The sequence below is a fragment of the Eulemur rufifrons genome, chromosome 4 (assembly GCF_041146395.1).
Source record: "Eulemur rufifrons isolate Redbay chromosome 4, OSU_ERuf_1, whole genome shotgun sequence".
Classification (NCBI taxonomy): domain Eukaryota; kingdom Metazoa; phylum Chordata; class Mammalia; order Primates; family Lemuridae; genus Eulemur; species Eulemur rufifrons.
In genome coordinates, this window is record NC_090986.1 from 69,523,141 (window position 1) to 69,595,229 (window position 72,089).

Below are 72,089 nucleotides of genomic sequence, written 5' to 3' on the forward strand. Positions count from 1 at the left end.
TAGTTGGATCCTAAGCCTTTTGATTATTTTAGGCTGACAATAGTGAGCTTGAAAATGTTTACACTTAAAAGCCATCTAAATTTCTTTTTTAATGAATTATTTATCAATGAGTATTTTTTTATTGAACTGCAAAGACTCTTATACATTAACATTGTATATATCTAAATATATACTAAAAATAACCTTTTTTTTCCCAGCTTGAGAGAAATTTCTGGGGCAGCAAAGATTGGCAGAAGCTACCATTCGAAATTAATTGTAAAAATTGGAATTAATTTGATCACAAATAATTCAACAAATTTTTATCTCTTCCTGTGCACCAAGGACCATACTAGGCACAAAGTGAAAATATATAGACCATGTGCTACGGTCACATGCAGTAGCACCCTGGGGAATGCAGCTGCATCAATAGCTATCCAGGAAAAAATGTGCTAAGAGACATTCACCTGCTGTGTGGCTTCCCTGGGGAGGCGACAGGAGCCCCTGTTGTTATTGAATTCCCTTCCAATTCCCTTATTTTGCCCTAAACATGGACACACACAGATATATACACACTACAAACACACTACACAGACAGACACATACACCACGCAAACACAGGGCACAGTGTGTGCGCACACACAGACCCTCCTTCATAAATCCTTTTTACAGATGTCTTTCTTCTGACTGTCTACAGAAAAGGCTGCTTGGCAGAAGAAGGTGGAAACAGAGGACCAGACAGGTCTCTATTATTTCTTTCACGCTGTCCCTTTCAAATTCATTTTTTGGAGACATTGTTCATGCAAATGCAGCACTTTACCTTCCAAGTTCTGTCTGGCCCCCTGCCATGTTAATCACACAGAAACCAGGGCCCAAATCAGCTGTTAGCTAATCACCCCACATCCCACTGGCTTCCATGGAACTCCCAACGAAGTGAACCAAGGCCACAGCTTAGCTAGCTTGTAGATTAAAAATAATAAAAATAGAGCTTGTGTCAGGCAAAATGATAATAATACGGAGAGCTCTCTGCCAAAATAAGAAAAAGAAAATAAATGCTTTCTAGACTTACAATAAAATATTAATTTAGTGTTCAGAAAATAAGGAACAGTTATCTCAGGAAAAGATATGTACAAACACCTTCTTTTCTGACATTTTCTGGCCTTTTCAGTTCCTTCATTGATACAGATAATGAAATATATTAAAAGAGGTTAAGTAACACAAGTAATCAAAAGCAACACTAGGATTGAATTCAAATATTAATATCTCTAGCCTAGAGCTCATCTCAGCATAAGATGCTGCCGTTTGAGTATAGGAAATACAGGCTTGATCTGCAATCCAATCGTGCACAAGGTATATGTGCCATATGGGGAATATCAGGTGAAGGCTGGAAGAAGGTGAGGGAAAGACGAGACACTCAGTGTGGCCTGGGAAGGTCACCCACAACAGGCCAGGGCAGAGATAGTGATGCCTTCATTCAGACGTCTGCCATCATCATCATCATGGTTACTGCTACAGTTTGAATGTTTGTGTCTCTTCTCAAATTCATGTGTTGAAATTTAATCACCAATGTGATAGTATTAAGAGGTGGGGGCTTTAGCAGGTGATTAAGTCATGAGAGTAGAGCCCTGCTGAATGGGATTAAGGCCTTTATAAAAGAGGCTTCACAGGATGTTCACCCTCCCAGCCCTTCTGCCTTCCTCCATGTGAGGACACAGAAACAAGGTGCCGTCTTGGAAGCAGAGAGCAGCCCTCACCAGACATCAGTGCTGGGCTTCCCAGGCTCCTGAACTGTAAGAAACACATGTCTATTCTTTATAAATTACCCAGGCTGTGGTACTTCATTACAGCCAAACAAAGACAGTTATCACTGTCCTCAACAATATCTCTCACACTGCACTACCATGGTCTCCTGACAGCTTTCACCATTGTCAGCCTCGCCCTCAGATCATCTGTGCCAGATGAAAAGGAGATTTTCATACAACTCTTACCTGGCCAGATCTCACCTTGCTTAAAACCTGCTGCCTCTGCAATGAAGTTTAAGCTATTTCACATAGCTCTTCTGTGATCTTTCTCCACCAACTCCCCAGCCTCATTTTCCATCACCCCCTTGCCTCACACTTGATGCTCCAGGTTGAGTTCCTCCTTTTAGGGGGCCTCCCTAACCCCTCTAGCTGAGTTAGTAGCCATCTTTGGACCTCTGTGTATATTTCTCCATTACTATACTTAACAGATTTTATAAATATTTTCTAAAGAATCAAAGTCTTATTTTTATGTTTGATCTATAACAGGCACTCAGGACATGTTTGTTGGGTGAGGTCATTAAATTTAGCAGTTAAAAGAATCAGATTCTGGAGCCAGACTCTCTGGGTTTGAGTCACAGCTCTGATACTTGTGCAAGTTATTCAACCTCTCTGGACTTCAGGTTTTCCATCTACAAATGAGAATGATAATCCTCTATAGGGCTATTAGGAGGGTTAAATGATTCAATATATACATAAAACACCTAAAACAGTTGCTGGCACATACATGCTATATAAATATTTGCTATTATGATTGTGAATAAAGGAACATTAAACACATACCTACCTTCAAGGAGCATAAAAAGAATAGCTAGAAAGAAAAATCACATATGTAACAAGAAAAGATAACTAATAATTACATTAAACATACCTTAGCATGAAATACCCAGACTAATAGGTAAGAAATGTTTCTAAATTTTTGAAGAGGAGCAGACCATTTCAGGCCCAGAGGTGGACGGCATCAAAAACTTCACGGAGATAGTAGGGCTTGAGAGATTAGGGTCAACGTTCTTAGCAGGGGCTCTATGGGCATTTGACACAAAGCCATTCTCTGTTGAGTGAAGCTGTCCATACAACATGGCATTGCAGACCATTGAGCAGCCCCAGCCCCCAGGTACTTCTTGCCAACCCCATTGCAACAACTATAAATGCCATATGCATTTCCAAACATCTCCTAAGAGAATGGTATTACATTTGGTTAAGAATCCTTGCAGATGGAGAAGAGTAGAAATGGGCAGTGTACGCAGGAAGCACAGCACAACCAAAAGCATATCCATACATAAGATCACCTATAGAGTGTTTATAGATGAGGATGTAGGCAGATTGAGGACCAGAATATAGGGAACCCGGACGTTATGATCTGAAAGTCTGTGCTCCTCCAAAATGCGTATGTTGAAATCTTAACTGCCTATGTGATGGTGTTAGGAGGTGGGGCCTTTTGGAGGCCATTAGGTCATGAGGGTAGAACCCTCATGAAGGGGATTAGTGCCCTTATAAGAAGAGACACAACAACTTGCCCTCAATCTCTCTGCTCTCCTCCATGTGAGGATGCACAGCAAGATGTTGCCCACCTGTAAGTCAGGAAGTGGGGCCTCACCAGAACCCAATCTGCTGGCACCTTGATCTTGGACTCCCACCCTCTGGAGCCGTGAGAAATAAATGTTTGTTGTCTAAGCCACCCACTCAGTATTTTGTTATAGCAGACCAAGCTGACTAAGACACCTGATGTAAGTTAAGAAGTAAGTGTGGCATGCTCTGAGCGTTCGCTCTCTATGCCTCAGTTCCTGGAACTGAGTGGAAATAACATAAGCTTTGGACTCAAACAAACATGAGTTTGAATCCTACTTCAACCATTTACTTCTGTATAAGTCATCTCATCTCTCTCAACATCCAAAAATCAGCATGTTAATAGATTATCAAGAAGAATAAAGAGGTACGTTCAATAAAACACTTAGCAAAGTGTCTAAAACATATGACTTGCACCAAAAATGTGAGTTTGCTTTGTGAAGTCCCCCTCTGTTCTGCCACCATTCCAGGTTAATAACTTGCACCTGGATAACTTTCCACGTCATTTTATTTTTAACTCTAACTAAACACATCTAATTATCAAGTTTAGAGATTGGGAAAGAATATATTTTGCACAGAGTGTCTGGAAGAAATTATAGTTTCAAGGCTCAATGGCGGATTCCCAGGGAGTCTGTACTTAAGAGGCCGCCTGAGAGTGGATTATTTAGAATCCTTGTAACAAAGCATCACAGAGAGGCAATTATCTTGTGCCTTGAATCTGGTATGAGGAAGAAAGCACTTACTTTGGTAGGCAGGTTGGATGTTCTTTTTTATATATGGCCTATCATACTTATTTAAATTTTACTTTAAAAAAAGCCTTTAGAGGCAGATTTTAAAATCTTCTATTTTGAGGTCTCCTCAACAAGCAGAAATGTACCTATAATTGGCTTGGCTGCTTCAATTTCCCATTTAATATGAAGTCTCTATGTTAATAGCTTCTTCCTGCTTACAGTTTGTATCTTTAGAGGGTATTTTGGGTGCACACACTTTTCTGCATCAAAGGTGTTGCTGAATGTTGAGTAGAGGTCTTTGCATCTTTGATGAGTAGTGTAGGCAACGGAAAGCAGCCTGGCTACTGGAAACAAAGAAGCAAACAACTTTTCATTTGTTTGAATGATATGGTTGTACACAGTAAAACATAGAGGCTAAGAAATCTCAGGAGCACAACTTTTCAGCCCTGTTGGAAACCTGAGCTGATGCTTGGGGACTAATCATTATGATGTCTGAATTACTAGCCCGGACTTCTTTTCAGCTGCCTACCTTTAGGGTATTGCTCTACAATTTAGTGTTCCCAGGGAAGGACCTACAGAAAAATGAAACTCAGAGTGCCATTTGCTGCTTGACAGCACTTGGCAATGGATTGCTGTGAGAGGCTAAGTGAAATTTGGGGATTAATAATGCATTTCATGTTCCTTTCTATTTATTACAGTTCATTCAATCGACAGTTTTAAATTTATGAAGCTTTGCTCATACATTTCTGATTGGATATGTGAACTGTAATTACACAAGCAAGGACTTTTAGGAAACATTCTGTAATTCATATATTTAATGAATAGCCTTATCGGGAAAGCTATAATTGATAAATAGCTTGAGGTAGGCTGTTACAGGATGAATTATCCTTCCACCCCCTCCAAAAAAAGGTACCTTGGAGTTCTAACACTCAGGACCTCAGAATGTAATCTTATTTGGAGACAGGGTCTTTATAGAGGCAATGGAGTTAAAATGAGGCCATTAGTGTAGGTCCTAATTTGACTGAAGTTCTTATAAAAAGAGGAAACTTGGACTGAGACAGACGTAGAGAAAAGATGATGCAAGGAGACACAGAGAAGATGACCAGCTACAAACCACGGACAGAGGTCTGGAATAGATACTCCCTTCATAGCCATCAGAAAGAACCAACCATACTGACCCATTGCTTTTGGATGTCTAGTCTCCAGAACTGTGGGACAATAAATTTTTGTTGTCTAAGCCACCTAGTTTCTGGTAATCTGTTATGGGAGCCCTAGAAAACTAATACATATGCTACGGTTTCTTTAGCCATTACATTATTTCGTGGATACTAACTCTGTCACTCTAAGCATGTATTACAAAAGAAATTTCAGTTGAAAAATTTATTCAGACACTGTTAATTCTACTTACAGCTTATTTTCAGTGAAGTGTCCATAAAGGATAATTATTTTGCCAGCATCTGTATCTGTCATTACTAACACTAGTCAACCTATTTAAGCATCTTCCTAATGTGGTTCTTTATTATAGTTCCCACTGGGAGGCAATGAGCAGACCAGGGCCTGGACTTCCAATTTACTTCTGCTTCTTGGATTAAGACAGCAGTTGTGTCAAATTAAATGTCTGATTTCTAAACACCCCCAACACACACCTACACCAATGTACATGCCTCTCCTGACACTTCATACCTCAAAATACATACCCTGAGTTGACCTTTCTATTACCCAGGGGGTTCCTGATTCCTGACTTCTTCTTCCATCTTAATTCCTGAATTCTAAATTCTTATTTCTGTCCCTCTCCTTTGTGTGGCTATGGCTTTGCTTCCTGGCCTTGCCTTTTTGCTTTAGTTTCTCAACCTGTCTCCAGATTCAAGGATCTTGGCCTCAGTGATCCTCAGGAGGGTGCTCTGCTATTTACTAGAAACCACCTGAATTATCCAGAAAAGGCTAGAGTTTTGTAAATAGAAAGCAGTAATGGAGGTTTCTCAGGACTTATGCAAAAGGTGAGAATATCTGATGAGACCCACAAAAGATGGTTGAAAGTTAGATAGTGCAGCCAGCCTGCTCTATTCCCAAAGCCTCAGGAGCATGGACTTTTAACTGCTAAGGGCAATGAGCAGCTCTAATTCTCTTTGTATCGTCAGTGAATAGATGCCTGAATAGAGGAACAAAAGAATTACAACTAGGTAGGTAAGAACCACCTTAAAAATTTTCAGTACACAATTTGTTTGCCATCTTTTATTAGCTCTGCGACAAAGAACAAAGAACACTCTCCTGCCCCTCCTGACCACTGGCCTGGGGCAGGGATGCAGGTTTTCTTTTCTTATTTTTTTATTCTTTACTTATATTTTCCCATTCACAAGATCAAAAGGAAAGGTGCAGGTTTAATTCCCAAATGGAGTAGGGGAGGTTTTAGAGAGACGGAAAACATTTTTATCCTTTTTCAGGCCATTCCCCCTGTTATAGCCCTCATTCTCTGTCACATTCACTCGGCACTCACTATATTACCTTCAAAAATTAATAACTCATTTTAATCCAAGATATGAAATAATTTAAAATAGTGATGTTAATTACCATTGGAAAATTGACCTATATATTTCACTCACACATAAAATTCTGGCAACTGCTCCCGAACTATAAATACATCTAGAGGAAGATCTACTAATCATAGGTTTATTCGAGTCCTGTTGCATTTGACAACACAGGAAATATCCTTTCTTATTCTAGAATGCTCTTCAATACCTATCATTGGAAGGGTCAATTTATATTCATTATTAAATAGGAGATGATATGTGGGACTGTTTGAAATCAGCAAAGGCATTAGAGTTGATTAAAAAAAAAATCTCACACTCAAAAACGAAAGAGATGCAAAGCTGTCTAGACAGACTGATGATGATGTGAGGCTACAAAGCCAAACGCAGACTTGGCCACTTGCCAAGATTGCAAGATTGCTTCAAAATGGAGCAAAGAGAGTGCATTTTAGGAAACTCTTCAAGGGACTCACAACTTTTCGGAACAAGAGACAATTTTTTTTTTTTTTTTTTTTTTGGTGAGAGCGTAGGTGGGAATGGAAGGCAGGTAATGAAGGTAGGAAGTAGTACAGTTGACCCTTGAACAAAACAAGTTTGAATTGTGTTGATCCACTTATATGCAGATTTTGTTCCACCTCTGCCACCGCTGAGACAGCAAGAACCCCTCCTCTTCCTCCTGCTCCTGAGACTACTCAATGTGAAGACAATGAGGACGAAGACCTTTATGATGGCCCACTTCCACTTAATGAATAGTGAATATATTCTAACTTCCTTACGATTTTCTTAACATTTTTTCTCTTACTTTAAGAATATAGTTGGTATTAACTGACCGACACTTAACTGCATATATAGTAACAACATTCTTCGGGTGTCAGGAAGATGGGAGAGGAGGGGAGAGGATGGGTATATACACATGTAATGGGTCCAGTACACACCATCTGGGGGATGGACACGCATGAAGCTCTGACTTGGGTGGGGCAAGGGCAATATACGTAACCTAAACATTTGTACCCCTGTAATACACTGAAATTAAAAAAAAATTTAAAAAAAGAAAAAAAAAAGAATATAGTATGTAATACATATATGAAATATGTGTTACTTGACTTATTAGTAAGGCTTCTGGTGAACCGTAGGCTATTAGTAAAAGTTTTTGGGAAGTCAAAAGCTATATGCAGATTTGCAACTGCATGGGGGATTGGTGATCTAACCCTTACATTGTTCAAAGGTCAACTGCAGAAGGTAAGAGATAATAAATTGAAATTTTATTTTACATATATTTATTTGTTTGTAGCAAGAGGATGGCATCCTTGGAATCTGGTTTATTAAAGTTTCTGTGAAATACTTTTAATGTTTTCTGAAGATTTCAAAAATATAATCTTACTAGGGAGATAGATTACATTTTAGAAAATTTCTTCCCAAATTTCTTCAAATTTCTATGAAATATAGATATGATCCTTTCAATAGTAAGGAGCTGGCATAATTTAAAAATTAAACCAAAATATTTGGCACATGATTATCTCCATATTGGGATACACCTCCAACTAAGCCTTTAGTAATAATCTCTGTTGAATCCCTCACTTTTTTTGCTCCCTACTCCAATTCAAACAGGATTATGAAAGTTCAAAATTAAATTGAGTAGGTATGTGGGAACAACAGCAAACCACCAGATCTGTCATAGTGCCCATATCCCTCTGATGCCTTCATTTCCCATTGTTTTGAGATACAAATAAGCTCAAGGATATAGCAAAGAAAGTTGTAGTTCTCCACAAACACAATGTGACCCTCTCTACAATCCTTTTGGTAATATACCTCTATAACTCACTCATTTACTCACTCTGTTTCATTCCTACATAATATGCACACCTAAGGATAATTGAAAAAGTCCTAATCTATCCATACATTTATCTAACAAATCAGAGCATTTCCATTTAAGACTTGTCAAAATGTTTGTGGCACTGACAACAAAAACTACATACAGTTTATTTCTAAAACAACTCATCAGTTGTAAATTGCGCATTTAAGAATTAATTTATTAAATCCAAGTGTTACTCAGCCAAACAAATATTGACATGATGTGGCATCACAATATGCTCTCAATAACAGCTTTTACATTGCTAACATGTTTTGCCAGAAATTCAAAGATTTATGCCAAAAACGGGCTCTCTGCATTTGTCTGCCAACCCTGGCCAGTGTTTTGCATCCAGTAAAAAAATTCTAACACCCTTTATATAGCAAAGCAGATAATAGGGCCAGAAATCTTTTCAGATGTTCACAATTCTCTTTGTTGCTATAAATATGTATATTCATGAAAAAGGAGTCTACAAATGCAAGTGTTTATGTAGATTGTTGAATATTAAATTTTTCAAGCAGAGTGAGATTACAGTAATGTTAAATAGCAATTTATGAGGCCCCTTCCAGATGTGCTCATTTTCATTTTGGAAAACTATTTCAATATAATTCTAGGAAAAATGATGGCAAACATAATAATTCACATTGTGGACTTTATAAGCTTACAGACCTAAGAGTCAATCTCTTTGTAACCTTTAATCTCTATTTCCTCAACAGTATAGTGAAGAGATTAACAGTGGCATTTTGTGAAGAGACTAAGGATTAAGTGAGATAATGCATGTAAAGTGCCTAGCACTTGACTAGTTCATGAAGGACCTCACACATCATGAAAAGCACAGATTTTTATTCAGCAGGATTTTGACTAGTGAACTACATGCTCACATTCCCACATCAAAAAACTCACTACAGCAACAGTGTGAAAGAGGAGATGGAGAGACTAAAGGTTTCTGTAATAGTATACATGAGAAGATGAGGGCTTTAATTAGACAATGAGGATAACTATGAGATACATTTTGTTAAGAGCATCAAGAGAATTCTGTGATTGGTTTGATATGGCAAGAGAAAGGAAAACTGAATAAGTATCTGGCTTAGACAATTTGGAGGATGCGGATAGTAAATTGGATAGATTGTGCTTTTCAAGAATATTTCAATTAATGGTTTAAATAGCCTGGCTTAAGTTATAATTTAATTCATCTCCAGCACTAATCCAGAATTTCTGTATTAAAAGGGCTTTGGGCAGCAATCTGGTTGGAAGAATAAGTTATTAGAGGACTAATCTTGCAGCTGCATTTCCAAAAAATTATGATTAAAAACCATTAACTGTCTGATAGGGCTGATGAATATGGGGGGATAGTCCCTACTTCCACTAAGCCACACTATGAAGTAGCACCAGTATCAACATTATCTTTATTTGGTTGGTTTGTAATTAATGTCCTAAAATTTTATATATTTATACCATATTATACCATATATTAAAAAGTAATGCCATTCATTATCATTTACACACACATTCAGTACTCTGAAATGGAATTTAAAGATTACATTTTATTTTTAAATTTTTAATTCAATACAGATCTAGCACATTGCAGAAAATGGATACTAAAATATTCTCCCAGTATAATGTGCAGAATTCCAAAGTCAAAATATGGGTTCAAATTTCCAATCTAAACTTCTTCAAACCTCTTTATTCTTCCATAAAATGGGGAAAATAATTTAGCATTGATACAAAGAATGAGATAACGTAAGTGAAATTATCCATCAAAATATTTGACACATACATGTTCAACAGATTTCTTTTGGATGAATTACCTAAGTAAATAATATTTGTGCATGTGTGGTTTTATAAATGGCCTCAGGAACACTAATATCAGTTAACTTAGAATCACTCCATTAAAGTATATTAATGTTTCCAATTCACAAATATTTCAAAGTCCTTGGGTAAAAAACTTGGTAGTTTTAATATTTTCATTTGGTGGTAGAGTGGATTAAATAGAACTGAGTTTCCCCCCCCCCACACACACTGAATTTTATTTTGAATAAATAACTAGTTCTAAAAAATATCTAAAAACTGAATTGAAAACTTTAAAGGCGGTTTTACTACCAGTGAGTGTGGGAAACTCTTAGCTAGCATCTTTGCACTCAGTCAAGCTACCAGAATACCAAGCAGTGGAAAGTACACTGTCCAAGATTCTAGAATATTTTCTAGTTATTCTGACCCCTTAGATCTTATTCTATTCTTCTACAAAGTGAAAAGGTTGGTCTTCTCATTAATTTCAAGCCATCTGCACAGCAGATATCGCCAGGATTGCTTTTCACAGAGATTCTTATGTACCATTCCAGACTTAATAAGTCAGGATTTGAGGGGTGGTTTCCAGAAATTTGTATTTTCAATTTTCTAGGTGACTCTGATAATCACCCAGGTTGGGGGCCTATCAGCCTAGGGAATTACTACAACCCCTGTTTTTCTCAACTTATTTTATTTTCTTCTGTAAAAAAGGACTGGTATTTGAAAGTACAATTATGTATCACTTAATGACAGGAATACTTTCTGAGAAATCAGTTGTTAGGCAATTTTGTTGTCGTGTGCACATCACAGAGTGTACTCACACAAACCTAGATGGTATAACATATTGCTTCTAGGCTACAAACTTGGACAGCATGTACTGTACTGAATCCCATAGGCAACTGTAAGGCAATGGAAAGTACTTGTGTATCTAAACATAGACAAGGCACAGTAAAGATATGGTATTATGTTATGGGACCACTGTTGTATATGTAGACTATTGTTGACCGAAATGTTGTTATGCAGCAGGTGACTATATATATTAATTTCTATGACTTATGGCCATTAATCATCTTTGCCTTTTTTTTCTTTACTACATTTGTTATACACTGGCTGAATGGATGTACTGATTAAGAGCTCTAATAAGAATTGACAATGTGGTTTATAGTATAACAAAATGTATTTTCATAAGATATTAATTATGGACCCATAATGCATTTAAACTAAATATAATACTTCACATCATTCTGTACAAAGAAATTAGAGATCACATTTAATAACAAAATGTCCAGTTGTTTAATAAAATGTTTTTAGGAGCTTACTACAATTTTCAAAACCGAAGAACAAAAATATTAAATAAATCACTTTTAGGGCACAGGACACCACAAACTTATTTATGCAATAAAGCAGGCAGATTTTTTTCTAGAAACAGAACGCAGGAAAATCTAAATTAATCCAAAAATTCAGGGAATGGGTATTCATAAATTTCTGGTTAACCAAGGCTTAATTTTGTAAGGAACAGGGGCCTTTGAACATCAGATTTTTTTATAAAAATAAAAACTTTCTCAAACAGCAGTATACTTTTTTTTTTTTAACCTCAGTAAAGACATTTTTCCTTTGTAATTCAGAACCCTGCTATTCATTTTTTAAACTTATAAACAGTATCTGGTAATTTCATAAACAATGGTTCTCCTCAGATGCTGATTCTGTCGAATTTTCTTGTAAATTTTTTTTTTCTCAATGAACCTAGGACCTATGATAGGGAAGATACTGAAACATGCTAAGATAAAAATTGGTCTTAGAGAGACTATTCATTCAGCAAGTATTTACATTTACAGCTCTAGAAAGAAGCAGATACAATCACTGCCGCCTCTAGAGAGCTTACCATTTAAAATACAGCATTTCAAGTGCTGATTCTGAATCATTGTGAGCCTTCATCTTTCAAGATTTGCATAGATACTGATATCCTCTGGAAGGGCAAATAAAATCTTTCCTTATGCATTTCATTCTTTGGATTCTCATCAGGGGTATTTTGAAATCTGTATGTTGACAAGGCCGATACTTTGCTTTCTCTAATTGCCTTCTGCTACTTAAGACTATGTCAAGTACTTTGTTTTCTCTTCAGTTCTCTCCAACATACCCTCTGCAGTTCTGTCCATCAAGCTGGCTTTTTCTGTGACACTTTGCTATAGCTTTCTGGTCCCCTTCACTGTTGTCCTTTGTTGCTTTCCTCCTTACCAGAAGTCTGGTCATCTGGGCTTCCCCATCTTGCCTTTCCTGGCTTCTTATTCACTTAGGTGACTAATCTTAGCCCTTCCTTAAAGTTGGGTCTTCAGTAAGTATTAAAGCATCAGCATTTCCTTGAGCTTTGATCTTCAGATATTCTTTGTAACAATACTCTCTTCCTGAATGTTGCTTAGAAATATTATCCTTAAAAAAAGTGATTTCTTAAAGATTCCTATTTTAAAAGTTGTATTCAAAAAGATTGATAAAGGAATGTATAGCTCAGCAAAGGATCCTTCTAGTGTATTGTCAATTCCCACCTTTTAAGTGTTGAATTCTGCAAGTGCACTGTTAAAATTTGCTATGGGACATCAATTTATACACATAAAAGTTAGATTAAAAAATTCAATTTGTTTGATATTAAACTGAAATTTACCTGACACGAGTTTTGAAACTTAAACCTAAATGATAAAAGGACAGCTAACTATTCACTGATGTGTCTACTGCTTTCATCATAAACTATATATTTAATTAAGAATCAAACTATGAGTCTGCAAATCAGATGCTATCAAGCAAAACTACCATCCATGATCCATAATCCTTTTATATTTTTAACTCACACAAACATGTAAGATTCGGTCAATTTTAATTTTCTGAGTGTTCTCAGAAGCATCCCCCAGTTATAAAACACAGCTGGATAATCCATTTACCCCAAATGAACTACCTATTTGTGCTGTGAGGTAGCAATCAAAGACTGTATGATCTTCTGTGGTGGTAGTACCCAATTTGTAAGAATTGCCTCTTCACATGAAGAGTGTGAACAACAAGGACGGACAGAAAAGTCACTTTTCATCATTCCATTGACTGTTGGTATTTCCATAGTATGTTCAATGCCTGATTTCAATTTTACAACAACAAAAAAATACCAATATTTATTATGAAAGGAAATCATATGCTCCAAGTAGCAGATATTAACAACTTCCAACACGATCTCTAGGAATAATTCGCAGTTCTGAACCATGTTTTAGAAAAACATTTCCTACACAAACAAACAAAACATAAAGTTAGGTATCTGAAAAACAAGTTATCTTAATAATCCAACAATTATTATGTAACAATAAACAATTTAGTGAGAAGTAAAGTAGGTACAAAAGCTCAAGCATCATCAAAACCCAACTTCATGCTTTTTAAGTCTTGTTCCTAATCTTCTCATATCTTCACAATCCAACAGATGTTTAAAAATTTTAAATAAGAACACCAGCCATGAAAATGATAACATATACACTCAGCAAGTAATAATGTAATTATTTAATTGTGAATACTTGCTTTACTACACAATGAAATACCCAAAGACAGAAAAAAAATAATAAATCTAAATTGCCACAAGTGACAAGAATTTAGATGCCCTGACCTATTTGGGGTCAACTGCCTGCTCAGAAGAAGCTCAAATGATATGCACAATTCAATTTTTAAAGGTAATATAACAAGCAACATGTTAGAGCAAGCAGTAATTCAAATTAATGTAAATTAGTGAAAATTTCTAGAATGGGAAAAAACAAAACTTTCATCTAAGTTTAAAGGCATCTACACAATAATTTTCAATAACTTAATAAAATTATACACTTAAAACTGGTTTAAGTAACAAAAGTCTGCAATTTTAAATCACTTTTCATTTTCTACATGGATGAATTCCAACCCAAGGCCTATGAATACAGCATTATTTTGTTATAATGCAGAAGTTCTTTGGAATGTAATAATTTAAAAATATTGCTCAAGAATGAGGTCATATTATATTAAAGGATGCTTAATTTCAAAACAGATTAGAAAGTTCAAGAGAGTACATTTAAAAAATATAAAAGTATTTTTTAAAAAGTTTTAGACTACAAAGTATAAGACTACTTTTACCCTACCTGCTTCTTAGGACATCAATGTATCACTCTGTATAAAGTCTGAATCTCTGAGTATGGACTCAGCTCCTTGAAATAGCACTTAGTGAAGGCTTACTATGAATAATGAAAGCTTTAAAGCACTTTATATGCTCTACCCTCACAACTAACTACCTTACGAGGTAGGTCAAAATCATTATTCCCATGAAAGCACAATCTTACCTTCAGACTTTTTGTCATGTGTATTAATTAAATACTTTCAAAGCATAAGCCACTGTTAGGTTTTCTGATATTATAGCCCAAAACACTAATTGATATACATAATGAAACAAATTATTACTCAGACACATAGGTAAAGGTTGCTATAGAATCCTTAAAAAACAGCTCATTCTGTTAAAATCCTAGCAAGTCTAGTTAGAATAACTTAAATATTCAGTATCAATTGACATATATAGCCCCACCCACTCCTTCATGAGTTTTCAAATAGATACTCACCAGCAGTCTGTGCAGGATTTATTCCTATTCCATCTAGAAAATCAGTTGTAAAATTACGTAAGTTATTTCTAAAGCTAAAATGGTTTAGTAGCACCAAGAAGAGATTTGCCAAAATAGTGCTGCTGTGTATACAGGCACAGGCCAAACAATTTAATTCCCATATCACATGGGTGAAAATTTTTCCAGTAACTTATCTGTTGAAATCTGCTATTATTGTGCATTCATCATTGCTGGATTAGACAAGAACATCTTTCATCAGAATGATCTTGGTAAGTTCTATGAAACAGAGGTGTTTAATTCTATTTTGTCACATGGAGTGAAACATGTTTGTCATTTCTTCCAAAAAGCTAAAAGCACTTAGGTAGGCCATTCATCATCTTCACATTGCTCTGAGGCATCATATCTTAAGGCTGGGAGAGCCCACAGAGTCATCTAAGCTCAAGTTCCACCAACACTTGAAAGTTTCAAAGCACATTCCTAAGAGTTATTCAGTGCAAACCTAAAACTTTCCAGAAAGTAGGCCAGCATTCTTCTAAACAGAGAAACACTCAATATTTCTGCATGCTGTCACATAAAACATGTGAAGCCATGGAAAATATTTTAGAGTAAGAAATTCTGTCTTATCTAAGTCATATCATGCACATTAAGCCCGTCTCCTCTTTCTCCTAACTGCACACAGACCACTCACCCATCAGTATCACTTTGTATATGTGAAAGACAGTTAAGCCCTCCCTGCAATCTTCACTCTTCATCTTATTATTTCACTATTTTTTCATAGGGCTAGTTCCATTATACTTTACTGTCAGTATTCTAAGATATTCAGATTTTTAATTATATACCTAACTGAATAAAATCCCCATCACTGCAAACCTCTAAGAAACAGTTTTCTGTCAGGAAAGGGATTGCAAGGTATAGCAAAGGTACATTTTGCTTAACTTTCCATATTCTACAGCAGTTACTAATATAACTTTACTTATTAAAAAAAAAAACTTTTCTAAATAAAAAAGTCATCTTCAGTAAAAATCTGGCACGAAGTGGTAAGGACACAAGATATCATAAACTGCCATACCATATCAAAAGGACAAAAAAACTGAAAACAGCTAATGATGGACAATAACCCTGACTTAGGATTTACCATTAAGTATATCATTAAGTATACCATTAAGACATATATTTCAAACTTTTTGTATGTAAGTCAATTTTAATTTGGTTCCTTTTAAACAATTTCCATATATCTGAGGCAATAAGTAATTTTAAAATGAATTCTTACCATTGGTAATAATTGCACTTGTTGCAGCAGGAACTTTAAACTAGAAAGAAGAAAACATAGACATAGTTATAAAAGATGATCAGGAAGGCTAGGGTACATATAATCAATTCTGTAATTCTAAAATGTGATTTATCTTCTAGAATAAGTGGTACCATAAAATAAAGTACAGTTGACCCTTAAACAACACAGGACTGGAGGTCCACTTATATACACATTTTCTTCCACCTCTGCCACCCCTGAGACAAAAACAACCTCTCCTCTTTCTCCTCCTCAGCCTACTCAACGTGAAGATGATGAGGATGAAGACCTTTATGATGATCCACTTCCATTTAATGAATAGTAAATCTGTTTTCCTTATAGTTTTCTTAGTAACATTTCCTTTTCTTTAGCTTACTGTTTTGTAAGAATACAGTATATAATACATATAACTTACAAAGTGTGTGTTAAGCGATTGTTTATATTGTTGGCATGGTTTCTGTCAACAGTAGGCTATTAGTAAAGTTTCTGGGGAGTCAAGGTATATGCAGATTTTAGACGGCACAGGCGTTGGTGCCCCTAACCCATGTTATTCCAGGGTCAACTATAGTATAATTTGCTTTATCTTTGAAAAACAACCCATCTTCTAAATAATGCATTTGACTGAATTTAGGACACCCCTGATTGTAAAAATGTACCTTATGTATTACAAAAAAAGGAAAAATTCTGTCAATCTATGACCCAATCAATGTTTACTCATTCAGACTTAGCCATGTCACCCTTACCATATATAATTCTCTTGCATAAGCAAAAAATACAAGCAAAATAAATTGATGAGATTATTCCCAAAATTTCTTCATAAAAATGGCAAGCTCCAAATAGATGCTCTCTTGAGTTTAAAGGGAGGTACCCATAGAAGATTTTCAGGTAACAACCAAGGCTTGTATTATTTAAATTCTCCTTAAATGATTTGTTGACTTAAATCTCAAGGGTTTGCAACAGTCCAATTATGTCAGCAGGAAATAACAGCTAAGTTAGTTAGGCACGCACAATGTTACCAAGACAATTAAGTGACTTTCATATGGCCAACAGGAATAGCAAGCCTCCCTAATCTTTCAGAGATGTTGTAAAAAGATGTGCTTTTTGAATCAATGAAATGGGGCACGGAATTTAACGGTAGCTAAGAGGTAGACCCCAGCTCTTAATGCTCTAGAGACTAACAGTTGCCAAGGTGTGTTTACGTCTCCATAGTTTATTAATTTATCCAATAAATTTTTATTAAGCATGTCTGTGCTGTGGACTAAATTTATAGATACTATCGTTGAGTTTTATAATCAAGTAAGTTTGGAAAACACATTAAACTAGCGGTCTTCTCAAATCCTTTAATATACAGCCAATATAGTTTAACTCCAAGAAAAAAACAGTGAATGAAATGTACTTTTTGGCTACTAACCCCAGTTTTTCGTGGCTTTTTTTTTTGGTGGTACTAGTTTTTTATGTGTGTGGTTTTAGTTGTCTGGGAAACACTGCTTTAGGCATTTATAATGGTCACATATACATAGCTGAGAAAAAAAACTAAAAGTTTATTTTAAATTATAAATTGAAGAATCAAGTTTTAAAATAAGAACCATGCAGAAGAACAACCACTTGTTACAGTATTATGTATGTAATAAACAATTTTACTCTCAATGTGGTATATCCTTAATTGTAAATGTCCTTTTAAAGATTTTACAATTTTTAAAGAACTTTAAAATGTACTTTAATAAATTTTAAAATACCTAGAAAATAGTTTACAGAAGAAATAATCTCAACAAAATTTTTTTCTTTTTTCTTTTTTTTTTTTTTAAAGAGAGAAGGTCTTCCTGCTGCCCAGACTGGAATGCAGTGGTGCAATCACAGCTCACTGTAGCCTCGAACTTCTAGGCTCAAGCAATCCTCCCACTTCCGCCTCCTGAGTAGCTAGGACTACAAATGCATGCCACCACACCCAGCTAATTTTTCTATTTTTTGTAGATACAGGGTTGGGGTCTCACTATGTTGCCCAGGGCTGGTTTCGAACTTCTGGCCTCAAGCGATCCTCCCCCTTCGGCCTCTCAAGGTGCTGGATTATAAGTGTGAGTCATTGTGGTTGGCCTTCAATAAAACTTTGATCAAATACTCAAATTAATAATAGAACTCTCAGACTTTCAAAACTAAAATCCTACCAAGTTTTCAGTTACCCTACTGAGTGAGTATTCCTCTTAGACCATGCCCATGTTAAGATAAGCTATACATTTTCTTAGTCACATCCACATAGTGGCAACATATTTTACAAACTTTAAAAAAACAAAAGCAACTGCTAATACTTTTTCCCATAGGTAGAATATGAGAGCAACGGGTGAGCTGAAATTTGGAGAGGCAACACTAGTTACGTAAAATATAGTAACTACTCCTTTTTATCCTACACTACTGACAAGTTTTCTCCTGGATGCCAAGTTTATTTTATGATCTTCAGTTTTCATTTATTTTCTTATTCAGATCTCATAATTCTTATAACTTAGGATGTTATGAGGGTCTTTTCAGGTTTTGACAACTCATTAGTTAACTGAATTCCCAGTTAAGTGTTGGGAAATCCTACTGTTGCTTAGTAAAAGACTTTTACCAGGGATTTAAATCCAGACTCTTGGTTTCTCAAGTTAACCTTGGTTCCCACTGAAAGATTCCAGTGTCACCTTCTAAATGCCCCTCTCTAAATGTGTAACACCCATGATTTATAATAATTATAAGCTACATTAAAACCTTAATATGTGTGGATGTATGAAATTTGTTGGCTTATTTTCTACTGCATGTCTCTTAGGATTTTCTTCTACTTTCATTAGAAGAACAATACAACTTTGCTACAGCATAAACCTAGTAAAGAGCCCACGTGGAAATGGTGGGTCAAAGTGCATGCAAATTTTAAAGATTTTTTTAAACATACTCCCAAAGGGCATTCCATAAAGATTGTTACAGTTTCCATACTTACTTCTTCTGCAGCAAACTTTAAGACTGCTGTGAAAGGTGTACTTTCAGGAACACTAAGTCTGCAAGAAGAATTTTAAAACAAAGTTGATGGTTTTTAAAAAAGACCCTTTTATCCTACTGTAGCTGACCAGGACAAAGCTGTCTTTTGAGTTTCAAACTTGGCTATTTTGACTATATACTATATTCATTAACTCTAAATTAAAAACAAATTAAAAACAGGCAAATAGCCTTAAAGCTGAGATGGTGCTCAGAGTTCCACTTGAAAATTAACCACCTCTACAAGGTGTGGGTATACATATTTCTAAGACCTTGATACAATTAAGTCTGGCATATGGGCTGCCGTTAAGTTGAATCTCTCCTTCGTCCTCCCCCCACTTTACCACCTCCCTTCTAAACACCTTTTCACCCACCCGGTGCAGTAATGTTACCATTTTCGTTGTTAAGTAGGGGCTGCCTGGGAAGCATCATTGGGTCTTTGATGAACCCTCCTGTGTACTATTAGTAATAATAATGTCTAAAATATGAATAGTAAATCTAATTGATGAAAATAAGTATTTATTATGGCAAAATGCCGATGATGAAGTGACTTTTCTACCTTTCACACCGTCATTTGAAAAAAGGTTTAGCATAATCTAAAGTAATATTTTAAAGAGAGAAGTGTAATTTTGGTAATTGACTTGTATAATGGCAAGCATATTAAAGATCACCAATAAAGATTTTTTTTTTAATGACTTAGCCCCAGGGTCCATCTATTTCAATTTTCCAACTTACAAACTAAAAAAGAAATTTACATTATACTCTAAGAAAATAAAGACACAGTAAGAGGTTTAAAAATAAGTAAAATAAAGAAATAAGATTCCTAAGGTAAAAAAATTACAATGATTAAATCAGAAACTGATAATCTTTCAAAGCAGGGAAAACAGACCAGCAAACTACATTTCTCTTAGAAATTTCTCTATCTGTCACTGCCATATTATTGTATTAATGTCTTAATACCAACTACCATTATGAAACATTCTCATGTAAATGCCAAGGTTCCTCCTTGGTCTACAGATCTTTGAATATAAGAATCATTATATCAGCCACAGCATATTATATTGACTTCTTTGTAAGACAAGTATGAATAGATTTCTTGGCTGTCCCCATTCAGGTCCTCCAAAATGCTGTTAAAGAATGAAAATGAGTGTCATTTTTTCTCTTTCTTTCCTAATTTTTTTAGGGGGTGCAGAGAATAAAAACAAAATTCTGAAGGATAGCCATTTGTTTAAAAACTATCTAATAAGTTGGCAATGTGATAGTTTACAAATAGGCAACAATATTTTGCAAGTATTTTTGCAGTACATCTATAGTTCAGATCCTGAGATTCGTTTCCTTTAAACTCTACCTCAATAGGAAAACTTCAAAAACCTTGAGGTTCAATTCACTTTCAAATTGGAGATTTTGAAATGTCTTTTCAATATAAATGTCATACTGATGTTTATTAAAATAAGTTTCTACCTGTATATTAACTTAGTGAGACTATCCATAAACAAGCCAATAAAACATAAAATGAAAACATCTTTTAATACATGTTCTCATAAGCAGAAAATTACAGAGGAAATGAGAGTCATGGTGACTCTTTAGACCTTACCTAGATTTGAAGCCACTGTATTTTGCCAGTCAACATCATTTCATAAAATTAACACTTAAATTATACTAGTGTTTTGAAAAAATGGGAACTATCCTTTTTATTAAAGTGAATTTTTAAAGTGAATTATTGGCATCATTTGTTCTTTTAATAAATATCTCATATAGGCCAGGTACGGTGGCTCATGCCTGTCTATAATCCTAGCACTCTGGGAGGCAGAGGCAGGAGGATCACGTGAACTCAGGAGTTTGAGACCAGCCTGAACAAGAGCAAAACCATGTCTCTACTAAAAATAGAAGAAACTAGCTGCATGTGGTGGCATGCAGGCCTGTAGTCACAGCTACTTGGGAGGCTGAGGCAGGAGGATCACTTGAGCCCAGGAGTCTGAAGGTTGCTGTGAGCTAGGCTAACGCCGTGGCACTCTAGCTTGGACAACAGAGCAAGATTCTGTCTCTTTCAATCAATCAATCAATCAATATCTTATATAAACAAAATGATGACACGACTTGAAAAATGTTATTATAAAGACTAAGAACAAAGATTCCATAGGAAACTAAAAAAGGGTGACAATAACTCCAGAGACAATAACAGAAATCTTCACAGAGGTGAAATTTTGATTAAAAAACGTTGTTTGTTAAGATGTAGTGGGCACGAGATTACATTCCAAGAACATGTGTAAAGGCAGGAAGGATTGCAAGGGTTAGCTTGTCAATTTGAGAATGGGGAGGCTGAAGCTTTAAGTGATGGTGGTAGTAAGGAAGGGAGGAGAAGAAAAGGTGGGAAATAGGATGGGAAAGGTTTGAAAAAGACTGAAAGAGCCAAAGGTGGTTTTTCCTTCATCCTGTATATAAAATAAAGTTTAATTTCAACATTTCTGTAATCTAGTGTCAATACCAATAGTCAATCTATCAACAAACACACAAACAAAAACCAAAAAATAAAAACTTCAGAATAAATTTAGAACTAACTGAAATATCCCTTCTAGAAAGCAACTTTTAGTAATGCTTAACTCAAGGGAAGTTTCTCCATCAAAGTACGTATATTCCTGTTTGACAAGTGAAAAGACATACAAAAAAATTGTTTTTCCACAAATCTTAGAGTTGCTTTTACTACCACCCAAGTATTAGTTACCACTTATTCCCATTTAAGAATGGGAAAATATAGCATAAGGACTCTTTCACACATGTATACATATGTATGTTTTACACACATACCCACATATATTATACATACACACACAGCTGCACATAGACACATACTTAACAATAGTTATACTTACTAAATTTATTCAGTCACTATATTAACTGAACTGGTACAATGTTCCAAGTACTTATTGATATATACTTATGCTAGTTATATTAAAGTCCTTTTTGCTACACTGATACTCTATCCTCTTTCTCTCTCCTCCTCACCCTCTCTTTCTATAGTACATTTACACATTGATAAGAATAATCCAGTACAGAGAGAGAAACAATAATGAGGAGAGAGGAGTAGCTAGACTCCATCCACTCTAATCTTGAAAAAGTAAAATACATGGGATTTAGAGCCCAAGTAGAACAACTGGCTTTTCATAGGAGTAAAGCCATGTTTTCCATTGTAAAGGACAGGACACTGAAATTAAGGGTTTATAGTTGTAGGTTTATAGCTGTGGAGATGGAAAGATGAGAGAAGCTCCGAGAACTTGAGAGTAAGGGGAAAAGAAATTGTGGAAAGTTTGATGAAAAAAATTTTTTAAAATCCTGAGAATAGGCCGGGCGTGGTGGCTCACGCCTGTAATCCTAGCACTCTGGGAGGCCGAGGTGGGCGGATCGTTTGAGCTCAGGAGTTCGAGACCAGCCTGAGCAAGAGCGAGACCCCATCTCTACTAAAAATAGAAAGAAATTATATGGACAGCTAAAAATATATATAGAAAAAATTAGCCGGGCATGGTGGCACATGCCTGTAGTCCCAGCTACTCGGGAGGCTGAGACAGGAGGATAGCTTGAGCTCAGGAGTTTGAGGTTGCTGTGAGCTAGGCTGACGCCACGGCACTCACTCTAGCCTGGGCAACAGAGTGAGACTCTGTCTCAAAAAAAAAAAATAAATAAATAAAATAAAATCCTGAGAATAAGGAGGAAAATGAGCAAACCTGAAGAATGTAGTAGAGAGCTATGTACTACTGAGTGCAGTCATGAATTTTATGTTAAATTCCATCAACTAATTGTGTTATTTTCTCCAGAGATATTCAGCTCTGTACAGAAAATACAAATGGTTGAGTTCAGTGTTGGGATTTCACCAAGCAAAACATGCTGAGGAGAGATGGGGGGACTAGAGTTGAGGGTGTTTGCAGGAAAATGATTTAAAGATGGACCATGGACGCTAAGCTCTATAAGGAGTGGGATAAAGCATAGAGAAGAGTATAGTTATAGATTAAAAAGCAGTGTGGTCAGTGGATTAAAAGAAATATTGTAGAAGAAATATTACAGCAATTGGTAGAACAGAATACACTTATCCGTAAGAGTACTTGAAAATGACATTTTAGAGATGGAACAATTATTGGAGATCTTAAGGTTCTAGGCTGTGACCATGAACACCTCAGATAAAATGTAACAAATAATATTTCAGAGATAAAAAGATCAAGAGAGTAAAAGGTTGGGAGGTTCCATGAGTCATGGATGCAGTAAATCAATGAAACTGTGACAGCTGATGGCAGCTGTTATCAGTTGATTTAGGGATACTAAGTGTATTAATTATGCATAAAATCCTATTGAAGTCTTGTTCTTTGCTACATTTTATATGACTTCCAACTGCAATAACCTCAAGAGTGTTTACTTAAAACCATAGGAAGGTCCAGCTTAGTATGTGGTTAGATCTGTTTTAATCCATAAGGAAAGGCTCCACATGGATAAACTGCCCTGTTTCCCCATTTCCTGCTCCTACTACACACTCTTAATTAAATCCCAACATAGAAAGTGTATGATTTGAGGCTCATTACTTTGTGATGCCCGACTATTGAGTCACTCATACACAACAAAACCAGAAGCCTGACATTAACAAGCGTTCAAGTAATTTCAGAGTCTTTGTCGGGATGTTTTCCCTAACTTCTAACAGCTGGTCAGTGCAGTGAAAGGCCGTTCTAATCTCCAGCAGACAGGGATTGTTTAAGAATCCCAGCAAATTACCAAAGTCCTGTCCACATATCCTTCCGCTCCACCCGCCCACCAAATGAATTTCCGAGAGGAGGTCACTAACCAGAAGAAACACACCCACACTCTGGTGCTTGGGCCAAGCTGACACTTAGGGAGAAAGCATGGGACCTCTCCTCTCAGGCTCCAGTGGGCCAGTCTCCTGAAAGGGCGCAAGCTGGGTCAGAGGGAGGGAGGGGATGAAGACTGCATGCGACGGGAGTTGTTCGAAAGGCCTGGAAGACCCAGCCCAGCCTCGTCCCACCGGGCCCCAAGAGCCCCGTCTCAACCGAGCTACTCACACTTTGTAGGGCAGCCGCGGGTCCGACGTCAGCGTGATCTTAAAGGAAACTTTCGACCTGAGGAAGACAGCAGGAGAGAGTTAGGGTCGGGCAGCGGGACCTGGGATTAGGGTGGTTGCCAGGCAAACACTTACATGGTGAAGCCGGTGTGAACAGAGACACCACGCCAGCTCCTCCGTGAGGCCCCACTCACTGCTCGGTGCCGAGACCGCCCCGCCCCACTCAGATCCACGTTTCTTTCCGCAAACTGGGGACCTTCGCAATTGCTGTTGTCCAAAGCACTGCCTAAAAAATAGGTCCCAAATGTTCACGTTACAGGGAGCCTCCAAGTTACGAGTAGCTACTAATTTTGCATATATCTACCTGAGGCAAAAATATGGGTTATATGTAAAGAATATATTTCTAACTTTAACACTTGCTGCCATATTTTTAGTCAGGCAGCACAAGCGTAGGCATAGGAAGTAGGTCTCTCAGTTTCAGCCGGCAGGTTGGGGCGGAAGTAAGGGTGTCGGGTAGGCGAGTGAAGAGCGAGACGGGCTGGGGGCGGGACTGGGGGCGGGACTAAGGCCGGGACTGGGGACAGGAATGGGGCGGACGCTTTCCAGAGTTGCTAAGGCAACCTGCGCGCTGGAAAGCTTGATTGATGTTCAAGAAGCTGGAATCTTAACCTGCTTTATCATTAGTTTTCTTCTGCCTTTCCAGCCACTCAATCCTGTTATATCTTTTACATTGCTCATATTTTTGCCTTCACACTTTATTTTCCAATACTGATTTCTAACTATTTAATTACAACAGATAAGAGAGCTATCAAGAGCGAATTCTGTATGCCAAAACTCTTGGTAGGGTTGTTGAGAAAAAACAAGATTCCTACACTTAAGGAACTTGGCGAATAGTTGGGAAGACCGATGCATGAGCAAGAGATTTAAATAGTTAGTTATGTGGTCCAATAGGATTAAACCAGTGCGCTAGGTTGCCAATCATCAGCCACATTTATTCAGTTTAACAAACTCTGAACGCTTTCTATGTGCCAGGCACTAAGTGAAATGCTGGGGACCCAAGATGAGTAAGACAGGTAGGTGCCAACCCTTTAGGATCTAAGAGTCAGAAGAAGAAAACTGTCATCTAAGCTTTATTACAAATCTAAACATCTGTGTTTGAAAAGCAAACCTCTCTCTCACAATGACTGTAATGCCTCTTAAAAGAAATATTGCAATGACTAGGCAAAACAGGAAGCAGGTAGGCACTAAAATAATGAGGAAATCTAGTAAATTTTTAGACTCTGTTAGATTTTTAAGGAGAAACATCTAAGAGAGAAATAGGGAAGGAACTTTACTGCAGATAATGAAGACTAATTTCATCTTTGCCATAATTTTACAGCAGACTAGCCTCTCAATGGAGACAGTCTGATTGTGGCTGTAGGAAAGTATGAATTCAGTATTCTCACGACAATTGTTGTCTTCACTGTAAAAACTGTAGGTCTTGCAATATACAGAGGTGAAGGCAAATATTGATTGATAGATTTGGATATCAACAGTTAAAGCTTTAATAGCTAAAAGTACAGAATTAGTGGGGATGAATAAGATTTTTAAGAATAGCAATAAGGATAAAACTACTGATTGTATCTACCTGGTGTTAGCTAGCCAAGTAAAATTGAAAGAGATTACTGTACATACTTACAATATCTATTTCTAAGAATACATGTTATCATGTATAAAAACGTGGCAAAATCCTAAAGATAAAGGCATATTTTAACCAGAGAGTTTTTATTGTATGTATTAAAAGTAGTGAAGACAGGATACAATCCTAGGCAGTATGACTTCAAAACTGTATTTGTATAATACATTATATCAAAATAATAAGGAAAATATTGTATTCTCAAAAGATATTAAAGAGTACCTAATTCCTAAATATTAATTCCTTAAAATTCTTTCCCTCCTCAATCCCCCAACTCTGCTCCTTAAGTGTTTGTCTCTTGAGAGAGCCTTCTGAGTTTTATTTTTCCTGGAACAAGAAAATAAATCATAAATGGATTCATTCATAATCAATATTTTGATTTTTTTAACTTTGCTAAGGCATTTGCAATTGAAAAACTTTATGGCGAAAGAAAGACCTTCTCATTTACTGACAAGTTAAAATGTTGAAGTACATTTAATGACTAATGAGAAACAAACTTTGGAGCAAATTTTAGGAGATATTTGGCAAATGTAACATTTTAAGACAACAAACAGCATAAATGGCTTAATATGTTTTGGAAGAGATCCAATTAGTATCACATAGAGGCAGAAATGATTATAGAAGTGCACAGTGTGACCATATTAGAATTCATTAAATGTCAATGAAACATACCAATATTTTATTTGCAAATACATACAAATTTCCTATTATTAAAAAGAAATCAGAAGTAAATTAAATTTACATAAGGACTAAAAAGATTGGTTTACGTAGTCATAAAAGTTCTTCTTATCAGTTATTTCTGTAGCCAACTTTAAATAAAATAGAAAACATGTTTATTTTGCATGCCAAAAAAAATTTTGTCTTTCTGATTTTTTCACCCTAATTTAACTGTATTTATGGTTATGACTAAAACTACCTGATAATGAAATTATGTAATCTTGAAAGGTTTACAGTGGAATAAATCTTATGATCTTCTCTCCCGATATTTCATATTACAGGCAAAAAATTGTAGCCTGATCAATTAATAATAAATGGATATTTTTATAGTAGTTTAATTTAGTCTTTTTGTTTTCTATTATCTTTTCTCCTCTCACAGTCCACTAAACGGCATTGATATAATTGGGGGAATGATGAAAATAATGGCTCAGAATTCATCAAGATTTATTTTGTGTTCAGTATTATATTAAGCACTTCATTAAAGTAAAATCACAAAATATAAACTTTAAACTTCAGTTGGCTTAAAGTTACAATTCAGTGACAAGAAGCCTTATGCAAAGAGGAGAGTTGATCTGGTAGACAGACATACTTTGGAATATGTAAATGTTGTGTTGGGTTTTCAAGGTTAGGGCTTAAAACTGAATGTTTACATTCTTGTGAGCAAAGAAGAACAATGAAATACAAGTGAGATTGGAGCACAGCTAGGTCAGGCAATGCCCTTACAGAGAATTACAACTGTAAATGTGCTGCACTAGATTATTATGGCTACATATCCTTCCCAAATATTTTCTAAAATTTAATGAGGAAAAAAGCAACTTTTTAAAGGAAGATCATTGTGTGACTACAACTCTTGTAAAGTGAGGCTTAATCACAAAACTTGAAATATTTTAATCACAGAAGTTGTAAAATGTCTTTAATTACAATAAGGCATTTTAAATTGTAAAAAGCAAAATTTTACAGTCTTGTATAATTACATTTTCCTTCTACATATTGTGTGAATTCTTTGTTTAATGGGAACATTACTTGTTAGAGAAATTAGACTCTGACAGATATTTTTCAAACATAAGAATTTGGTTTCTTCCACACATATTCTTATTTTTATCCTTCTAACAGGTATATAAGGTAAATACTATTAATATACCATTTTCAAGACAGGCAAGCAGCACATAGAAATTAAATAACTTATCTTAAGTTTAGGAAGGTGGTTGAAATGAGATTGAACTTGATGTCTGATATTAAAACCTGGATTTTAATCTCCATAAGAGGTTAAAAGCTTATACCCCTAAATAATATATTTAACTAGCAATAAGTAATTGTTTAAAGTAGGAAATATTGTTATCCCTATTTCACAGATAAGAAAGCTAAGGCTCAGAAAGACTAAGTAACTTTTTCAAGATTCCACAACTGATAAAATAACAAAGCTGGGATTAGACCCCTGGTAGGATGGATCCACAGCCTACAGTCTTCGACATGATAGACTATAAATTTGTGAGTCACTTGCTTATCAATGTTATTTTTATGCCATAGATATTCCGTTTCTCCCACTTCAGCTTCAAAGTCAGTCAGAATTTCTTATACTGTGCCATATACGAAAATTTTTATTTTTTCCATATAATCATAGAAACATTTTTATCTTAAGTTGCAAGGGAATTCAAAGGTAATCTATAATATATACCAGAAAATGTTTTGAAAATAAGTCAGGGATTTTTTGGTTGCTAGAATAATTGGGGTATAAAAGATAATACAGGCCAGGTGTGGTGGCTCATGCCTACAATCCTAGTACTCTGGGAAGCTGAGGTGGGAGAATTGCTTGAGCTCAGGAGTTCAAGACCAGCCTGAGCAAGAGCAAGACCGTGTCTCTACTAAAAATAGAAAAATTAGCCAGGCATTGTGCCATGTTGCCTGAAGTCCTAGCTACTTAGGAGGCTGAGGCAGGAGGATGGCTTGAGTCCAGGAGTTTGAGGTTGCAGTGAGCTATGATGATGACTCCACTGTACTCTACCCAGGGCAACAGAGTGAGACTCTCTGAAAAGAAAGAAAGGAAGAGAAAGAGAGAGAGAAAGAAAGGGAGAAAGAGAGAAAGAAAGAAAGAAAGAAAGACAGACAGACAGAAAGACAGACACATAAAACCTAGATGACAATTTCGAAAAAGAATTCTCTAACATTGCTGGATGTAGAATACACTGGTACAACCTCTCTGGATACTGCTGTTTGTAGCAACACTATCTTCTAGTAGCCCCAAACTGGAAATTACCCAAGTTTCCATCAACAGTAGAATGAATAAATAAATTGTAATGTATTCACGCAATAGAGTACTCTATAGCAATGAGAATAAACATGCTATTGCTACATCCTACAGTAGGGATGGATTTCATAAATATAATGTTGGATAAAAAAAAGCTAGACACAGGAGAGTACATATTATATGAGTCAATTTATAAAAGGTTCAAAATCAGCCAAATCAATCTATATTGCTGAACTTCAGAACGGAGTTTACTTTTGTGGGGGTTTGGTGACTAGGATGGGATACAAAGGGAGCTTCATGGTGCTGGTAATATAATGTTTTTTGGCCTGGGTGCTGATTATACCGGTGTGTTCATCTAGTTGTATACTTAGGATTTGTGTACTTTTCTTTATGTGCATTATGTTTCAATGAAAAGTTTATCTTTAAAAAACCTTGAAAACTAAAATAAAAATAACAACAAAATGACTGGGAGTGATACTGGAATTTTAATGGGTGGGGTCCAGGAGACTACCAATGCTAGATGCAAAGAGCAGGGAAGGATAAAAATAGTATATTTTCCAGCTTTGCAAGTACAATGTAAATCAAGAAAACATTTACCTTTTATTTTTTTCTGGTATTTTCCAAGACTTCCTCAGGTTCTTGAAAAACCATGTCATCAATAGCTATGCCATTCATAGTATTTGAATTTCCAATTCAACGTAGCTATATAAGGATGGTTTTTGTGGCTGTCATATCCATGGTGACCTTACATATTGGTGCAGACACTAGCTTCTTCACTGACTGCTTCACTTCACTTCACTACATTTGACTTCATTGTGTAGACATGATATGAAATATATGGAAGTAATATCACATGATTATAATTTAGTTTTGTTTTATTATATTGCAGATAGGATATAACATAATTAAACAATTATATGCATAGGTAGTCTATATTGTTCAAGAATTGATATTTAGAATAAAAAATGAAGCATTAAAATATTTATGATAAAAGGAGGACACTAAGAATAATCAATTTAAGTAATCCAATGTATTTATAGTGGATACTAACTTCTCATGGCACAAACTCAGGTGTGCTGAAAATATAATTCTTTTTTTTCTTTGTCTCTGTCTCCGTCTACCTATCTTTGTCTCTGTGTATGTGTGTGTGTGTGTGTGTGTGTATGTATCTTTGTATCTTTGTTTCTCTATCTCCTTGTCTCTTTCTTTCCTTTTTGTTTTTGTCTCAAACCAATTTCTGCCTAGTGGCACAAAGTTAACCTGAGTTTTCTGTATCAAATCAAGGTTTTCTTAGTCAAATTGGGATTTTTAGATCCACTCATAGTTTCTCCCCACATAATTCTTTTTGGGGCTATATGTAGAATTTGAGCTTTAGTGGCTCTGGTATCTGGTCCTTTGTCATCATCTGTCCACATGCTCAGTGATATTTGTACCTACTCACATCATCTGAGACATATGCAATCGTTTACATTAGAGTTCACTCTTGGTGTTGTACATTCTATGGGTTTGGACAAATATATAATGATCTATACCACCATTGTATTAACAGTATCATACAAAGTAGTTTCACTGCACTAAAAATCCTCTATGTTCTGCCCATTCATCCTTCCCACCCCCTTAACCCCTGGCAACCACTGATCTTGTCTCTATACTTTTGCCTTTTCCAGAATGTCATATATGGTTAGGATCAAACAGTATGTAGTCTTTTCAGATTGGCTTCTTTCACAATAATATGAATTTAAGGTTCCTCCACTTCTTTTCATGGCTTGGTAGCTTATGTCTTTTTAGTGCTGAATAATAGTCAGTTGTCTGGATGTACCACAGTTTATCCATTCACCTAGTAAAGGACATCTTGGCTGCTTCCAAGTTTGGACAATTATGAATAAAATGGTCATAAACAGCTATGTGCAGGTTTTTGTGCGGATGTAATTTTTCAACTCCCTTGGGTAAATACCAAGGGGTGCAATTGCTGAATCATATAAGAAGACTATGTTTAGTTTTGTAAGAAACTGCCAAAGTGTCCCCCAAAGTGGCTGTACCATTTTGCATTCTCACAAACAATGGATGAGAGTTCCTGTTGTTCCACATCCTCATCGGCATTTGGTACTGTCACTGTTCTGGATTTTGGCCATTCTCATACCCGTGTAGTGTTATCTCATTGTTGTTTATCCAGGGTATTGTAATGTCTGGCTCGGGAGGGTTGAGAAGGCAGCACAGGGAAAATGTGGATGGTTCAGAAATTCAAATATATATTTTATACTTTTTACAATTCATAAGCTTATAATTACCTTTGCTCTGTATTGCCTGCTGTAACTTTCCTTTCTCTGAGGTACTGGAGTACAAGTGTCTTTAAAAAGAAGAAAGAGTAATGAAATAAAGAGAATAAAACTATGTAATACTTGGAAATATTTTCCTGATACCTTTCTAGTGAATTATACAACCAGTTTGGGCAAAACGGATCGTCCATGTTTCCTGACTCCTTATTCTGTTCTCATTCTAGTACACAGTGATATATGCTTTGACTGTCTTAAATGTTCTAGCAATTTTATTATTGATGAAATTAGTTATTCTTTAAAACCTCACAAAGATAAGACTATCTTTATTGGTGAGATTGATTCAGGGACATTTACATACTTCCTGTTAGGTATAATATAAAACTATATGCAATCAGATTTTTTCTTTTGTTTTTGTTATACTCCTCACTGGTATAGGAAAAAAAGATGCATTTCTAAATATGGAGCTGTAGATGAACTTTGGCCAAAGATAATCTTCACTTCAGAACAGTCCTGTAATTAATCCACTGAAGAATCGTCACTAGTTCATTGATGACAGGTGCCACTTTCAGGTACCCTGCAATGGGTAGGAGGCAGGTTTGGTGGAGTTGGGGATAAGGTGAGAGTTGGAGTTTTCATTTCTATCTAAAGTTCTTGTACCAGAGTCTTTATTGATTTATTTTTATATTGGCCTATGGGAGAGTTATTTCATAAGTAATACATTTTGTAGCAGAAATGAATAAAAGAGATAAATGGCATATAAATCCACACAGCAAGTGTGTGAAAACTTCTGTCATTTAAAGTCCTATTCTTAATAATGTCAAATAATGATGAAAGACATTTAAGAAATAAAATTACAATGACATAAGAAAATAAAAATGGCAGTTAAAGAGATTTAAAAACAACAAAAAATAGAAGACAAATGTGGCCAGGTCAACATGTTATTTAGAAAAGTAACCAGTTTATTTAAAAAATAAATTGAAATTAATTATGTTTATAAAAATAAATGAAAAAAACAATGACATAATTGATATAAATATAGAGTTTAAAAATAGAAGAGTGGAAAATATACTTCAAACCGAAGCATGTTGCCTTCAAATGGTAATATAAAATGCTTAGTCACTAAAAAGGAAAAGAAAATCATTTCCATATTTACTGAAAAATTTTCACTTAAAATTTTTGCAAATTGAATGAACTTAGAAGTTATTTCAGGGTAAACCTTATGTAATTTAAAAGGAGCATAAAATTATCTTTTCTTTAGCTTCTTATTTTGCTGTTCTATAATACTCTATGTTGTGAATTCTTGTTCTAGATTTGTATCTAACTAAATTTTATCTTTTCTTTTTAGTTTTCTTCAGTAGGATTATACAATGTTCATTTTCCCTATAGTGTTTAATTTTTCATGATTTGCCCTAAGAATTACCATGGCCACCAGAACAGTACTTTCAGCTGTTACAAAATGTTATTCGCTGTCATGATGTGGATTGTTCTCTGAGACACTTAAAAAGCATTAAAACCAGTATGACATCTTAATTATTTTAAAATTGCATCATAACTTGCCCTACTATAAATACAGAGATATTCCTCGATTATCATTAAAATATTAATATTACTTTTAATTTTATACATTTAATCTTAAATATATAACACATTTTTTATAACGCTCCATCATGCCTAACCACAGCAAGAAACAGCCATTGATAATATTTGTTTATATTTATATAGCTTTTACATTCACTACCTTATTTCTTTTACATTCACTATCTTATTTCTTTTTCTATAATAAAACAAAGCATTCAAGATGTGTACTGTTATCTCTTTTAAAAATCAGAACATGAACAAAAGGAGGTTACGTATTGAAGGCCTAAGGTCACAAACATGGTTTGTGAGAGAATAGTAAAAAAAATACAATTATTAAAGATTCTTTACAAAACTAACCTAATTTGATTCTATATGAGCTTATTTTTAATAGTTATTGTTTAAAATACAAATAGTTGAATTTATAAACTCCTTCAATGAGCTTCTCAAGGAGTTCTTTCTCAATTTGATTTTCCAATACCCAGAACAAGTGTTTGGCATATAGCAGGTACTCAAATAGTATTTGTTGAATGAATTAATGTTAGCTTAAAAATATTACAGATTAGTAATGCTTTCCCGTTACAGTAATGTTTTTACATTCCATTAACTGCAATCGTAAGTTCTGTTAATGCAAAGAATTACACACTTCTATTCTTACATCGTTCTTATTTTAAGGATTACCTATTCAAAGGACAAGACTACTCACTCAATTTACTGCTCCTGGTAAAAACAGAGGTTTGAAAAGGCTAATTAAAGATTCTTATCAAATACGATTAAATAAAGAAGCCACTCAAACAAACATACGTAAATATCCTCACGTTTCTTCACCATTCCTTTCTGTGACAGTTGACATCCTGAGTCCAGACCCTGCATTAGAAACCGCATTACTGACTCTTCCAGGATTATATACTTCTCAGAGATGAAGGATTGCTCATTGCTATTAACCTTCCTTGTAGCTTCTGTGATGCTGGCGGCGTGTAAAGCAGAGGTTGTGAGTTGGGAATCTGTTCTTGCTGTTGCAAAGGTACTATGCTTTCTAGGGTGGTGTTTTCCTTCTGATAACACAGAACCCACATGTTTTCTCTCCCAAACCCAGCCTTAGAGAAAGGGCTAGTCTCTCTTATATCTCCTTTCTTATTTGAAAAGTATTGGCATTTTTCCCTTACCTCTCTGACATTATTAGCCTGATCCTAGAATGAGTTTAGACTTTCACAAAAGATAGAAAGATTCATTGTTTTCAGGCAGTTTCTGTTTTCAGTCCTGGAGTACTCATTCCTAAGTCAAGAAAGCACAGGGTCTTACCTAAATTCTTAGGAGGGAGGGAAGTTACAGAGGTAAAAATTGCCACAAAACCCATAAAAACAACCAATAACCTATCCTGGCCCAAACATAGGAACATAATTAAAATTTATAAATACTGGGACACATCTACTCCAGAAAGTCTGACTTCCCAAGTCACAGAATAATTTAGATGGTTTTTGAAGGTAAATTATTGGGAGACTGAATCAAGTTCTAGGATCAAGCACATGCCATAACCTTTCTTTTCCGACATGGCTATAAAATAACAAATTATATACATATATATATATATATATATGTATGTACTATATGCACACACATATACACATACTTAGCAATAAAAACTATCCAAAGTGAAGCACAAAAAAATAAAACATCAATGACATGTGGGAAAATGTCATACACATATGTGCACGTGCGCACATACACACACATGTATGTATAAATGTCACGTATATATGTAAATGTCATATATATAAATGAAGAGAGGATATCCGCAAGGTAGTGGGAAAAGAAATATTTGAAGAAATAGTGATTGAAAATTTTCCTAATGTGATGAAAATTGTAAGTCCAGAAATCCAAGAAGTTCAACCAACCCCAATAGAACAATAAAAGAAAAAAACTTGAACAAGGTACATAAAAACCAAATTGCTGAAAACCACTAATAAAGAAGAAAAATTTTAAAGGCAGTGAGACTCAAAATAAACATATAGTATATACGAAAAAGCAAGAATAAGAAAAACAGCAGACTTCTTGCCAGAATGTTTGCAAGCCAAAAAATAATAGAGTGACACTTTTAATGTACTGGAAAAAAAAAGCATTATCTAGAATTCTATACCCAGAAAAAAATTATTTTTCAAAAATGAAGACTTTTTTAAGGAAAAAAAAGCCCTAATAAATATTATGGCTAGTACTCCTGAATTACAAGAAATATTAAAGGAAGTTACGAAGACCAGATACCAGAAAGAAATTTGACTCTCCACATAGGAATGAAAAGTGCCAGAAATATTGGCTCTGTGAATAAATATAAAAGATCGCTTTTCTCATTTTTTAACTCTTCAAAAGGTAATTTACTGTTTAAAGCTAAAATAATAAAAATGTGGTGTTTATAATATATACAGAAACAAAATGTGTTAACCTGGTCCAGAGTGAGCCACGGACTCAGCTCGGGGGACATTTGGCAAGTCTTCAAGCTTTCAGGCTTTCTTTTAGTCAAGATGAGTGATGAACCAGATTTGTTGGAAATGGAGAAGTCAAAACTGAAGAAAACTAATACTGAAGAAAAAAATACTCTTCCCTCTAAGGAAACTATCCAGCAGGACAAAGATGGTGTTCAAACATTGTAAAATGGAGATCTCTTCCCAAGAGCAAATTTCAGCACTGCCTGAGGGTCTGGGTTTTAGCCTGTGCTTTGTAAACCTATGGGTTTATAGAGATTTTAGGCATCTTGTGATGTCTTCTCACCTATATTCCCTGGCTAAGAGGTCAGGGGTAGCCAGTGTTCCCTTAAGTTCTGTTTTAAACTTCCCATCAATGCATAAATTTTAGATGGCAGATGCTGTCAATAATCTCACCATTGATGACCTTTGTGTGTGTAGTCCTTGTACTTCCTATAAGATAAGCCAATTTTAACTTTCTCCGTTGCTTCATAATCTTCATGAAGTTCCATGCTTTTGCAACTTCTCACAGTTTCTCTTCATTTCTAATGTAGCAATAAAATAACAATAAAGAGAGACAGAAAGTGTGTGACATCAATAGGAGGAAGGACAACAGGTGGGGCATGGAAGTATAATGTCGGGTGGCTCTTTCAATATGACTGATGGTATCATATTTAAATGTAGCATGTGATAAGTGAAAAAGTCATATTATAAACTCTATAATAGTCACTAAAATATAAAGAATAGTAGTTAATAAACAGATAATGGAGATAAAATATAATCATAAAAATTTAATCAGTTCCAAAGGAGGCAGAAAAAGAAGAAAAAAAGAAACAAAGAATAGAAATGACAAATGAAAAACCAATAATAACATGGTAGATTTAAGCCCAAACATGTTGATACTTAACATTGAGTGTAAATGTTCTAAACACATCAATAACAATGCAGAGATAAAATAGACCTCCACTGAGAATAAAATTGGAAAATTTTAGATAACTATATAGATACCTGCTTAAGAGAGTATATGTTTTTTCTTGGAAAGCAATTGTGGAATTTATGTGTAGCTTTAATGTAATGCCATTTATCTCATGAATACAGTGTAAGCTTTACTTTGAGAAGAATTTATACAAATATTAGAGAATGAGAAATCTGAAAATTTGGAAGGAGTGCAGTTGTTTTGTTTTGTTGTGATTTTCAGCATCATAATCTGTTAAGGTTTGGGTGATAATCATTTTTATAACTTTAGATTTTGCCTGTAGCTAAGCAGGAGAAAAAAGAGTTCATCTGTTCCATTATTGGGATACTTTCCAAATATGCTGAATTCCCAAGCCCAGGCTGGTAATTGAAAATAGCTTCTAAAATTGGAATTTTTTGGACTATTGACATTCTCTTGACCAGCTGCTTGGCAGCTAATGGGTGATAGAGTCAAAGACTTTCCAAAGGTCATATTTTTTATATAGCAAAATAAACAGATTTAATCATTTGGCTAAGGACACAAAATGAATTTTAATTGATTTTGTGTTCTAAGAGCTATGGAAGGATGGTCTAGCAGTCTGAGATTAGGAGTGTAAACGAAAACTGTCAAAATTCCCTGGCTACAAAGACATTTAATTACTTTGCCTCCTAACACTTTATTGTTTACATTTAAAAAAATTTTCATCTCTCTTGAACATCACAAAATTTAACTTCTTCTTTTTTTCCTTTGAGATAGGGGGAGGGAAAAATTTAACTTCTTAATAATTCATTTGTCCTGAAAAATTCCAGTATGGATGTAATTATAATTGCAGACTTTTCTCAAAATTTTAATAAAGTTTATTTCCATTTTGGAATTTTAAAATGACTCCCAATTTTCAGAGAAATAAGACTGCACTTCATGATTTATTCATAACCTTTCGTAAGTTATTTCACTTTAATTAGGAACTGTCATATTTACCCTTTAAATATTTTGAAATATATTTAATATTCTCTACCATTTGCCAGCCATTAAGTAGGTAATCACACATCAAAGAAGTGTGGTTTCTGCTATCATGGATATTATAAATCATAACTTCTTTAGTCAATGTAACACACCATTGTCATAGGCAAAATCAGTCTTTGCAGTTTTAAAAATGCTTTTGTTTGAGTCATTTTTTGACATGTAAATTTTACTAGTAGGATACCTTTAACCATGTTTTTAATTTTAAGAAAATATACCATTCTTTTATTCATGCTTGAGTTAATTAGAACAAGATCATAATGAGTTAATCATCACAAAGTTTTTGGGTAAAATCTACCTCCATAAAAGTACAAACTCTTCAACTTTGAGTGAACAATCACTGTTTTTTGCAACATACTTTCTAACAAAATGGTTTCTGTAATAAATATTTTTAGTTACAAGTTTTGAATAGCAGTTCTTGGAATTTTTCTTACAAATTTTTCTTACGGGAAGCACTTTGGCTTTCTTAGTAAGCAGACTTAGACATATGGGATTCAAATATATATTTATATATTATATATAAATATATAATATTTCTTTTACTTTTTTAAGAGAAAACTTTAAGAATTCTGTAAGCAAGTCTCAGCCTTGATTAAAAGGAATCTAAAAACTAAATAAAGAACTTTGATAGCTAATTAACCAAGTCAAATGAAGTTTAAGTACATCCTTTAAAAACATTTCAGCTGTGAAGCTTTCCTTTCTGTGTGACTTCTTTGCATTCAATGTAAAGTGATAACAATGGAAGATGTTAACATTTATATAATATTACTAAAAAGCTTTCACTAAGTGGACTATGGGCACCTGACATGGAAGCTTTTAATCTCTAAATTTGAACAAACTGTTTAGAATAATAAAATATAAAAAACAAACAGTCCCAATTCATAAAACCCATGCCTGATTATTTTTGTTCATATTATAAGTGATATCATCAGGGTGATTCTTTTTTGTTGTTGCTGTTGTTCTTCTTCAAAAATCTGTAAGAAGCTAAAAATACATATTTTTTTAGATGGCTTCCTTGATTTCTCATGCCTCTCTTTGGCAATTTAAAGTGCTTCTGATAAATTCATATTAAAGAAGGAAAAACTAAACATAACAGAGGGTGTTGATTATTCTTCACCTGAGAGAAAGTCATCACAGACTTGGCCATGAGGGGCACTCGTTGTATATTTTGCAGAATTCAATTTACTAATATTTTGTTGAGGATAATTGTGTTTTTGTTCATTAAGTACGTAGGTCAGTAGTTTTATTTCTTTTAATGTTCCTGTCAGGTTTTGGTATTGGGGTTCTTCTAGCACCATAAAACAAATTGAGAAGTGAGTATGAACGTAAACACTGAGACGGTTTTGACAAAGCAACATGTAGGTCATATTGGAAATCCAATTTATCTTGATTTTGTGTTTTAATGGTTACATGCCTTGAAAATACCAATTTTCAAAGGCATGTTAAGTACATTCTTCTTCATGTTGGGCTGATATAATCCAAATACCTCTTTTTTCACTCTAGAGTAAATGAAGACATTTTTTTTTTTTTTTTACAATTAGGATGTTGTATGTTTTATAAGACTAAAGATAAACTTGAAATCTGTCTGAAATGCAGTGATTTACGTAAAAGCATGCCTTGGATTGCTTTTAATATGCAAGCCTTAATTTATAAGCTTTCTGAGAATAATGATATTTATTTGATAAGAGACTAGCTAATGAGAGGATTTACTAACATAGGAGATTCACGGACTCTGCCGCTATGGACCCAGAATCCATCCCAGTGCACCTTCTTTCCTGGCACCTGCGCTGTCAAGTAAGTTGGGTTCCCCTTTTAGGTGACCTAATTCATATCGTCCTGTAGTAAATACATATCTAGGCCCCTCTGATCCAAATGGATATTTGGGAGCATGGAAATAAATTCAGGATATTGGTAATAAGGTATGAATAGGGCACCAATAAAGCACACACAGAGACACACAAATAGAAACAAAAACAAAACTATTTCTGGTGTCTGTCAAAGAAGTTCTTGAGCAATCTTACTACATACATTCTTATATATTCAGAATAGGATCTAATAAAGTTTTCTAAGAAATAAGAGTGGAGAGAAAGGTAAAGATTTGATGAAGAAGCTTATGTCCATAAGCTTTGATCTTTTAATCATGACAGTAAAATGTAGGACTTTTATTAACTATTCAATTTTAAGTGTATTTGATACAGTGTAAACTTTATGTATATGTGTATATATGTGTGCATATACATATACTCACACACACACAAACACACTGAAAAACTATGAAATACCTGTTTGTAGCATTGTGCTGGGTATTGGAATGAAAACCCTGAAATATTAGATAAGATTTCTAGCCATAAAAAATTACCACTAGTTAGAGACTCAAAAAATACACATTATATATAGACTAGAACATTGCTTTTTATATTATGGAATAGTTGTTCTAGTTTGATATTACAATGTATTTCTTTCTCCTTTTCCTTCTTTCCAAATTGCCTTTTTTTCCTCTTTGCATTTATTTGTGAAATTGTTTTCATGAATCAAGAGAGGTGATTGTCACTCTGAAAGGGTTCTAGTCTCTCTGGAGTTGCTGCCTCCAAAAACAGCATTTCAAGATAATATAAATATAAGTACATCAATCTATCTTTCTTTTTTGCACTTTCAATCTCATGTTTTTTTCTTACCCTGTCCCCAGCCTTAACATGTACGCAGATCTCTTTCATTCTTAACATTTCTTTGTTCTTAAGGAAAAGAAAAGTGTTCTTAAAAAAATCCCCAGAACATGCTGTACCTCCTTTCTCCATACAATTTCTCCCACTTACCGCCCCAAATCTTTACAGAGTACCACATATTTAATGCTTTCATATTTCTACCCTCATTCATTCTTTAACAAATCGTGAATATTGTTCTAGCCATTCTGTTGAAACTCTTCTATTGAAGTATAAGAATGATCTCTTTTATTTGTTGTGACTTCTTCAGCTACAAGTGACAGAAATCATATTCACTTTACAGAAGGTGAAAGAGAGAGAGAGAGAGAGAGAAGGAGAAAGGGAGAAAAGGCAAAAGGAAAGAAAAGGAAAGCAAGCTGCAAAGCTAAAGGGTCAATTAGGGTTAAAATGTGCTCCTTCTCACAGACTCTTTCTTCATGCTGCGGCAGGGTGGCTCCTGACACATCACGATTTCCTTGCAACTTTCAAATACCAGCGGATGAAAAACTCTCATTCCTGATAGCTACTGCATAGTGTGAGGGAAAATCTCATTGGTTCCACTCAGGTTGTGTACTTGTTTCCGAATAAATCACTGTGGCCAGGGTCACACATTTAGAGCTGAAGTGTGAGAAGAGGTAAATCCCATTTATAATCACATGGACTGACAGGAATTACTATAGAAGGGGGAACTTTGGGTCACCACAAAGACCCATATATAGTAGGGGAAAATTTTATGTCTCATATTCCTGCTGAGAACCAAGCCAATAGCTTCCTCTGAGCCTCACCTCTGATCTCTAATATTCACACTATTAACCAAATTCACCTTAGAAACATTGTCTTAGACAATGACAAATCCAAAAATCATCTTTTCACAGAAACTAAGAGTTTCCAGAGGTTTCAAATGTCTTTAGTTTTCTTGTTTTTATTTCCTATCCTGACTTTGGGCTTCCCTAACAACTACTCAGAGATAATCTATGCCACAAAGCTCTTTTAGCGGTTATCCATCATTATCATATTGGAGCCCTGTTGGTTTGGTGGTAAGATGTGGGGAATGGGGAGCAGTCTGTAATCTTACAAATAAATATAAGTCTTTTGGTGGGTCTGTGTGTTAGGGCCCACTAATCCCTGGAACCTTATAAGTGTTTCTCCAATGGAGTAGCTTTCTCCGGCTGCAGTGTTCCTAATGCATTTTCCTGAGGCCCTGATCCCTGTTGATTGTATCTCCTTGTTCAGGTAGGTAAGACAGAAAAGCTAGAGGGGGCTAGAGTATAAAGAATTCCCTTCCCCCAGCTAGAATAAGGTTCTGGCAAAGTGGTTTCTTCTAGAGAGTAGATACGTGTTACGGAGTAGGCTCTGACAGTGTATATTACAATGATTAAACTTCCCCTCCTGCCAGGGATAGTCAGGGACTTTTTTCAGATCTTCATGATGAGATTTGGATTCTTAGAGGTAAAGGCTACAAAACTGTAGAGGATCCCTAAGACTGTGACCCCCAGAAGTTTCTCACTCTCAAGCTAGTTTACACCCAGTCACCAGCAGTCCATCAGCATTACCATTTAAAGTGTTCCTATCAGCTTATGGCTCCAGCAGCTTCTGCTCCAGTAGGTCTCAGGTATGATTCTCTAGATGTGTTTGTCTTTCTAGAATTTGGGGGGAGAAATTTATCCTGCAAATTCAGTTCTCTGATGGGTCCAAAACATGATTTTTAGTTTATCCAGCCTTTTTTTGTTGCAAGGATGGGAGTCATGCTTTCAAGCCTCTTACATGTAGGGGGTGAAACTGGAAGTCTGCAATTTAGTTTGAGATTTTCAATAATTAAAGCCAAAAGAAACACTTTCTAATTCCTTTGTACCTTGTGTATGCCTTTAATATATCATTCACAGAGGCCCTGTGTGTTACTTTGTCAACTATTCCCTGGAATAATAGTTGATCCATATTTTAGGGAACCATTCATACTTTTTTTTTCTTTGAGAGACAAAATGCTTTCATGGAAATGAAACTAAAGAAAAAAATTATCAAAAGGATGCTCATAAAAAGAGAAATGAGTAACACAATGCATAGTGAGTTGAGCTATCATTTTGTACGTATTTTTGAAAAATATTTTTAGGAGATATTTCTTAAAGCTATACAGTTTACAAAATAAATCTGCATAATAAATTATTACTCAGCTGATACCATTCCTATAGAATTAATATAACCTAGGTATATTTCTTTCTATAAATGCTAACACTGTATAAAAAGAAAACACCAGAGACTTCGAGTAAGTGAATGTGCACCAGAATCACCTAGAGAGCTTGTTCCTTTCAAGAGCAGATTCTCAGGCCTAATCCCCAGAAATTCTGACTCAGTGAAGTGGGATAAATTAGATAATCTGCCTTTTTATTTGAGAAGGACTCCATGAGAATATGATACAGAGGGCCTACTTAAAACAAAATAGTGCTCTAGAGAAAGGGATTGCTACATGTCCTTTTCTGTCATCTCACTTGGGTTTTAGACAGGCATTGTATGAGAGGTAATTCACAATTAAATTTATAACAGGGACCTGACTTTCCAACATTCTGTGCTGTTGGTTACATATCCATATGATTTTGAGACAAGATATACGGGAGGCAGAGCAATCCTCCTATGGGGAAACTGCAGAGCCGGACTGTATAAGCACCTGGAGAACCTTCCCCCTTCTGCAGGGAGGTGGGTCATAGAAAGCTTCATATAGTCATCAAGACACTTTTTTTCCTATTAAAATTTACCTTATATTTTTATTTAAATACAAATATGAACTCATTTGGAATATCCAATTTCTGCACTATCTTATATGTTTCCTAAGAGAAATGACTTTGTCCTAAAACAACAGAAGGGTAAATGTTACTTTTGCCTTTACCATAAATTGCTTTGCTTGAGGGCTGAATGAAATAAAAAAGGAATGAAAATGTAGGCACAGGAGAGAATTTATTATCATAAATTCAAGTCTCTTAAAGAATTGATGTTATAAAACTTAAACAAAACGAGGCAAGGCTCCTTTTTGTGGGGGGATGGATTTCACGATGGAGTTCTAGGAGACGATGTGTTTTGGTGGGAAAGAAACATGGGTTTTAGAGCTATACAAACACATATGCATAAATCTTGGCTCTGATAATTAGGGTATTAGCAGCTTAACTTTCTGTGTCTTAATGCCTTTGTGTTCCATTTTTGTCATTGTTAAATAGAGAGGATCACTGTGTGCATTAATATTTTGGTTAAAAAAGAAGGAAAGAAAGAGAGGAGAGAGAGAGAGTGTGTTCTTCTCTTCTCCATCATCCATTTCTCTGCTTCTTTAATCTGTTATGCTGAGTTTTTCTATTTCTTATTGAAAAGCAAAAATATAATTTTTAAAAACAATTTAAATATTGTCCAAAACCAAATGAAATATAATAATATATCATGGAAATATCTATAACTATACAAGATTTATGAAACAATTATCTACATCATACAAAAAAACAATGAATTCTATTTTTATTAACTGAACAGAAGAAAAAAATATACCAGAAATAAAATTCTACAATTAAAGTAAGAATACTGGACTCCTCTTTAGAAGGGAACTACCTAAGTTGCAAGGTGACATTCATATTTATATGAGTGGTATTATATTGAGCAATTGTTAATGAGGTCTCTTATGCTTTAGTTGTTTAGTTGTATCACAGACTTTTAAGAAGCGAATAATAATTTTAGGTTAAGAAATCATCTAGTACATTTTGACATTATTTCCCAGATTTTATAGATGAGATAAAACTTCTAAAACACAGAGAAATTTGATGACTAGTCAAAGTTTCAGAGGAGATGAGAAAACCTAGCTGTCTTATTTTTTGGCACGGTGCTTAGGTATGCAAAAAGCAGCAAGGTATGGTATAAAAAACATTGTTTTAGAGCCAGCCAGTACTAGTGAAAAATCCCAGTTCCTTCATTGGCTAGCTGTGAAGTCTTAAACAAACTAGTCTCCTTAAATCTTAATTTTCTCATTTATAATAGTAAAAAAGCATACCCAACTTTTGACTTTCGTCAATGATTGGAAATAACTTATGTTAATTATCAGACATGTAGACAGTGTTTAATAAATTGTAGCTGTAATCATCAGAGTCAAAGAAGCTATATGTAAAATCAGATTAAATGTCTTCCTGATTGGCTGAAAGGTTAATTGCCTTAGTCAAGAATTTGCTTTCAATAAGAGTATCTAGTCAAGCTTGCTTAAGAAAAAAATAAAATTTATTTAAAAGATACTGGGACACCTTCTGGAACATGATGTTTTCACCAGGACAGAATTTTTGCTGCTTTATTTATTGCTGTATCCCAGGTGCCTAGGATAGTGCTTGTCATGTAAATAGTGCTCAATAATTATTGTTAATTAAATAAGGGACCATTGAAGTACTTTTCAAAAAAATTTTTTTTGTTATCATCTTTAAGGAGCTTTTACAGAGGTTCTTTCCTAATTATTCCCATCCCTATGAAATTAAATACTAATGAATAAGAATTTTTAAGGTAAGTTTGGGCTTTAGAGGGCCAAAATTTATTGCAAAATGTAAGATTTTATTGGCCCCTCCCTGTCAAGAACTAGATTTTCCCTTGGAAGTGATATTGCCACTGTTGAAAATGCATGGGCTGGAGGGACTTGAAGAAGAAATAAAAAAAAGCCCTAAGGAACTAGAATAAAGTACCCTGTTCCCATCCTTCTCCCTCTCCCTCTTCCTCTCCTCCCAATAGTCTTCTATTCCTACTTTTCTCTAAACAGCCACTTCTCTTTCTCCCTCTCTCTGAACATGTGCCTTCCCTTTTACACTAACCTGGTCATAGCTTTATATTACTTTATAGTCTAAGTTCTTAAGAGACAGATTCAGAGCCTCAGTTCCAATTCCAAATTTCTAGGAAATAGAATTCTAGAGGCCCAGTTTTTGTGTGGTGTTTTCCTCCAACTGAATCAATTATGGACACAAATGGGGCTGTGTTTATGCAGTTCACAGCCCAAACAGGAGAGGTGAACAAAATCTCTCAGAAGAAGGTTCTTTAAGAAGTGAATTATGGGAGAAAGGAGAGAATGATTGTCACTTCCAGAAAGTAGTAAAAGATTAAGGTAATGACTGATCTCAGAATGCAGAAAGTTAGTATATGGAGCTTTTATTTTATCTTTTAAGATTTCAACATTCATTTCAGTGTTTCAAGACAGACATGATGAAAGTATTAACAGGATTTTTTTGTTTCTTTAGCCTAGCCAACTTGAGATTTAGAAAGAAGAATATTATTAAAATAAATGTAGTCATGACTTAAAAATTAAATGGAAAAAGGAGAAGAAGCCTATTAGATTAGTTAGTGTATTAAGTGATAATTTTAATTAGGAAGGTGGCAAGTTGTAGTAGAACTAGATCAAACTTTGGGGTCAGATTGGTCTATCTGACGAACAAACTCTAAAGAATTAGTTTACTCCCATATAAAATAAATACAATAGTATCTACGCTGCAGCATTATTTTGGGGAAGATTAATCACAAGGCAGGAAAAGCGCCACGGTATGTATAGAAGACATACTCTATATGGAGAGTATTTCTCTTGCCATCTCACTTTCACCCTCAGTCTTACTTTGTCACTATCGCTATCTCTGTAGATTGTTTTTTCTTTCCGTAGCATAGGATTTAGGCTGGTCATGGTATCTCTGTATTAACAGTTTGGAAAAGTTCTTTCTTTTTATGACAAGGTGACAAATCCTTCCCAGCTGCCACTTTCTCCAGATTCATTATGTTTCATTCATAACACATTTGGGCATTTGTAACAGAGTCCTTGACTAGTCCTGCCTCTGCAGATGACCAAGCACTGTGGACCCCACAAATCCAGAGACCACTTATAAGGCTTCATTGCATTCTCTAAACTGAAATGAATACATGTGGGGGGATACCAGAAGCCATCGAGTGGATGGCCATACCAAAATGCTATAGGCAAAATGATCACCTTCTTTAGGACTGCTGTACTCAGGTCTTACCTTGCATTTTGAGAAAATGTGTCAATCTATCTTTACAAGCATTTTTGGTTGGTACTCTGCTTACTTCCTGGAGACTTTTCCCTCTCTCTTTTTATAACCATGTTAAAACATTAAAAAATACCATGTTTAAACGTTGTAGCAGAAGACATTATCAGCTAGTCCAATGATTGCAGGTAATTTATAAATGCGTCATAAGCAGCTTCATAAAAAAGTGGTGCCAGTTCCCCAAGAAATACAATAACATAGTCTTTATAAAGAAAACTGTTATACATGAGGTGCAATTTTGTATGAGCAACCATGTGAAGTTATATGCTTTCATTCCAAACGGAGTATTTCATTATAACAGTCCATGCATTTTGCTGCATGATGGCTCAGATTCCAATTTCCAGTGAGGTACCTAAATAATTTCATGAATAGCTGAGACTAGTCCTTCAAGATGCCTAATGTGGAGTATGCTATTCTGAAAAGTTACAACCAACAGACTATTCCTTTAAGACGATGACAATCATGCAAAATTGCAAGAACTATGCATTTTTGCTTTAGTAGGACACAAAAATGTGGCAGGACTACTTGCTTTCTAAATTTGAAACACGAGCTTTGAGGGAATTTTTGAGAAAGAATCATAGTGGAGGTTCAATTTGCTGTCATTCTTACCTGCTGGTTCCCAGGATACATATGGAAATCTGATCAAGATTGACAGTCTTTTGGCCGGGCGCGGTGGCTCACGCCTGTAATCCTAGCACTCTGGGAGGCCGAGGCGGGTGGATTGCTCAAGGTCAGGAGTTCGAGACCAGCCTGAGCGAGACCCCGTCTCTACTAAAAAATAGAAAGACATTATATGGACAACTAAAAATCTATATAGAAAAAATTAGCCGGGCATAGTGGCGCATGCCTGTAGTCCCAGCTACTCGGGAGGCTGAGGCAGTAGGATCGCTTAAGCCGAGGAGTCTGAGGTTGCTGTGAGCTAAGCTGACGCCACGGCACTCACTCTAGCCTGGGCAACAAAGTGAGACTCTGTCTCAAAAAAAAAAAAAAAAAAAAAAAAGATTGACAGTCTTTTAAATTAATAAGAAGAGTTTTAATTCCATGTTAAATTTTTAAAAATGATCATAAATTATTTGCTACTTCTGCTATGAAGGAGTGAAGTCTACTGCCCTGTTCCTTAAATCTGAACTGGTCTTGTGGCTTGCTTGAGGCAATAGAATGGGATAGGAGCGAGGATGTTGAAGTCCTGGGTCTGGGCTTCAGAGAAATTTTGCACACTTCAACTTGTGCCCTTAGGGTATCTACTGCCACGTGAATAAGCCCATGCTAACTTGTGGAGGATAAGAAGCCATGGAGCAGAGACAAGCCACTCTAGCTGAGGCCTTCCTGCTGACCTAGCAACTGGCTTTAACTCATAGGAGACACATGAGTGAGCTAGGTGATACCAGAAGAACCACCACCTAACTGAACCCAGCCCACAGAGTCATAGCTAAATACATGGTTGCTGTCTTAACCTACTATGTCTGGCGGTAGTTTGGTTTAGCAAAGGCTAATACAACTTCCTTTGGCACAGGGCTTTCTAGATTATTGTGTCATTATCCTTTTGGATGGTATCTTGGCATATATCATAAATTCGTTCAGAATGTCTTCTAGTTAGTGATGTTTTGCAGGCATTTAACAGAAATATGGGGATGTTGATAATCGGTGTTTTGCCTTTCCCACGTTATAAATTCTGTTCTAGGATGTGTCCATCTGTATTTTTTCATCTAATGTCTGCATTTCTAAGCTGATGCTTATCTAAATTATATCACGCAATCAATACCTGCAGTGCCCTCCTCCCCCAGAAATACAAGTAGGTTGGAAGCTCCCACTGTCACGTTCTGCTTCCACAGTACGGCCTCTGCTTCTGCCAGCAGCACCGTTAACCCTCATATATATTGACATAGAAACTTAGAACCTCCTTTCTGTTACCCCTCTGACACTCATAAATAATTTCACTCTCTTCATTATGAAGGTCTCAAAAGGGAGGAAAACTGAGGTAGTTTTGAGGAGGTGTGTTTGAGGATGTTACTGTTAGATATTACTTCTATATTTATTTTACAGTTGTGGTGAGAGGACGTGAAGGATTCCTAAATAGGGTAAAAAATAAGTCAATGTCAGCAAGTGCTTTTTCACAGAGAGTAAAATATTATCCAAACAAGACCCAAACTGTCTTATATCTACGTGATTGTTGCTGAAATAGGTTTTCTGTGTTGGCAGTCACCGGGCTCATGCATTGGATTTACACTTATCCATTCTGTTTTCTTTTCTTTTGTGATGACTTCCAAGTAGAGACCTTCACAGCTTCTATTTGTCCTCTGGTTTGTGGTAATGGCATCCTCTTTCCCAGCTCCCAGCCTTCCTAGGTCGTGGCTCTGTCTCTGCTTCATGTTTGCTGTTCATATTGGACTACAGCCATTTCTAAACCAGTACAGCTGAGGTTTGATATGTATCTATACCCTAACAATACATGACTTCATGATTAAATCCCAATAAGCAGGCACTTCATGTCCTAGGTCGAGTATCCTAAATACACATTCTAGGATATGGATACCCATTCTTTATTAGCCTTCTTGTCTAGCGCTTTCTTTATAATTCCACACGCACATTCTGATGCCTTATGGCCAGAATTATCCATCAGTTCCCAAAGTATATTAAAAAATCCTAATGCAATTTCCTCTGGATCCCAGCCTATTTAGGTGGGCCTTATCCTTTATTAAGCTAAGCTTCTTCAAACTTCTTTCTTGATTATATTATCTCTGGTGGTTGCCCAAGGTCATTCTCCAACCTAGATAATTTTTTTCTTTTTGGAATCAGGAGAAGATCACTCACTTGGCTACAAAATTATTGATTCTGCTTATAGATTCCTGTGGTAATGACCAAAATTGATCAAGTTATGATCACTTTCAGTTAGAAACTGACATAAATCTTTTTAAGATTGTTCTTCCACATGATCTCTGGATACTGTAATTTGAATAAGTGAACTCCTCTCCTCCCCTTCCTCCCTTCTTACCTTTGGCAATGTCCTTGATATCACAGGTAAGTGTGATTGGGTTTGAAGTCTGAAGTACGTAAGTATTTCCTTCTGAGATATTATAGCTACAGTTGAATTGTAACTTATTTTATTTTCTAGCTTCTAATTTAGAAGGTTATTTTAGTTTGAATGGCTTGTTACCAAGACATATTTTTAATTGGTAACTATTAATTTTCTATTCAAATTTTATAGTACATCAACAGACAAGGAGGCAAGTTTTGTTTTGTTTGATTCTATGTATTTGACAGAATGAATGTTTTATAATGCCTTTGTTAATCATAAAGTTAAGTGATTAAGTAAAACCACTCAGGGGTAGTTTTTTAAAAGCTACTAAAATTACTGCTTTCTAAATTTCAGCATGTTTTCCTTTTCTCCTTAGGTATATGCCACTAAAAAGAAATAAATAACATGTTTTGGACTCTGAATCATGCTAGGAAGATGGATTTATTTAAGGAAAAAAAGTAAAGATTTTGACAATAAACCTTTCTCATAACTTCAATATTGAGTTTTCTCTTTTTTTAAATATATATATATATATATATATATATTTAGTAATGAAATGACCATTTAAAATGTTCAAGGCAAGAATACTGATGTTGAAAGAAAATATAATTGTTTCTGAAAAAAATCTCAAATCTGGTTAACCTTGAGAATATATATTTGTTGATGCAGAACTGTTTTTTGCCTCCACTGAACCCCCAGTTCAGACCAAGAGAGACGCCTGGCATAGAGGAGCAACTAACTATATATTCAATGAATGAATAAAAGACAGGGCTCATCATATGACCAAACAATTTTTAAATTCAAATATTAAAGTTCAATAAATACATTAATTGAATTAAGTAGCAAAACAAAGAGGAGTTATTCAAGATACATTTATGTGCTTACTATTGTCTACACTGTCAAAGCAGTCCATCACTAAACAACTGTTGTTTAAAGATTACTAACAGGTACGTTGCAAATGTTTTATCATCAAAAACTTATTTAGCACTGTGGATTAATATTTAGTAATATTTTTAGTTCTGTTCTTATTATTTTCACTACCATGGGCAACAGCGAAGACATTTAAAATGAGAAGATTATCTGATCACCAGCTCTTTGATAAAAGGGCAAAAAGGATACTCTTGTATGTGCCTTTCCTTTTCAAAACTGCAATGATACCCTGCTGCTTAGTAGGTTAAGCTCATATACCTCTAACTGATTTTTTGGTGCATTATCTTTCATTCACTTACAATACTAGAATAAGGAACTCTAGTTAGGCATTGTAGAGAGTATTAGAACTATTCACTGCTATTTAGTTCCCCTCTACTTCCACGTGTTTGGAGGTTTCACATTTCCTCGTTACTTGCCTTGGCCTAAGAAATGATAGTGTAATTTAAAGGTGACACTTCCAGAGAGAAATATTTAAGAGCTGGTGTATGAAAATGCTGTGAGAAGATTGTGGAAAAAAGGTAAGAAAAAAAAAGAGTTGGTGTAAACTTACTCGTACTCTTTTCATGCTGTCATGATAACCACTTACATTGTAAATGGTGGAAGCTCCATCTTCTTCCAGCGAGTGCTCTATTTTGCAGCATTTATCTTATCTCTTGCTGATCAGCATCAGTTGTCCATGACTATTGCTGACTCTTATCCTCATATACGTGTCCTGAGCCCCACAAGTTAAAATGACCAGGTGGCAGCCAAAGCTTATATATAGTTCAATTAAACCCTTGCTACCACCTTTGAGGAAAAAGACTTCTAATTCTGTAGATCCCAGAGTTGGGGAAAAAAAAAAAATGGATACTCAAATTCTCCCAGTTAGGTCATAAGGAGAGATGGTAAGAAGGGATATTGTTGCATCCACCTCTGATCCCCAGACCCTTGTATTCTTCCTAATGTGGGCACAGAAGCATAGAGATATTATTGGTTCATGAGTGTACTGCAATCTAAATTATGGCTGAAACATTCTGTTTCTTCACTTTTCCATCTAAAAATCAGGAATTCTTTACTGCTTTCTGAGCATTTACTGCATGTCCAGATGTTTATTTTGGTTTATTTACAACTTACAACAACCATATAAAAGAACTATTATTTTTTTCATTTTATAGATGAAAAGAAAATGAGGTTAAGAGACATTAAGTTATCCAAGGTTACAAGACTAAAAGGGGAGCCAAAAAGAGCTAAAGATTCACATGTGCATGATTCTAGTTTCCCTTCTAAATTACAAGAATGTTGGAAAATATAAATATACCATAATCAGTAAAGTGTCTTTTATGCTTTTCAGAATAAAATCCCGTTATATATTTCGAGTAATTGTTTAGAATATAGAAATAGCAGAGCCATTATATATATCTTGAAATTTGATGTAACTGGAGACAGGGGTAAAAAAATCATCTGCAAATATTCAGTATTTCTCACAAAATTTGCATTGATGCATTTTTATTTTCCAGAGCCTTCCCTCCTAGTCACAGCCATCTGGTTTCCTTCTACTTCTTGCTATCTCAGTAAAGCTAAAGGAACAAACTGATCTGCTGAAGCAAATCAATTTCTCATTATCCTTAATGTGTGAAGATGAGACTACTGACAGTGATCACAGTCTTTGTCTACTGATAGGGTTGAAAACTTGTGTTTACATAACAGAAAATGTTTTCATATAGAAGAGAAGGAATGAGTACACATGGCTGTGGGATGTGCTGTGTCTTAATATGGAAACCGATTCCTCTTAACAAATAAACTTAGCAGTTTTCTGTTTATAGAACTCGCATGCCTCTTGCAGATTATGTGGAAGAATTTGGAAAAGGTGTGCACTTAAAAAAATTCTTCAGAGTGCTTGAAAGGATTTGTTTGACAGACTGTAAAGGTAGGAAAATAAAAGCAAGGAGGCCAAAATTAAAGAGAATAAGGGATACAAAGGTAAAGAGATGAGCTCCATTCATCATTCATTCACTCTTGTATTCATCCATTCAGCCAGTACCTATTAATACTATATCAAGCACGGTTCAAGATGTTGTTGCTAAACCAGTTCTGGTCTATAGTAGTTTTATCAAAGAATTCCCAAACACATTCATCAGTCTACCCAAATATATCCTGGTATGCATTCCACTAGGTGATCGTAGTTCTTTTCTCTATCAGATAACATGAGTATTTGCTAAGTTGGTCTACAATACTCATACTTTTATTATTATTGCTCTTAAAATCTCCAATTCACTATATTTCTTACATGCATTATAAATTTCCATTTGTTCCATTGCCTGAGGCTGTTAATGCTTTAGTGATATAATTTTAAGAATGTCAGCTTTATTTCTATTCCTCTCTGTGCGGTACATACTGTATAGCCTCAGGAAATTGTGCCTAGCTGTAAAAAGGTGTAGGCTATTACATTTTTGTAATTCTCAGTGAGACTCTTTATTTTACAAGAATGCCTACTGAGAAATGTCTTTGTTTAAGGCACATGGACACCTGGAGTCCTAAAAAGCATAAGGAATCTGGAAACTAGAACTGGAAAAAATATGTTTTGGATATTGTCACAGTTACATAACAATTTATAAGAGATGAAAGGTACTTTAAGGTTTTTTTCTTTTATATTTATTTACCCTTGACAATTAGCAAGCATTTAATCATTGCCTACTATAATAATAAACTAACATTTACGGAATGCTTACTATGTGCCTGGCACTGGTTTTATAAACTTTATCTTAATTTTTGCAACAATGTGCTTCTAACCAATAGTCTAACCCCTAAGTGCCAGCCATGTGCCGTATGCTTTAGGACAGCGGTCCCCAACCTTTTTGGCATCACGGACTGGTTTCATGGAAGACAATTTTTCCACAGCAGAGGGCAGGGGAGGCAGAGCTCAGGCGGTGATGTGAGCAATGGGGAGTGGCTGTAAATACAGATGAAGCTTCGGAGCTTCACTCCCTAGCCCGCCACTCACCTCTTGTGCATTCTGGTTCCTAAGTCTCATGGAAGACAAATGTTCTACAGACCAGGGTGAGGAGTGGTGGAGCTCAAGCAGCTTGTGGCCAGGTTCCTAACAGGCTGGTATCAGTCTCCGGTGAGGGGATTGGAGACTGCAGCTTTAGGGTATCGAGTAAATACATGAAGTTGTTAGCCATAATGAGGTCATACTCCATGAAGCAGACAGATATTATGTTGCATTGTGGCTAATTATCTAACAGCTTTGTAATGAGGATCTGAGTTTGAGTATGCTCCATTGCTAGTTCAGGAATGCTTTGGAATGCTTGGAAAACCAGAACAAACCTGGCAAGTTAATATGCATGAGTTTGGGGGTTTAAACCTAACCTAGAGGGTACGGAAACATTTGCACATTGTAGGAATCATGGAGCAGTAGGGTGGGGTGGCCTGGTGTATGTTCTCTATCCAGCCTTATGAATTAGATGTGAATCTTACGAAGGTGCATGTCATGGGCAGGAGGAAAAAACCTCTGCATTAACAAAGGACTCAGTGAGACACAGGGACCAAAAAGGGAGGTTTGGGGGATCAAATGATATAGTTGAACACACAAAGGTAGTTGGTACTCCCGTGCTAAAGACAGCTTCTACAAATTGGAGGAGATAACTCTTGAAGGACTTAGTATAAGGCAGGAGAACTCTCCCTGTTAGACCATTCCCCTATTCTCTATTAGGTTAGAGAGGGAAGGAAGAGGAAATGGTGAATTATCAAATGGCTTTATGGAAAAACAATGTCAGAAATGGTCATAAAATTTCCCTTACTCTCTGTAGAGAAGGGGAAAGGGAAGAGATACTTTTCCCCATCTAAGTATTCCCTTCCCATGCAGAATGAACACAGGGAGCTTCCAGTTAATCATTCATGGATTTGGGGAGTTTATATGAAAATCTGCAGGAATTACTACTGGAACACAGGGTGATTGTAAGAGTGACAACTATTCCAGGCAGAATCTAGGTGAAAGGAAGAGATTTGATAAGATTTAACTGGAGAACACAGTGCTAAGCTGTCTTGAGTCATGAGAGGTGTGCAGACGATGAAGATAGAGGATGTTTCCAGCAGTGAGAAAAGCATGAGTAAAGCAGTGGCACTATCAGGGGTTGCTGTCCAGAAACTTAAAGTAGTTCAGACCAGAGAAGAGGACAAGTGGCAAATGAGAGGCTGGAGATGCCGAGCGTGGCAAATGGCAGGCCTTCTCTGCTACATGGAAGATTTTGGATTTTATCATATAGAACAGAGTCACTACAGATTTACCTCTTCGTTATTATTCTGGTAGAAGTTTTGACAGTGGTTTAGCACAGGAACTATTAATGTGGCATATGAGAACTGGCAGAGGGCTTACAGATGGGATTCATGGATACATGATCCTTTTAAAACTGTTGTCAAGATGTCCTGTGTTAAGTACTTATGTACATTTTTGTCAGAAAAGCATTTATTACTCTCATTAAAGAGAGCAGTTCTGTGAGTCCAATAAAGGTCAAGGCCCACCGGATGAACAGAAGTATGTTGGGAGTCAAGGAGGCCAGTTAGGTGGCTGTCACTGTAACAGAGGAAATCATCAGGGCCCAAACCGAAGAAATGAAAATATGAAGCACATTTAGGAGGGAGAGAGGCTTGGGAAGGAAGCAGATACGGGACACTGGTTTTGACATGCTGAATTTGAGATTCTTTTGAGATCAGCAATTGGAATAGGCAATAGGCACTTGGAGACATCCCTCCGCAGTCTTTTAGAGAGAACCGGCCGGGGAAAACATTTTTTATTCATGAAAATACATACTGCAATTGAAACCACGAGGTTGGGCATGCAAAAATAGGTGGTGTAAGTTATCTAATATATCCTGAGGTACTTTGTTAACCAAATATACTGTTCTTTTCTGTTTGCCTCTTAACTGTTGGTCATATTCCATCCTTGCCCTGTTTTCCTTTTCTTATCTTCTCCTTTCTTCCCTTAAGATTGTTACTTTTGTTTTAGGTCTCAACTCAAGACTTATTTCCTTTATTGATGATCCTTTCTCTCAGAGCAGGTGAAGCCTGAAGAAAGGACACTTTATTTTCTAGAGTTTCTTGGGCTTTATTTCTTAGCTTCTTACTCTGAAAATGGCTTTACTTGCTTTTACATTTGACATGTGAAACTGAGCATGAACTTCGCTAAGTACCTATCTTTAGGGATGTAGAAGATAGTATAGTTTTCCCAGAGAGCTAATCTGCAGAAAATTGCTTGCCACAGTCTTGGACATCTCTGAATACGTTTTGTGAGCATATATACCATAGATTTATTATTTATTATTGTTGTTCATTATCACACCCTGACATTGAACTTACACTGAGGATAAATGTAAGGAAAGGGCAGGAAGGGAGGCTTGGGTAGTTTCCAGTTTTCTGCTAAGGTAAGTAGTGTGGTAATGAACATTTGTACATGTCTTTGTAGGCGAATGCATATACACATTTTTGCTTTGTCTTAGTATGGGGTGGAATTTTCTGGATCACAGAACCATTTTCTGGTTAGATACTAGAGCAATTTTCCAAAGCTGTTGAACTAATTTCCACTCCCATAAAGCAGTGTCTGAGAATATTCCACATCCTTAAAATTGCTTTCTGTGGTCTGTTATTTTTCATTTTAGTCATTCAGTGGTGCGTAGTGACATCACATTGTGGTTTTAGTTGAATTTTACTCCTGACTAAAGAAGTTCAGGAATTATTCATATTTATTCTGAGGCCATTTAGATATCTTCTCTTGTGAAAGTCCAATTCAAGTCTTTGGCCAATGTTTCATATTGGGCTGATGCCATCTCCTTATTGATTTTCTTTATTGTATGTATGTTATTTTAATAATTTACTGTGCTGGTCTTTATATTATTTTGTTGTTTTTCATCTCTTTGGTTAGCGTTGGCATTCTTTTACCTTGATTCTTAAAATGGAAGCTTGTATCATTGTTTTTTAATCCTTTTTCTTTGTAATATATCAATTTCTCTTTGAGTACTCCTTTAGATGCATTACATACAATTTCATTTGTTATCTTTTTATTATTATTCAATTAAAATGTTTTCTTAAGTCTACTGAGATTACTTTTTTGACCCGCACCTTATTTAGAAGTGTGAGGTTTACAATTATTTAGCGATTTTCTAGTTGTCTTTAAGAGTCTCATGCTCTACCCACTGAGCTAGCTGGGCAGCCTCTAGTACTCTTTACATTCTTGACTTCTAGGTTAATTCTCTTGTAGTCAGACATTTCAATTGTTTGAAATTTGTGGAGTCTTGCTTTACTGTTCAGCTTATGGTCTATTTTGGTATATGTTCCATGTGCCCACAAAATGTGTACCTTGCAGTTATTGAGCATAGTTTTCTATAATTGTCAATTAGCTCATGTAGTTACTAGTGTTATTAATAGTGTAGTTGATAGTGTTAATAGCACTAATAGTGTTAATAATTCTAATAACAGTGTCAGTGGTGTTAATAATGCTAACAGCAATGCTATCAGTAAGTATCTACGCATAAAATGTTTTTGCTATCTATGTTACTGTGAGGTATACATTTAAAAATCCTACTATAATTGTGGATTTGTCTATTCTCCATTTATTTCTGTCAATTGTTGCTTAGTACATTGGGAACTTATTATATTAGGTGCATATACATTTAGTATTGTTATGTCTTTTCATTGGATTGATAAATATATCATTATGATATTTTCTCATAAATTCAAGTAATAGTTCTTGCTTCAATATCTACTTTGTATGATATTAATAAAGCCACATTAGTTTTCTTTTCTTTAGTGTTTGAATAGTATTCTTTTTCCTTTCTGTTACATTCAACCTACCTGTCATCTTATATCTAAAGTGAATATATCTTGAAAGCAGAATGTAGTTGATGGTACTTGCTTTGTTGATATGATTAACTTTGTTTTTTATTTAGAGTGTTTGGTCCATTTATATATAATGCAATTTCTGATATAATTGAGCTTAATTCTTAATATTTGGTTTTATTTATACCCTCTGTTCTTTGCTATTAAATTCCACTCTAAATACCTTCTTTGTGATTATTCAAGAATTTTTATTTTAATAATTCTAATTTATGTCTTATATTAATTTTTATTTTACACATTTTTCTTTTTTTCTTATATTGGTTACCCTAAAGACATGACAAACACCATATTATAGTACAGATGAAATCTGTATTTTTTTCACTTATTAAACAATGTCAAATCTTACAAGAGGGTATCTCTATTTATCCACTCTTGTCTTTGATGTAATAGTTAACGTGCTTTTTACACACATCATAAAATCTTTTCAAGTGCTGTTATTTTTTGTTGATTTAAGAAGTAGTCATATTTTTATCTTGCAGGTACATTTTATTCTTTTTTTGCAGTTTCATGCTTTAATCAGGGATCATTTTCATTAAGCCTAAAGAATTTCATAAAGTATTTCCAAAGGTCTGAAGCAAACAAATTCTCATTTTTATCTGTGTACAAACATCTATATTTCTCTTAATATTTGTGGAATATCTTCACTTGATATTAAATTATATGGCACTCCTTTTTGTTTGTTTATATTTTTCCTCTTTTAATATCTGCTTGTTTAAAAATGCTATTCTATTGCCCCCAGGACTTCACAGTTTTTATTGAAGTCAGTCATAAGTTTTATTGCTACTTTTTTATTTTGAAATATTAAGGGGTGCAAATGTTTTTTTACATGGATACCTCATATAATGCCTAAGTTGGGGCTGCTAGCATGCCCTTCAACCAGAATAGTGTTCATTGTATCTGACAGGTAAGTTTTTACCCGTCACCCCCTCAGAGCAATAAGGCTTGTTTCATTTTCTTATCATTCATGTACTCACTGGAGTAGCAATTTTAATTCCCTTCAAGAACATTTCTGTGGATCCACAGCTTGTCTAATTGTTTGGCATAAGAGGCTTAGCTTTAGCCTATCTCGACTTTCCACATGCCTTCCTTACTAAGCTTAATCATTTCTGGCTTGACATGAGACTCTACCTTTCACTTGAATATTTAAAGGCCAGTGTAGTGTTATTAATTGGCTTAATTTCAATATTGTGTTGTCTCAGAAAATAGAGAGCCCTGAGGAGAGGAAGAAAGATGGAGGAATGGCTGGTCAGTGGAGCAGTCAAAACACACAGAGCATTTATCTATTAAGTTCACCTTCTTAATATGGGTGTAGTTTATGGCACCCCAAAACAAATACAATAGTAACATCACAGATCACTGATTACAGATTACCATAATAGGAAATAGGTCATGAAATATGAAATATCCAATGTTTATTATATCTTAAATAACAATCAGTACAATTAATCAAGGTATGTGAGGTATGTGCCTAAACTATTGACACAGTTTTGCCATCTTAACGATAGGTTATTTATCATTAGCAGCAAAGAAGCCGGGAGAGAGTGGCAAAAGGCGGTTTCCACAACTTGTTGAGAATTGGGTATTTTTCCTTGCAAGAAGTGGTCCAAAGCCTGGAAGGAGTGATAGTCAGCTGGTTCAAGGTCTGGTGAATACAGTGGGTGACAGAGAATTTCCAAGTCCAGCTTCTGTAGTTTGAGCAGCATTGTTTTTTGCAACATGTGATCTTGCAAGAGAATTGGCCTGTCTTTATTGACCAATCTCAGCTGCTTAATCACAAACATCCTCATCATTTCATGAGGTTTGAGCAAAGAAGCTATTTCCATAGCAAAAAAGTACAAGGTGAAGCAGCAAGTGATGATGTAGAAGCTGCAGCAAGTTATCCAGAAGATCTAGTTAAGAAAATTGATGAAGGTGCCTACACTAAACCTCAGATTTTCAATGTAGACAAAACAGCCTTCTCTTGGAAGATGTCATCTAGGACTTTGATAGCTAGAGAGAAGTCAATGCCTGGCTTTAGAGATTGAAAGAACAGTCTGATTGTCTTCTTAGAGGCTAATGCAACTGGTGAATTTAGGTGGAAGCCAACGTTCATTTATCATTTGAAAATCCTAGGGCCCTTGAGAATTATGCTTAATCTACTCTTCCTGCACTGTGTAAATGGAAAAACAAAGTATGGATGGCAGCACATCTGTTTACAGGATGGTTTACTAAATATTTTAAGCCCATTGTTGAGAACTGCTACTGTTTGGAAAAAAAGAAGAGAGAAAGAGATTTCTTTTAAAATATTACTGCTCATTGACAGCGCATCTAGCAGCCCAAGAGCTCTAATGGAGATATACAAGAAGATTAATATTGTTTTCATGCCTGCTAACACAGTATCCATTCTGCAGCCCATGGATCAAAGATTCATTTTGACTCTCAAGTCTTATTATTTAAGAAACATATTTTGTAAGGCTGTAGCTGTCATAGATAGTGATTCCTCTGATGGATATGAGCAAAGTAAATTGAATAGTTACCGGAAAGGATTCACCATTCTAGATGTTATTAAAAATATTCGTGATTCATGGGAAGAAGTCAAAATAGCAACATTAACAGGAGTTTGTAAGACATTGATTCCAGCTCTCATGGATGACTTTGAGGGGTTCAAGACCTCGGTGGAAGATGTCATTCCAGATGTGGTAGAAATAGCAAGAGAACTAGAATGATAAATAGAGCCTAACGATGTGACTGAATTGCTGCAATCTGACGATAAAACTTGAACACGTGAGGAGTTGCTTCTTACAGATAAGCAAAGAAAATAGTTACTTGAGATAGAATATACTCCTTGTGAAGGTGCTATAAATTAAATTCCCAAAAAAGGATTTAGAATATTACATGAACTTAGTTGATAAAGCAGTGGCAGGATTTGAGAAGATTGACTCCAATTTTGAAAGAGTTCTAGCGTGGATAAAATGCTATCAAGCAGCATTGCATGCTACAGAGAAATTTTTCATAAAAGGAAGAGTCGATTGATATGTCATATTTGATTATTGTCTTATTTTAAGAAATTGCCACAGCCTCCCCAACCTTCAGTCACCACCACCCTGATTGTCAGCAGCCATCCACATCGAGGCAAGACCCTCCACCAGCAAAAAATTCCAATATTCTGATTTTGGTAATGACAGAGAAGGTCATATTGTACTATCCTTTCTGCTGAAAGCAATTATAAAAGTTGGTAAAATGTATTTCACAAAAACAACTCTTTGAGGTTGTTGCGGGAGAGGCTGAAGTTAGAACTGAGTATGGGAATGGGAGAGAGTAGTTTCCATATATCTCAACATTTGTAAGAGCTGCACATTGGCAGTTATTTTCTATGCCACTATCCACATCCCTTAATGATTGATACTGTATGTTGCTACTAATCTTTGCATGTGAATATCCTGTCTCTGCCAGTAGATATAATATATGTTTGGATGCTATGCTATATATGCCAATAGGTATACGGAAAGCTATCAACATGGAGACAAGGTTCTCCGACAGCAAAAAGATTACCACTCGTGGAAGGCTCAGAAAATCGTTAGCATTTTTTAGCAATGAAATATTTTAAAATTAAGGTATGTACATTGGCTTTTTAGATATGCTATTGCACACTTAATTGACTATAGTATAGTACAAACATAACCTTTTATATTCACTGGGACTTGCTTCACTGAGATAGTTGCTTTATTTTAAAATTTTTTTCATGCAAAGTCCACAGCTAGCTGGAGAGGTGCTGCATGGACCTTGAGTCTGTGCTAGCAGCCTGCCCTGCTGCCTGGCATTGGACCTAGATATTTGCTTTAGTGCAGTGGCCAGGAACCAAACCCACAATATCTTTGAGATGTGCTTATAACGCCTACTTTGCCCTCGTCTTCTCCCTCCCTCCATCTTTTTCTCTCCTCTTTTCTCTCTCCTTCTGTCCCATCTCTTTCTATGTCTCCCCCTCCCTTCCTCCTTCCTTCCTTTTCTCTTTATCTTTCTTTTATTCTTTTCTTTCTACTTATCTTTTTTATCTTCATTACTTAGAATGTATTGCAAATGTGAAAATTGTTTTATGCAAGTGTTTAGTCAGACAATATATATTGATTGGATAATTTCTAGGATATTATCTTAATTGAACTCTGTCACTCTCATTTTTAAAGATTATTTTTAATCCTACTGGATTCTTACAAAAGTTATTTGGAAGAATCTTGTATAGTGTTAAACAAATTTTATCTATAACAGTTTGTTTAGCAATCTACAAGGGTATTAGGGCCATGATTCTGCTACTCTTGCTCAGTTAAATTCTGGGGACTCAAACAAACAAACAAAAAAATCAAAGAGGACAAACTGGAGGGTTCCAGAGAAAGGCAGCATCAGGCCTGTGTATATCCCAAACCATTCTCTTAAACACTAAATGTGGAAACAGAGCTATAATAAATCAAATGGGAGTTAAATGGTCAGTTACTATGATTTTGGGGAGAGCACAAAATCTGATTTTTTAAAAAAACACTCAGCCATTGAGGAAACTGCTTATATTTATAACAAGGTTAAATTACACTTTACTCTCTTTTGCCTTCTTTTCTCTTTCAAGTCACACATTTCCCCCTGTGCTGCAAAAATTTACCCCATATATAGATTGCTAATTACTCAGTATATATGTAAATGTTTTACATAAGTTGGTATTAAGAAAACTGTAGAAAATCTCAACAATAATGAATGTGGCAAAATGCTGCCATATCAGAATTTTGCAAATGTTAATAATTTTGCCATTAAAAAATACTGGGAGTGCTAGTCCTATGCTCCATATGTTGTTAGAAGTTTCACAGATGTCTCAGAAATATAATACCATTCATTTGAATTTCTCTATAGTTAAGCCATCTGGTACAGCTAAGTACCAGAATCTTTACAATTATTCATGATTCTGTTAGATAGAATGCCATTTATGCTACTGGAGAATAAACTGGTATCACAGACATGCCAGTGGTAAGTCTGAAAAAGTTCCCCCATAATGGAGATAAATGTCGATGTTCCTATTAAGATGTGTCAGTTAATATTACTGCCCACATTCGTCATACAAAGATGTTATAAATGGGATGATACTCTGAACATCTGCAATATCATTGAATTTTGGATTTATGTATTTTGTAATATGGTCATTTTATTGTAATAAGACCCATAAATTTATATCCTTTGCTAAAAATCATGGACTTACATATAACTTGTGTTTTTACCAGAAAAAGAATCAGGAGTTGAGTGGGTCTTCAAAAACTTTTATGAGTTGTTTCATTCTAATAGTTTCAGCAACTTAGAAGAGTTAAGATCATCAGAAATTGAACATAGAAGGACTATCTGGTACATACTATAACTTCCCTATTTTCTAACACATGTTTTCACTGGCAAGGTAGTATCCAATATTTGATGTTAATTCTTTTTTTGCTTCCACAATTATCATGGCCAGCATAGGTAGAACGTCAATTTGATGAATCTATATTGAACATGTGAAATGTTCCAGGAGCCTTATTAGCTACGGTGAGGGTTATAAAGCTAAACTGCGAGCCCACCTTTCCAGGAGTTTGCTTCAGTCTGACTATTGTCACTGCTCACTTTATTTCTTGGTGCTATAGACTTCTGTCTGCACCAAGCTTGACAGATGTCACTGAGGAAATAAATCTCCAGAATCAGGTGGTGGAAGTTTTAAACTTCCATATGTTCTTAAAACACACATTTAATAAACATTTATGGAACATCCTTAATGTGCAAATCTCTCAGCATTTAAAAAGAAAACAAATAAAAATGAAAACAAAAGAAGTATCTTCAAGAAATTTTTAGGTTGGTGAAAATTATAGAAAGGTAAACAAACTACAAAGTGAAATAATTTAAGTGTTATAATAGACAAAAGTAGCTTGTGTTTTGGGAACACATTGGAAGGAATGACTAAGTCTGAAAAGGTTTGGAGAAAGTTTTCCAGAGTAAGATATATTTGAGCCAGTTCTTGAAAAGTGACTTCATATCTCTTGTCAGCTAAGAATAAACAAAAAATAAAACTCCCTCAGAAAGATATTATACATCCTAAACTGTGGGATCCCTCTTGGTGATGTAAGAATGCTATATCAGAGCTTTTAAATTTTTACAATAAAGCAGAAGGCTTTATCTCCAAGAAATTTATCTAGAAGTTGCTTATAACATAATGAATATTTAAATATTTTAACATACATGACAATTTTGGAAAGACTATTAGCCATTATATCTTAAATCCTTGTGTTAACTTTTTTTTTTCCCCCTGGAGACAAGAGTTTCACTCTGTTGCCCTGAGTAGAGTGCTGTGGCATCCTAGCTCATAGCAACCTCAAATTCCTGGGCTCAAGCCATCCTCCTGCCTCAGCCTCCCTAGTAGCTGGGACTACAGGCACACACTACAACCAGCTAATTTTTCTACGTTTTTTAGAGACATGGTCTCGCTCTTGGGAGAGCTGGTCTCGAACTCCTGACCTCGAGCAATCCTCACGCCTAGACCTTCCAGAATGCTAGGATTACAGGTGTGAGCCACCATGCCTGGGCTGTGTTAACTCTTGATATGGGTTTATTTCAGAGTCCTGACCTGTATTTTAAGAGATGGATTTTATCATGGTGACCCCCTCAATCTCATAGCTTCTGAGCTACTCCTAATCCCCCCATATCACTATTATGTATAAATAACCAAATACTAGTAGGCTTTTTGTCTACATATATTTTAGATCCTTTAAATTAAAAACATAAAATAATCATCATAATCACCTACCAATTTCTCCCAAGAAGCATTTGTAAGTGAGGCTGTGTGCTACGGGTTGAGAATACTGAGAGTGAGGATATACTAAAGTCCCTATCATGAGGGATTTAGAATGTAGTTGGGGAGATAGGATATTAACATTAAAAACAGCAACCTACATTTTAAAAAGCAAACTTATGGCTAGTTCTGTGACAAATGCAGAGTAGGAGCCTTGGAATTTAGGGAAGTGTCAACACATAAAATCTGGAGAAATAAGAAAAGATCTCTTGGTAGATAGGATTTAGAAAGAAAAAGGAGTCCAGACTTACTTGGCAAGAAAACTAATTTGAGAGGCGGAGGTAGAATTGGGTATATATGTGTGCATGTTCAAGGAAACAGGAATAGACATGTTTGACAACAGTGGAGCATTTATTAAAAAAAAGAAGTGTGTTAACATTGAAAAGATAGGTGCAGTCCATGCTGTGGAAGCCTTTGAATTTTATGTGTGCATGCTAGGGAAACAGAAGCTTCAGAGCAGGGTGAGGACACATGCAAAGTAGTATGTGGGATGGATTGAAGGAGGGGTTTGGATGTAGGAGTCTAGGCAGCAAAGAGGAGGTACAAAGACCCAACGGGATATTGTCTAGAGAGCAAACAGGAAGTCAGTGTGAAAGTCGTTATAGAGATTCAGCAGATTCCTATTCTTGGGCCTTTCCTCCTCCACTTTATTTCTATCCAAAATGTGGAAATTCTTTGACCTGTTTACTTGGGGCCTGCTTGCTCTCTGCTAATGTATTTATGGAGATATTCAGTAATATGCATCTTCTTTTAGGGCAAAATAATTGATTTTTAATAGGAGTTTACAAAATAAGGGGTTGTTTTTTGTTTGTTTTGTTTTTGGGTGGTTTTTTTGTTTTTTTTTTTTTGTTTTTTTTGTAATTTCAAACGAGTGGCACTAATGGCAGAACTGCAGGCCCGTGGCAAGTCTAAGGATTGTTTTTGAATTTAGATCATTAGGTCAATTTGCTTTTGTGAAATAGACTCTAACCTAAGAATTATTCTACATGGTGGAATGGTACAACATAAAGAAACAGCACAATAAGTCTCAGAAAGATGACAAACGTTACTAATAAACACAAATTCACAATTAGTCTCTGTATCTTTTCCTTTTCTTCATTTTGGTAAACAGAAATATGATACAGAATATATTTTAGTAAGAATTAAATCAAATGTAAAAAAGTTATGGGAGACTAAATAAAAGTTCCATAAAATAAGAAATTATAGAACAAGAAAAGAATAGCAAATGTACAAAATAACTTCATTTTTTCCAGAATGAATAGGGCTGAAAATAAAAATGCATGGCCCTAGCCGGCTAAAGACAAATGCAAGGCTTTAACAAAGCCAAACACAAGGTACATAAGAACCATATCACGCTTGGTCACTGCCATACGCCCTCTGGTGGCTTCATGAATATTGTTTGAACTTAATGGATCCACCTTTTAAAAATATACCCATTCAAAATGTAAATATGTATTTATATAGTTGGAAAAAGAAAACACAGAGACCATGTATCCCAATGTTTTCATTCCACAGATGTAGAAACTGAGACCCTGAAAGTTCAGGTGACTTGAATGAGGTGATAAAACTAGGGAGTGGATAGAAGACACCGTGGTCCTGGCTTGAAGCTTGTGCCATTATGTAACAATCTCTCCCCACGCCTTGTCTTTGTGTTGTTTCCCCTGATAGTAATGTCCTGACCCGGCGCTCTAACGTTGAAGGCCAAGTCCCGTATTTCATCTTCCTCAAAAAACCTCTCCGAGTGTGGCAGGCAGGGCAATGAGCACAAATATGTCTGCGTCAAACTCCCTAGAACTCGTGACTGTGTTACCTTACATGGCGAAAGGGGCTTTGCAGATGGGATTGAGTTAAGGATCTTGAGATAAGGCGATTATCCCGTATTATCCGGGTTGGCCTAATATAATCACATGGATACTTTAAATGTTGAAGGGGGAGGCTGGAGAATGACAATCAGGGTGATGTAGGGTAAGAAAGACTGAATAGATCATTGCTGGCTTTGAAGGTGGAAGGAGACCTTGAGTCAAGAAATGCAGGCTGCCTCTAAAAGCTGGAAAAGGGAACATAACAGAGTGTCCTCTAAACCTACAGCAAGAACATAGCAGTGCTGTGCATACCTGGATTTTAGCCCAGTGAGACCTATTTTGAACTTCTGACCCCCAGAACTGTAAGATAAGTTTGCGCTTTTAAGTAATCAAGTCTGTGGTGATTTATTACAGAAGCAATAGGGAACTAATACAATGATTGTTCTACTCCCTGGTCGTTTATCATTCATAAGCTGTTCATTACCTATTATTATTAATTTTAAATTTGAGTGTCTTTCTACAAATAGATAACAGTCTCTTTAAATCTGATGTCCTGTCACACATACCCGGAGATTTATATTAATTCTAAAATTAGTAATATGGGCTCTTGGGTAAGTTACTTAACCACTTCCAGTTTCAATTTTCTCACTGAAGATAATAATTATAAAACCTAATGTTGGGAAATTTTGTGAGGATTATTATCAATAATAAATTCTTTCGAGGCAAAATTATATGACTTGCAGAATAAAAGTATTTATTTGAACACATCTATTAATATATTAAATTAGTTGCACTATTAAGTAAAACACATGTTTTAACTAATAAACAAAACCATGCTAATCAATGTATAAAACATAGATAAAAATCCTAAGTAACTGTATAGATAATTATTTATGGTATGAAGCATTCATACTAACTGCTGTCTTTCTTCTATGTATTGTCTGCAAAGCTGATACAGTTTTACACTATCCCTCCATCACAGGAGAGTGGAAGGGGGTGTTGGGGCTGAGGTGGACGTTAGAACTGGATTATGGAAGTGGGAGAGAGTATATTACATATATCTCAACAATTATGGGAGCTGCACATTGGCAGTTATTTTCTGTCACTATTCCCCTGCCCCTTAATGATTACTGCCATATGTTGCTCCTAATCTAGGCATGTGAATATCCTGTGTCTGCTAATTGATGCAATATATGTTTGGATGCTACATATGCCAATAGATATATGGAAAGACGTTGGGTTGGTGATTAAAACAAGGTTTGAATTCTGATTCATACTTTCTAGGTTGTTTACTTAATTTACAAATAAAAATGCGAACATTTACTGAATACGCAGAATAAGTGAGATAGAGTATGAGAAATCATCTCCATAGCACAGAGTCTAGTATATATAGAATGTGCTCAGAAACTTTTTTTTGTAAAGGATCGGGCGTTATACTTTTGATTCCTTATTGTTCCTTCTTGAGACAAGCTGCCGTGAAACTTTGAATAAATATTTGTTGCAATTGAGAAATATAATAATTCTAATTAAGAGAAAATAAGTCAAATAAATTACCATTGGATATATCTTGACATTGAGAGAGAAATAGTGGAAAGTCTATATATTGTCAACATTCAATTTTATATTGGGGGTTAGAAATACTTTGTAACCCTGATATATTGTACTTTTGCTCAAAATGTACTTCAACACAGGGAATTTACATATGCCCTAGAAATACGGTGTTTGAAAAAATGTAACTTTAAAAGAAGCAGCAGAGAGTTAAGGCATTTAATTTCAAAACATGATTCAAGGTTGCCTTATAATTCTACCTTTAGTTCTTCCCCACTCTAAGCCATCCAAAGACAGTCTTGCCAGCTTAAACCTACAGCTCTTTTCTGTTAACCTAACTTCCATGTTAAAAAATTTTTAGTGCCTTTCCATTACCTACAATGTTAAAACCAAACTTCTCTGCTTAGTACTTAACATCCTCTATATTTAGTCCTCACTCTTCCTAGCCGTATTTACTACTGTTCTGCTATGAAACGCCCATACTGTAGTACATACTCTATGCAGCAATTTCCCCAATTCAGAAATTTCTGCCTCTGTGATGTGGCTCTTCCCAGTTAAAATATTGACTTTTCTTTTTAAGAATCAATGTATTCATAAAAGTTACAAATTCTACCTCTTCCCTTAAGTCTTTCCTGATCAGTCTGAGTTGGTATTTACAGCTCATGTTCCACTGAGCTGTAAATTTATGAATTGATAGCTCCATAAAATTTATGCATCTGTCCTGTAACGGTTGTCATATTCTGCTTTATCTTATGTGTGTTGATAATTGTATCTCAAACCTTCCGCTTCCCTCCTGTCCCAGACCCAGCTCAGCAGAGGTGAAGAATTCATTTTGTACTTCTTTTCATACACGATACAGCACTTTGTTCGTAGATGTAGTCTGATAATTCATTTAATGATATAGTAAATATTTTTGCCAGTTCACTATATAAATGAGAAAGTAGATGTTAGGGCACAAAGGTTGAGAAGAAGTTTGGAAGTTCCTGTTGCTCCGGCCAGACAACCTTCACTGAGCCATCACTATCGTCCTCCGTTGCTGGGGTAATGGCTGCCGAGATTTCCCAGCTACTCTCTGGCTCCTCTGAGAGAACTGCTGTGGAATGCACAGGACTGCCTGCTTGGGAGCCTGCCAGCCTTCCCTCACGCAGCCCACAGGCAATGGCTGAGTGACCTGGATGTCAGTGACTCAAAGTGGGGCAAATTTCACAGTGCAATTCACTGTCTGGAGCTCTTTGTGGATTCAGCCCACAGGATAGCTCTGGGTTCGGATGACAGTCTCGCTCAGCTCTTTCCTCCATCCTATCTGATTTCCTTCACATCCTTTCTCCAGAGAGTGTCCCCTCAATAAATCATGTACCTCTGACTGCTGATATCAGGCTCTCAGACAATTCAGCCTAAAACAAGGTCGCATTTTCCTTTTAGGAGGTCATACTCCAGGGGAGAACGTAGATGCGGAAAATTATACATTATATCACAGAGTGACAAGAGACCCCACGAACTGGTGTACACCTTTGAACCCAGGTGGGACAACCAGCACCTGTCTGTGCATCTGGGGCTGTCACAGAAGCCTTCATGGATTAGTGACTTTAAGGAGAGCCTTGAAGGGGTACTATGAGTGTGCCTAGTAAAGTAATGGGAAAAGAAATACACAAACTGCGCTGAATCTAAAAAATATGATTTCTAACATGAGTTGATTCATCTTTGTTTCATGGTCTGCTATGGAAAAACTTCTTTTCTAGTTGATATTCTCCCCTCCAGGATGGTTCATTTTTACCCAGACACTAGATTTTTGAAAATCCAGGCCAAGAGGTTAATGATGTTACTGTGTACACAAGACCCATTTTCTACCACTCAATATGGCAGAAACAAAAGACTCTCAGACTTGGGAGCATTGACAATGGGTCTAGCACTCTGCCTGACACATAGTACATACTCGCTAAATTGTCGATCAATAGACCAGTGATAGGAATTGAAGCTGGAAATACGGGTCAGAGCCAGACTGAAGGACCACATAGTTGAGGCTATCAAGGATGAATTAATTCTGTGAGATATGAAAACAGCAGGCCCTGCTTGATAAGGATCATAAGACCCAAACCAACATCTCTGATAAACAGGAGAAGGTGGAGAAATCAGCCAAACCTAGCTGGAATGCAGATGGCCACGAAAAATGACCTTAGGTTAAACTCATTGCTCATTATACGCTAGTTATAACACATTAGCAAACTAAAAGAAACTCCCACCAGCACCACAAGAGTTTATAAATGCTATGACAACTCCCAGAAGTTACCCTGTATGGTTTAGAAAGGGGAGGGATCCTCAGTTCCAGGAATTCCCCACCTCTTTCCCAGAAATCTTGTGGATAATCCTCCCTCCACTTAACATAAAATTAAATAGAAGGCTCTGATTCAGGCAAGGCAAAGGCAATATATGTAACCTAACATTTGTACCACCATAATATGCTGAAATAAAAAAAAATAAACAAATAAATAAATAAATAGAAGGTATAAAATAAGACCCCGTAAATTCACAAGATGCTACCCTCTGTTGCTCTGAGAGATGGCTGCTACCCTGTCTATGAGCAGCTTCTTTTTTTATTTTCTTATTTAATAAACTTGCTTTTGCTTCACTGTGTTGGTTTGTTCTTGAATTTGTTCCTGCGAGAAGCCAAGAAACCACTTGGCCTTCCAACGTGCCAGAGTTTTGTGATCCACTTTCCTGTATCATAAACATCCAGGAGATTCCAGGCAGTTTTGTCTCAGTATGAATGATGGATTGCAGCGAGGGAAAGCTGATGCTACAGAGAAAAATTAACAACAATTAGCTGTCATTCCTTGAATATTTTCTATGTACCAGAAACTACAGTTTGTGCTATGGTACTTTATTTAGATGATGTTATTTAATCCTCATAGCAACACTATGAAATAAGTACCACTATCTTCCGTCAGTTTACAGGCAATAAAACTGGGGCTTTGAAAGTTTCTTAAACTTGGCCAAGTCACATAGATATTAATCATAGGCAGAAATGGAATCATGTGTCTCTGACTCTGAAGCTGACATTCTGAAACTCTAAGCCACTTAAGAGATTGATGACTAGTGTATAACTAATAATTATTATTTAACTAACTCTACATATTAATTATTAACTAGTAACAATTATTAGCAATGAAGTATTGTGACTTTCAAATTAATTCAGACTATAGTCAGTTAGAAATCCAGTTTGACTGATGTTAGTTTTGTTTGTTTGTTTGTTTAACCTAAACAGTCAATCCAGCTCAGCATACAAATCAGCAGTGGGCAAACTAGAGCCTGAAAGCCAAATCCAGGCCACCACTTGTTTGTGCTACCTGATAGCTGGGTAAGTTTTACATTTTTCAAATGTTGAGAAAAAAATCAAAAGAAAAATAATATTTCCTGACACATGAAAAAGTATGAAATTCAAGTTTCAGCATCCATGAATAAAGTTTAAGCGGGACACAGCCACACTTGTGTTTCTATATGTCTATCCCTGCTTTCACTGTGTAACAGGCAGACTGAGTTGTTGTGGTAGAGGCTATATGGCCTGCAAATGCTAAAAAATTTACTATCTGGCCCTTTCAGCAAAAGTTTGCTAATGCCTGATATAATAAATGACCCCTTCCCAATTTAGAGAAAAAATGGTTCACGTGACAGTGCTTTAGCAGTTATAGTAGCACAATGGACTTAGTATATACCAGGTCATTATAAAATATTTCCTACAGAAATTTATTACTGGTATTATTAGAAATACTTAGTCCGTGTGTGTGTGTGTGTGTGTGTGTGTGTATAATGTTAGATATTAATTAGTGAGTGATCATTGCAAAAATAAAACAGAAAGAGGGAGAGCCAAGAGGATGCTATTTTAGATAAGGCAGTCAGAGACAGCCTACTCTCGGTACACAGGAGATGCTAAGCCTATCTAATCCCAAACTCAAGTGTTTTACTGCTCCATTATGTTCAGTCATTGTACTAGACAGGCACAGTTCTTCAAGGCACACAAATACATCATCATAATACAGTTATTACAATATGATTAGAAATAATAAAATTACATGAAACAATAGTGCAGCAAGTGACTAGCTCTATATGTCACAAAGAATCAGGAGTTTTCAAGAACATTCCACATCCAAAACATCTGCTTCAATGACCTATCATGGTACTAGAAACCACACCATCAGGGATTGCCTTTTTTGTGCTTAAAAGCCTTTCTGATTTTTTAGGGTACCCTTTTCATAAGGGGATACTCTTAATCCTAATCAGGTAATGTGGTGAGAATAAACTGACCTCCACCTGAGAGCGAGTCATTTTTTTGTGTGTGAAGATAGGCCAGGTTAGACACCACAGAACAAGAGGGCCCGGGACAAGTAGTAGGATGAGAGCTTTTTAAAAGGAAAGGCAGAGGGTGTACAAAATTCCCTTTCTTACTTCAAAATTTCCATGAGATCTCCTCCATTACTGTTGGACTGTGGCAACTCTCAGCCACACCCTGATCCTCAAAGTCGCTTTGGATTTTCATTGAGTGAGACCAGTGATTAGGGTCTATTTAAAGCATCCTACATCACCTTGAAGTATTTACTATGGCTGTGGGCAGTCTCTTCTTCCATGTGACTTTTAATGAGAAGGTAAAGTAACATAGCATTTCTGTATTCCTTCCACAAGGACTAGAATAATCTGAAGGGTAGCTTTTAAGAACATTGCCTTATTTTAAACATAATTTATCTTTTCCTATTTGGAAGCATTGTCTTAAAGACACCAAAGGCAGTCTAATCCTAAATCTACCACATAGCTAAATTCCATGTTCATAAGAAGAAATTTTTGGTATCAAAAAACATGCTGTGGTCTGAAATATAGTTAGAAGTCGTAATGTCTTTGTAAGGCTAGTATGACCCAATGTGGCTCTCTGCTCTCTGGACACAAACCCTGTTCTGTAAATATGACTTAGAGTTATTTGTAGGGGCCAAGGGAAACTTCCCTTTCACCATTTGAAGGTTTGCTGAAAGAAGAAAAGGCATACAAAATTTATCAACGTGCACACATGTGCATTGGAGTCATACAAAATATGAAAACTCAAAGGCAGGGCCAGATGGTTGATCCTTTTATGCCATCTTGCAGTTAAATAAAGAATACGGATTTGGAGTGTGGCAAGATTGGTTATGGAAGGCAATGGAGGTAGGGAGAAAAAAAGGCACGGGGCAAAGTTGGTCTTGTTATGTACATGAAACCTCACAGGTAGCAGCTCATCAAAAAAAT

General features: G+C 35.7%; 1 protein-coding gene across 1 annotated transcript; it reads right to left on the reverse strand.

The window, feature by feature from the left end:
* Positions 1-10,053: 10,053 nt before the first annotated feature.
* On the reverse strand, positions 10,054-24,373 carry UFM1 (ubiquitin fold modifier 1). The gene is made up of 6 exons (XM_069467311.1): positions 24,309-24,373; positions 24,175-24,231; positions 19,083-19,140; positions 16,103-16,142; positions 14,833-14,865; positions 10,054-13,490 (listed from the first exon to the last, which is right to left on the reverse strand). Coding segments are annotated over exons 1-6 (258 nt in total). The 5' UTR covers positions 24,311-24,373; the 3' UTR covers positions 10,054-13,422.
* Between the last annotated feature and the right edge of the window lie 47,716 nt (positions 24,374-72,089).

Bases quoted from the DNA above. Each gene is read 5' to 3' on its own strand.
- UFM1 (XM_069467311.1), bottom strand. The intron at 19,141-24,174 runs GTGAGTAGCTCG...TTCTTCTTGCAG, and splicing joins CCGCGGCTGCCCTACAAAGT to ACTTAGTGTTCCTGAAAGTA. The intron at 16,143-19,082 runs GTAAGTATGGAA...TCTTCTTTCTAG, and splicing joins TAAAGTTTGCTGCAGAAGAA to TTTAAAGTTCCTGCTGCAAC.